Source organism: Panthera pardus, unplaced genomic scaffold, assembly GCF_024362965.1.
Source record: "Panthera pardus isolate Hobbes unplaced genomic scaffold, ASM2436296v1 HiC_scaffold_17, whole genome shotgun sequence".
Lineage (NCBI taxonomy): Eukaryota > Metazoa > Chordata > Mammalia > Carnivora > Felidae > Panthera > Panthera pardus.
Window position 1 is genome coordinate 83,220,394 of NW_026526732.1, and position 72,089 is coordinate 83,292,482.

General features: G+C 36.7%; 2 long non-coding RNA genes and 1 pseudogene across 2 annotated transcripts in view; 2 read left to right on the forward strand and 1 right to left on the reverse strand.

Moving 5' to 3' along the window:
- Positions 1–8,829, forward strand: part of LOC128777684 (uncharacterized) — a 9,641-nt gene extending 812 nt beyond the window's left edge. The window contains exons 1-3 of the long non-coding RNA XR_008422977.1: positions 1–3,213; positions 7,523–7,710; positions 8,609–8,829. The exon at positions 1–3,213 is cut by the window's left edge and continues 812 nt beyond it. This is a non-coding gene — a long non-coding RNA (uncharacterized LOC128777684). The remainder of the gene's footprint in view (positions 3,214–7,522; positions 7,711–8,608) is intronic.
- Positions 8,830–20,245: 11,416 nt separating this feature from the next.
- LOC128777825 (uncharacterized) lies at positions 20,246–53,037 on the forward strand. The gene is made up of 3 exons (XR_008423146.1): positions 20,246–20,323; positions 52,318–52,439; positions 52,903–53,037. It is a non-coding gene; the product is annotated as an uncharacterized LOC128777825 (long non-coding RNA).
- Positions 53,038–70,718: 17,681 nt separating this feature from the next.
- The window catches only part of LOC109263227 (high mobility group protein B1-like), a 10,434-nt pseudogene continuing 9,063 nt past the window's right edge, over positions 70,719–72,089 (reverse strand).

A 72,089-nucleotide genomic window follows, 5' to 3' on the forward strand; every position in this document is an offset into this window, starting at 1 on the left:
AAGTTTATTTGTTTATTTTGAGAGAGACAGACAGTGCAAGTGGGGGGAGGGACAGAGAGAGGGAGAGAGAGAGAATCCCAAGCAGGCTCAGCACTGCCAGTACGAAGCCTGACGTGCGGCTCGAACCCACGAAACGATGAGATCATGACCTGAGCCGAAACCAAGAGCTGGACACTTAACCAACTGAGCCACCCAGGCACCCCATGTCCTTGAACATATCTTAAATCTATTCACATTTTTTCCAATTCCAATGAGCCCATCCTAGTCTTAGCCAGGGTGGCTCAGCCATACTACTGTAATAACAGCTTCAAACAGGCCATTCCATGGTCTCTCTGCCCACCCTCTAATCCATTCCTCACACAAAAGCTATAATGATCTTAAAAAATAAAAAAAATCAGATCAAAGCACCTTCCCACTAAAACCATTCAAAGGTTTCCTGTTGCTCTTAGGATAAACTCCTAAATCCTTAATCGGTCTACTGGGCCCTCCCTACCTACTTCACCAGCCTCATCTTTAACAGCATTTTCACCTTCTCGGTTAAGCTCCAACCATTTTGTTCTTTCAGTTCCACAAATGCTTCATCTTCTTTTCTACTTTAAAGACTTTGGACACGTTTTATCCTCCATCTGCAATGCATTTTTTGTCTAAATAGGGACTTGCACCAGTAGGGTAATACATATCTGCTGAATAAAACAACATATTTAAAATAATCTTTGTCAAGGAAAATTCAGAATTGTAGAATTCTAGAACCTGGATTCCTTAGTTACCATCTAATTCAGTCTTCTCAGAAGTCCAGAAAATGTCTTTGCCCAAAGTAACATTGTGGTAAAAAGCTATGATAAAGGCCCTAAAACGGATCAGCAATCCAGATGTGAACCTGGGGCCTGGGTTTGAAGATTACAATGCTGAAGCAACTTGAGCTCTTTCCAGGAGGCCAGGAACTGACTGAAGGAGGACTTGTGTTGGTAATAGATACATAATAACAAAGCTTCCTCTCTGTATTTGGCTACAAAATCTTCTTTTGTATCACCATTGTATCCTCCATTTTAGCCAGATTTAAAATTCCTCGTATAAAACTATAGTTGACCCTTGACCAACATGGGTTTGAATTGCATGCTTCCACTTATGCATGGAATTTTTTCAATACATAGAACTGTAAATGTATTTTCTCTTCTTTATGATTTATAAATAACATTTCCTTGTCTCTGGCTTATTTTATTATAAGAATATTGTATGTAATGCATATAACATACAAAATATGTGTTAATTGACAATGTTGTCAGCAAGACTTTGGTCAACAGATAAGTTTTAGGGGAATTAAAAGTTATATGCAGATTTCCTATTGCATGAGGGATTGGTGCCTTGGGACCAAGGACCCCTGACTTGTTCAAGGGTCAACTGTATTTGAATAAACTGATTCATATTTTATGCTGGTAGAGCTTAATAATTATTAATAAAATAATGCAGTTTAAATACATATATTTCTTTGAAAACGCAATTATCAATCTTGTTCTTTTAAACACTATACTTCAAAGTACAGCATAGGGGTGCCTGAGTAGCTCAGTTGGTTAAGCCTCCAACTTTGGCTCAAGTCATGATCTTACGGTTCATGAGTTGGAGCCCAAGTCAGGCTCTTTGCTGTCAGTGCAGAGCTCCTTCGGATCCTCTGTCACCTTCTCTCTCCGCCCCTCATTTGCTCACCCACTCTCTCTCTTTCAAAAATAAATAAACATTAAAAAAAGCACAGCATATAGTTAGTCCTTGACTAAATATAAGTTTCAGAAGACAATAGCAGGTTCTGAAAATTATGTCCGGTTGATAGTTTTTGAAGGTCTAAGTGCATTTGTGTCAGATAAAATGAATATAATGAAATGAAAGTCATGTATAATTTTCTGTTATAAGGATGCAAGTTTCTGTTTTTAACATAATTTCTACAATATTCCACTTCACTTTCAACTTGTTGATTGTCTTATTTTTGCTCTTGTATAATCCTACCATGCTTCATGGCTTAAGTGAAGCTGAAACTAATATTTTTTTTAAATGTCAATAAATATATCCTTAGAATAACACAAATTTCTTGTAATGGTTCCTACCAGATATCTTTAGTGTCAACATTTATAAATGGACAGTGAAGTTTTCAAGTGACTTTCCTAGACCCTTGGCACTTTTGCTTTCGTGGGTCCCTTCCACAAGAATCACGTTAAAAAAAATTTAGGCTAGGTTTATAGTACTATATATGAAGCTATGTTTTTAAAATTTTTTAAGTTTATTTATTTATTTGAGGGGGGAGGGGCTGAGAGAAATAGGGGGAGAGAGAGAGTCCCAAGCAGGCTCTGTGCTAATGGCACAGAGCCCAATGTGTGTCTTGATCCCATGAATTATGAGATCATAACCTGAGCAGAAATCAAGAGTCAGAGTCTCCACCAACTGAGCCACTTAGGTACCCCAAAACTATATTTCCAATTAAAATGTTTAAGGTAGGTTTTTTTTGCCCCAAAACTGCTTTGGTCTAAAGAGATAATCTAGGCTGGATTGTTATATATTTGTTATCATGATGTTAATTCTTTCTTCTGATTTTAAAAGAACATTAAAACATTTTTCACAAGGCTTTGAAAGTATAGGCCACAGGCACTGTGCTTCCTGTGCCTAATGGATGTCAGCTGTGTAGATGACTGCTGGATCCTTTCATGTTCATTACTGGAAATTATCACATGAAAATCATATCTAGCTGAACTCTGAGGCAGTGGTGCTTACACTTTAACATGCATAAAAATCAACTGGACAGCTTGTAAAACAGTTTCCTGGGCCCCATCTCAAACCATCTAATTCAGTAGGTCACCGTGGGGGCCATGAATTTGCATTTCTAATAAGCTCAAAGGTAATGGGGGTGTGCTGATCTGACAACCACACTTCAGGAACCAGTGCTTGGAGTAATGTATGTATCTAAATGTTTCGTTTACACAAAGGCAGTGCTCTCAATATGATTTGCTAGGTATATTATCTACATCTCCTAACCAGCATTTCTTGACACATAGTAACAAAAACATCTATCGTTATTTTTGTTTTAGAAGTGGAAACAGACCCAAAAGTTTGAAAACTTTCCCAAGATGACTCAGCTAGGAAAGTCTAAAGCTGGAACTTGAGCCCACATCTATTTAGACTCCAACGTTCATGCTCCCCTATTTTCATTATCATATGGCAGTGATCTCAAAGGTAAAATATAATCATTGGCCTAGAGGCAAAATCTTAAACATGAAATAATGCATAAAAATGGTAGAGACTAGACTTTATCTAGACTTTCACTGTTGTATTTGCCCTTATTAAAGTTTGCTGATTGCCTTCTTTCCGGCTCTTTATTCCTCAGTTCTTTAAAAAAAATTTTGTTTATGTTTATTTAGTTTTTGAGAGAGACAGACAGAGCATGAGTGGCAGAGGGGCAGAGAGAGAGAGGGAGCCACAGAATCCGAAGTGGGCTCCAGGCTCTGAGCTGTCAGCACAGAGCCTGACATGGGGCTCAAACTCTTGGACCGTGAGGTCATGACCTGAGCTGAAGTCGGACGCTCAACTGACTGAGCCATCCAGGTGCCCCTATTCCTCAGTTCTTATCTCCAGTTAGTAACAGCAAAAGGAATATAGTAATGGCTTGCAACATAACTTTCTGAAAGTGCTGTGCAGTAATGCTAACTTCCAACTAAGGTTGTTTGGGATTTTTCATTTTTCATTAACTTCACTTTGCAATTTAAACTGCTGAACAAGTCAACAAACTTAAATCCTTAAAGCACCAAAAAAGTAAGGGTTAGCTTGCACTCAGAGTTTGAAATTTAAACACCTTCACCTTATGAAGTTAAAAATATCATTTTATAAGTAGCTTCCTCATTCATTTTCTTAATATTCTCTCATTATAAACACATGACCTAATCACTTTCTCTTTCTCAGTCTATACATCTGTGTGTGTGTGTGTGTGTGTGTGTGTGTGCGTGTGTGTGTGCGTGTGTGTGTGTGTTTCCTACTGCTTTTCTTTCTCTGATTCTTTTATTCATCAAGAACACAGTCTAAAACAGATATAGGCTATTTTCTAAGTTATATTTTTTAAGAAAATGCTTTGATGACCTCAAAGTTTACCAAACCTTTGCCCACCACCCTAGTGTAAAGGGGCACAGTGATTTTTACCAATCACACAGACATAATAAGTACCGAAAGATATATTACAAGGATAAAGAAATGATCATATACATCATGGAGCATTCATTTAATGAAATGCTTTGCAGCTATTTAAACCCATGAAATAGATCTGTTTGTACTGATCAGGAAAGTAGCTATGATTAATTAAAAAGAAAAAGCAAATTATAGTTCAATTTCCTTTTCATAAAAATAAATTTATGAATATATATAATAATCTGTGTAGCATAGGGTATTTCAGAGGAAAGCGGTTAGAGGATTGATGTGGAGGACTTTGTCTTCTTTGTTATGGAATTTTATAGGTTTTGGATTATGAGGTAACTTACTTTTTTAGCATTTTTCAGTATTTTCAAATAATTTTAAGCTAATAAATAAAGCCATGTTTTTTAGATATTTCTTGAACCTTCAAAGTTTAACAGTATTGGGGCACTTGGGTGACTCAGTTGGCTAAGAGTTCGACTTCAGCTCAGGTCATGATCTCACAGTTCTTGATTTCAAGTCCCCCATCTGACAGCAGAGAGCCCACTTCAAATCCTCTGTCTCCCTCTCTCTCTTCTCTTCCCCCACTTGCTCTCTCTCTCTCTCTCAAAAATAAATAGACATTAAAAAAAAGTTTAACAGTATTATCTAATCATTTTTTAAAATGTTGTTTCTTGAAACAAAAATATGGTCATGGTGGACTTTCCCAGTTTGTATATTTATCCTCATCTGTCAGGCCTTTTCCCATCCTTAAAGTGTTTAAAATTTTAGGTATGAAAACAATACAAATTCAATAATCTTGGAGGTGGGAAGACTATTTTATGTATCAATTTTGACAGTTCCAGATTATTACAGTTGATTCCTTTATTTTCTATTTCTAGTATTTGGTTTGTATACATTAGTCTTGAAACCACCATGGAATTAGGTGGAATCAAATGAAGTTGCTGGATTTTTCAAGTAAAAAATGGTCAGATGTTGGGGCACTTGGGTGGCTCAGTCAGTTAAGCATCTGGCTCAGGTCATGATCTCATGGTTTGTGAATTTGAACCCCACATCAGTCTGTGCACTGACTGTGCAGAACCTGCTTGGGATTCTCTCTCTGTCTCTGTCTCTCCTTCTCTCTCTGCTTCTCCTCCACTTGTGCATTCTGTTTCTCTCTCTCTCAAAATAAATTTAAAAACTTAAAAATAATTGGTTAGATGTTGGTACTTTCTTATGGCTCTACCTAAAAATCAATAGCTATCCTGAATTAAGTCATATGATATCTTTACCTAGAAAATAATTATGGAAAATTTAGATTTGTCTTAATATTATATTATATACACATGAAAACATAATATTACAAAGCTTGGTTTATTAAAGGTATAGTTTACATGGTGACTACATTAAACCTATAATACAGGCATGTACTACAACCTTGGTTTCAATGTATTAGAAGAGCAAACAGTATGATATTATTAAGAATACATGCCAGCAAATATCCATAATGTGATAAATTGGAGATTTAGGTTCTTTTTTTTTAATGTTTTTAAGGTTCATTTATATCTGAAGGAGAGAGATACAGAGCATGAGTGGGGAGAGGCAGAGAGAGAGACACACACAGAATTCAAAGCAGGCTCTGTCAGTACAGAACCCGACATGGAGCCTGAACTCACAAACCGTGAGATCATGACCTAAGCCAAAGTCGGATGCCCAACCAACTGAACCACCCAGGTGCCCCGCAGATTTAGGTTCTTATGAAATCATCTCATTTGGGGAGATGGAAGGAGATGTCAGGACTTTGAAGTTTATTTATTTTGAGAGGGGGGGAGCAGCACAGTGAGAGAGGGAGAGAGAATCCCAAGCAGGGCTTGATCTCATGAACCATGAGAGCATGACCTGAGCCAAAATCAAGAGTTGGGCTTAACCGACTGAGCCACCTAGGTGCCCCATAGATATCAGGCCTTTAATGAGGAATTACTTAAAAAATGTTTAGGGCATTGTTCATGGTTGATAGCAGAATGCTCTCTGCTATCATAAGTACATGAGATAAACACCTCACCTTTCTTCACAGAGAAGAGCACAGTGCTTTTTGTAGAGAATAAAACAGTCTGTACTGCTACATTAGGTTTCACCACTGAAGTGCTATTCAAAGACAAGGAATAACTCTCCATTTGTTGAATAAGCCTGTATAGAATAAAACATAACAACATAATATTCTATAGATTTGTCATAAAAATCAGTGGTATGAAAAAAAAATGTTTATGATTATTTCCTCTTGGGAAAAAGTCATACTTTAGTAATGTTTTAAATCAGAATATATAGTGAATTAGAAAACATTTTGTATTGTTCAGCATTTTATGCCCATGAAAGTATTTTATTTTCTACATATTACTTTGTAATCCTAAGCAAGATAAACCATTTAGGTATTTGGTTCTATGAATGGGTCTTCACCGTGCAAAGGCCCTTGCCTCTTATGTAATAAACTGGACACTGTAGGTCAAGTCCCATTTCTGATAGACAGGAATAGGCTAGGGAGCATTATGTAAAATCAGAACTAAAGCTGCAAACACTAGTGCTGAGACCCTACCTTACTCCTCCAGTCCCTTTTCCCAGAGGGGACTTTGTGCATGACTTCCAATAAGCCATGGTCCTAGGGAGCCATTAACACCATGTCAGTTACCAGTCATATCTAACCTGAAGGGGAGACAATTTGGACTGGGTGAGAGTCTATCCTGAGACCAGGCATGAAAGAAAAGAGGAATAGGAAGTTGATGCAATTTCCTTATTACCTACTGTGATGACTAAATTAGCCTACTTGAAAACAATGTTAAGTACCTGATCTATTTGCTTTAAGTCATGTATATAGGTTAGGCAGCATTTAGTATGGATTTAGAAACTATCTGGAATATTAGGGTCTTAAATCAACTAAGAATATGCGGGCTAACATTCCTAAGACTTTTTTTTTTTAATTGCTGTGATAATGTAAACTCTTCTGCAATACCATAATGGGAGAAAAAGAATCCTGGCGTACTTGATTAAATAAATTCTCTAATGTTGTTGAGATAGTTGACCCATTTAAATAAAACATTATAGGAATCTATCTTTCCTCAAAATGGGTATGTATGTATACCTCTGGCAGAGAAATCAAACCAAATGTAAAAGTTAGATACAAAAATAAATTTGTCATTTTCCAGCATCTGGCATGGTGTTGTAGAGATATTCAATAAATATTTGCTAAAGTATTTTATAATTTATGTACTTTTTATCTTTTTGAGTCTGGATATATTTATAGGTTTGGTGGTTTGTATAGCCAAACCTACTGGACTGAAATTTTAGTATGGAATAGTGCACTGTGATGCAAAATTTTTTTTTTCTCTTGTAGTAATAGGATCAGCCCTTGAACATGGACTTGGCTTCTCCCCAGTGGCAGACCTGGGACATAACTGTGAGCAAAGAGTACTGGAGAGTACATGCATTCTCACTACTAATATGCACTTTTATTCAACATAGTACTGGAAGCCTTCACCACAGCAATCAGACAACAAAAAGAAATGAAAGGCATCCAAATTGGTAAGGACGAAGTTAAACTATCACTATTTGTAGATGACATGATACTATATATGGAACACCCTAAGGACTCCACAAAAAAGCTTAAGAACTAATAAATGAATTGAGTTAAGTTCCAAGGTACAAAATTAATATATAGAAATGGTTGCATTTCTATGTACTAATAATAAAGTATCAGAAATAGAAATTGAGACAACATTTCCAAAAAGAATAAAGCACTGAAGAATAAATTTAATCACAGAGGTGTAAAACCTATACTCTGAAAACTGTAAGACATTGGTAAAAGAAATTGAAGATGACACAAATAAGTGGAAAGATATACCTTGCTCATGGATTGGAAGAATTAATGTTTTAAAATGTCCATACTACCAAAGCAATCTACAGATTTAATATAATCTATCGTAAAATGTCAACAACATTTTTCACAGAACTAGAGCAAATAATCCCAAAAGTTGTAGGGTACCACAAAAGACCCCAGATAGCCAAAGAGTCTTGAGAAAGAAAAACAAAGCTGGAGGTATCACAATCCCAGATTTTAAGATATACTATAAAGTGGTAGTAATCAAGATAATATGGTATTGGCGCAAAAATAGACACATAGATCAATGGAATGTAATAGTCCCAAAAAATGACACTTATATAGTCATTTAATCTACAACAAACGAAGCAAGAATATATAATGGGGTAAAGACAGTCTCTTCAATAAATGGTGCTGAGAAAACTGAACATCTACGTGCAAAATAATGAAACTGGACTACTTTTTTATACCATATACAAAAATAAACTTAAAATACATTAAAGATTTAAATATCAGACCAGAAACCATAAAAAATTGAAGAAAACAGGCAATAAGCACTTGGGTAGTGGCCTTAACATATATATTTTTGGATCTGCCTCCTAGGCAAGAGCAACAAATGCAAAAATAAGAAAATGGGACCACATCAAACTGAAAAGCTTTTGCACAGTGAAGAAAACCATCAACAAAACAAAAAGGCAGTTTGCTGAATGGAAGAAGATATTTGCAAAAGATATAACTGATAAGGGTTATCTATCCAAAATATATAAAGAACTCACACAGCTCAATAAAAACAACCCAAACAATCCAATTAAAGAACGTGCATAGAGGGCACCTGGGTGGCTCAGTCAGTTGAGCGACTGACTTCGGCTCAGGTCTGATCTCACGGTTTGTGAGTTTGAGCTCCGTGTCAGGCTCTGTGCTGACAGCTCAGAGCCTGCTTCTGATTCTGCATCTCCCTCTCTCTCTGCCCCTCCCCCACTCATGCTGTCTCTCTGTCTCAGAAATAAATAAACATTAAAAATTTTTTTAGGGGCGCCTGGGTGGCTCAGTCGGTTGGGCGTCCGACTTCAGTTCAGGTCACGATCTCGCGGTTCGCGAGTTTGAGCCCCATGTGGGGCTCTGGGCTGATGGCTCAGAGCCTGGAGCCTGCTTCCGATTCTGTGTCTCCCTCTCTCTCTGCCCCTCCCCCGTTCATGCTGTGTTTCTCTCTGTCTCAAAAATAAATAAACGTTAAAAAAAAAATTAATAAAAAAAAATTTTTTTTTTAAATGGGCAGAGGACCTGAATAAACATTTCTCAAAACACACACGCACGTGCACACACACACACACAAACAAAAAAACATACAGATGGCTAACAGACACATGAAAATACGCTCAACATCACTAATCAATAGGAAAATGCAAATCAATGGCATAATGAGATGTCACCTCAATCTTATTAGAAAGGCTATCACCAAAAAGACAACAAATAAAAAGTGTTGTCAAGGATGTGGAAGCAAAGGAACACTTGTGCATTGTTGGTGGGAATGTAAAATGTCATGACCACTGTGGAAAATAGTATGGAGGTTCCTCAAAAAATCAATAATAGAAATACATGATCCAGCAATTCCACTCTGGATATTTATCCAAAGAATATGAAAAAACACTAACTCGGAAAGATATCTTCACCCCTATGTTCATTGCAGTACTATTTATAATAGTCAAGACATGGAAGCAACATAAGTGTCCATTGATAGAAGAATGGATACAGAATGTGATATATATATATATATATATATATATATATATATATATGTAATATGTATTACATATATATATATATATATATTAGGTATATGTTATATATAATGAAATATTACTCAGCCATAAAAAAAATGAGATCTTGCCATTTGCAACATGAATAGACCTAGAGTGCATTATGCTAATAATGCCTAGAAATAGAGAAAGACAAAGACCATATGATTTCACTTATATGGATTTTTATAATTGAAGTGTAGTTGACATGCAGTATTATAGGAATTTCAGGTGTACAACACAACAATTCAACATTTATGTAAAGTATAGCTTGTGTAGTCTTCAGTTTCTTTCAGCAGTATTTTATACTTTTCAGAATACAGGTCTTTCATCTCCTTGGTTAAGTTTATTCCTCTCTTTTATTCTTTTTGGTGCCATTGTAAATAGAATTGTTTTCTTTTTTTTTTTTTTTAATTTTTTTTAACATTTATTTATTTTTGAGACAGAGAGAGACAGAGCATGAACAGGGGAGGGGCAGAGAGAGAGGGAGACACAGAATCTGAAACAGGCTCCAGGCTCTGAGCTGTTCAGCACAGAGCCTGACGCAGGGCTCGAACTCACGGACTGTGAGATCATGACCTGAGCCGAAGTCGGACGCTTAACCGACCAAGCCACCCAGGCGCCCCTAGAATTGTTTTCTTAATTTCTCTTTCTGCTACTTCATTATTAGTGTATCAAAACACAATCAATTTTGTGTATTAATTTTGTACTCTGCAACTTTACTGAATTTGTTTGTTCTTAGAGTTTTTTCATGGAATCTTTAGGGTTTTCTATATATAGTATCATGTGATCTGCAAATAGTGACAGTTTAACTTCTTCCTTACCAATTTGGATGCCTTTCATTTCTTTTTGTTGTCTGATTTCTGTGGCCAGGATTTCTGGTACTATGTTGAATATTAGTGGCAAGAATGGACATCTTTGTCTTATTTCTGATCTTAGAGGAAAAGCTCTCAGTTTTTCACCAGTGATTATGGTGTTAGCTATCAGTTTGTCATATATGCCCCTTATTATGTTGAGATTTTTTATCCTCTACATTCATTTTGTTGAGCGTTTTTTATCATAAATGGGTGTGGAATTTTGTTAAATGCTTATTCTACATCTATTGAGATAATCATATATTTTTGTCCTTCATTTTGTTGATGTGATGTATCACATTGATTGATTTGTGAATATTGAACTGTTCTTGCATAAAATCCCACTTAATCATGGTGAATAATCCTTGTAATGAATGTATTATTGAATGAGATTTGCTAATATTTTGTTGCAGATTTTTGCATCTATGTTCACCAGAGATATTGGCCTATAGTTTTCTTTTTTGTAGTGCTTTTGTCTGGTTTTGGTATCGGGGTAATGCTGGCCTTGTAGACTGTGTTTAGAAGCTTTCCCTCTTTGTTTTTGTCTTTGTTGTTTGTGGTTTTTGTGTGTGTGTGTTTTTTGGAATAGTTTGAGGAGAATAGGCATTAACTTTTCTTTAAATATTTGGTAGAATTCATCTGTGAATACATCTGGTCCTCGACTTTTGTTTGTTGGGAGTTTCTTGGTACCTGATTAAATTTTATTACTAGTAATTGGTTAGTTCAGATATTTTCTATTTTCCTGATTCAGTCTTGGAAGATTGTATATCTCTAGGAATTTATTCATTTCATGGTAGTCTAACCTTTGTATTTCTGTGGTCAGTTGTTACTTCTTTTTGTTCACTTCTGCTTTTTTTTTTATGTTCCCTCTTTTTTTCTTGATGAGTCTGGCTAAAAGTTTACCAATTTTGTTTATCTTTTCAAAGAACCAGCTCTTGATTTCATTGATATTTATTTTATTTCATTTTTTAAAGTAGGCTCCATGCCCAATGTGGGGCTTGAACTCATGGCTCTGAGATCAAGAAGCACATGCCCTACCAATTGAGCCAGCCAGGTGCCCCTCATTGATCTCTTCTATTGTTTTTTACTCTCTATTTCATTTATTTCTGGTTTGGTCTTTATTATTTCCCTTCTTCTACCAACTTTGGGCTTTGTTTGTTCTTCTTCTTCTAGTTCCTTTAGGTGTAAAGTTAGATTGTTTAAGATTTTTCTTATTTTTTAAAATAAGCCTATATTGCTATAAGTTTCCCTTAGTACTGCTTTTACTGTATTCCAAAGATTTGTGTCTATATTAAAATTTTTTAATGTACCTCTATTTTAATAAAAATCTCATATGTCAGTTTTACCATATGTAGAACAATATCTCCAAGAATAGTTATCTTTAATAGTTTTTGATTGTCACAATCTCAACTATTGACACAGTAGATGCTAAAGCAAAGACATTCTATTCTATTTTAAAATCCAGTTTTTAGGGGCACCTGGATGGCTTGTTTGGTTAAGCATCTGACTCGTGATCTTGGCTCAGGTCATGATCAGGTTGGTGAGTTCAAGCCCCGCATCAGGCTTTGCACTGGCAATATGGAGCCTGCTTGGAATTCTCTCTCTCTCTCTCTCTCTCTCTCTCTCTGTCTCTCTCTCTCTCTGCTCCTACCCCACTTGCTCTTTATCCCTCTCTCTCTCAAAACAAATAAATAAACTTAAAAAAAATAAAATCCAGCTTTTATTCTGAAAGTTTAATAAAAGCAAAGGAGATATACTCAACTGACACCAAATTGCTGCAATTTTAAATCAAATAGTACATTCCTCAAGGACATGAAATATTTTTAAAGATTTCTTTATGTATCCCATAGTGTAGTGTCTTGAACATAGAAGATATTTAATAAGTAGTTTTTTCATCTGAATTGATGAACCAAAGATTCTACCATTAAGATACCAGTAGACTCTAAATACCCACTTTACTTTTAAGCTTGCTGTTAATAAAGATGAGAGTTATATCTAATATGCAGCTACTTAGATCATGTTTCCTTTGTTACTCAGCCTGACCCAAACAACTCAATAGATAGTCATATTTTTCAGATATTTCTAAACTTTTTAATGCAATTTTAACCTTTAGTCACTAAAATTAAACTCCTAATCACAAAATTGTTTGTATTTATTTATTTATTTATTTATTTATTTATTTAAACTGAGAGAGAGAACACAAGTGGGGCAGAGGAGCAGAGATAGCGAGAGAAAAAGAGAGAGAGAGAATCTCAAGCAGGCTCCATGCTCAGCGTGGAGCCCTACCAGGGCTCAACCCCATGACCCTGGGTTCATGACCTGAGCTAAAATCAAGAGTCAGATGCTCAACCACATGAGCTATCAAGGTGCCTCCACAAAATTATTTTAAATATGTGGTATGTCCATGAAACAAATTCAGAGGAATCCTAAAACATGATGCATATTATTCTGACTTCAAATACTAACTACCTTGTTTGTCTGCCTTCTTGTATGTATATTTGTATTTATGTTTATGTTGTATTTATTATAATTCAATCTTTGTTGTTGTTTTTTTTTTTAAATCAGCCATACTTCTTACTTAATGTGTGCTACTCATGAGCTTTAAACACACAAAAATGCTAGAATCCCTTATGAAACTTTCCTCTATCCATATCAGACTATTAGAGATGACATATAGGCTTACCTTGGAGATACTGTGGTTTTAGTTCCAGACCACCATGGTAAAGTGAACATTACAATAAAGCAAGTCAAATGAAATTTTTGGTTTCCCAGTACATATAAAAGTCATGTTTATAATATAGTCCATTAAATGTGCAACAGCATTATGTCTAAAACAATATATACATACCTTAATTAAAAATACCTTACTGCTAAAAAATGCTAACCATCATCTGAGCTTTCAGTGAGCTACTTGCAATCTTTTGCTAGTAGAGGGTCTTGCCTTGATGTTGATGGCTGCTGAATGATCAGGGTGCTGATTGTTGAACAATGGGTTAGCTGTGGCGATTTCTTAAAATAAGGCATCAATAAAGTTTGCCATATGTATTAACTTTTCCTTTCATGGACACTTTCTTTGTAGCATGCAATGCTGTTTGATAGCATTTTACTCACAGTAGAATTTCTTTCAGAATTAGAGTCAATCTTCTCAAACCCTGCTGCTGCTTTATCAACTAAGTTTATGTAATATTCTAAATTCTTTGGACAAACCTTCATCCATCTCAAGAATCTACTTTCTTTGCTCATCCATATGAAGCAACTCCTCATCCATTTGAATTTGATCATGAGATTGCAGCAATTCAGTCATATCCTCAGGCTCCACATTAAATTCTAGTTCTCTTACTATTTCCACCACATCTACAGTTACTTCCTCCACTGAAGTCTTTAACCTCTCAAAGCCATCCATGAGGATTGGAATCAACTTCTTCCAAACCCCTGTTACTGTTGATACTTTGACCTCCTTCAATGTATTCACAATGGTTCTTAATGGGGTTTAGAATGGTGAATCTTATCCAGAAGTTTTTCAGTTTACTTTGCCCATATCCATCAGAGGAATTACTGTCAATGGTAGCTACAGTCTTAAGAAATGTATTTCTTAAATAATAAAACTTGAGAGTTGGAATGACTCCTTGATCCATGGGCTGCAGAGTGGATGTTTTGTTAGGCATGAAAACAAAATGAATCTCACTGTACTTTTCCATTAGAGCTGTTGGGTGGCCAGGTACATTGTCAATAAGCAGTCATATTGCTGTTTTGCTTTCTTATCATTCATTTGTTCACTGGAATAGCACTTTTAATTTCCTTCAAGAAGTTTTTCCTTTGCATTTACTACTTGGCTAATTGGTACAAGAGACCTAGCTTTTGACATGCCTTCCCCTCTAAGCTTAATCATTTCTAGCTTTTGACTTAAAGTGAGAGATGTGAGATTCTTCTTTCACTTGAACACTTAGAGGCCATTGTAGGGTTATTAATTGACCTAATTTCAATATGTGTCTCAGGGAATAGGGAGGCCCACGGATAGGGAGAGAGATGGGGGAACAGCCAATTGGTAGGGCAGTCAGAACATACAGTTATCAATTAAGCTCACTGTCTTATATGGTTGCAGTTTGTGGCTTGCCATCAATTAAAATAGTAACATCAAAGATAATGGATCGCAGATCACCATAACAAATATAATAATAATGACAAAGTTCAAAATGTTGTGAGAATTACTGAAATGTGACACAGAGACATGAAGTGAGCAAATGCTATCATAAGAACATTGCCAATAGATTTGCTTAATGGGGGGTTGCCATAAACCTTCAAATTGTAAAAAAACTGAAGTAGCTGTGAAGTGCAATAAGGTGAAGGGCAGTAAAATGAGGTACGCTTGTAGTAGTAAATCAAAGCCTTTTGGTATTTTGAAATACCAAAGTTAGATGGCTTGAAACTAAAGCCTTTATATGATTAAGTCCCTGATGAAATGTGTCACGTGCTAAGATGATTCACAATGCACATACACATGTATAAACAAACATCAAATATTCTTTAGACACAAGGCTGTTTGGATTATTAATAGTAACTGGTGTGATGTTTATTACTAATGTAGTTAATGTGATCAATGTTACTGTGATCATTTTCTTATGTATTTATGGTTGATTACAGTAATAGATGATCAACTTTCCATGTATGAAGAATATGCTTTGGTTGGGAGACATCAGGATGACCTCACCAAACATGAAATTTCTTTAAAGAAATAATCTTACCATTTGCTAACATGTGAATGGGATCTGTTATTATTATTGACTAATATTCCACATCTATGAATTTAAAATCAATATCCAGTAATTTCTTGATGATCATAACAGCATTAGACATTTGTTCCTTTGTGATACTTTGCTTCAATACCTCTGTAGCAATGTTTGGCCCATACTGACTAGCACTAAATTCTGATAAATTACTGTAGACTAGGATGTGGTGGCCTCTCTTCTCTAGAGTTCTTGAACTTCAGTAATCACAGCTCTCAAAATAACTGGTTTACTCTAGTCAAGCATATAATAGACCAGTCTCTCTCTGTGTGTGTGTGTGTGTGTGTGTGTGTGTGTGTGTGTGTATGCACGCACATATGTGCATACTAAAAGATCACTTTATTTTTAAAACATCAGTGTTTCTATCAGCTGGAGTACTTGTGTCTGTTATCTAGCATCCATTTGCTGGGCCCAAGTAACCAAGAAATCACACAATGTTGTTTGATAAGTATGAGAGCAGAGTAAAGGGAGTTTGGTGATTTGGAGAGATTTTTCATCCACACTGTGGTGAATACAGTTGAAGGAGCCTGTCTTCACTATCAAACATACCTTTTCCAGCCACTGCACTTTTATCTACCATGTACAGAGTTCCCTTTGCTAGGTAAAAATTTTGTGTTTTTTTTTCTTTTTTTTCTCCTTAAAGTTTATTTATTTATTTTTGAGAGAGAACATGAGTGAGGGAGGGGCAGAGAGAGAGGATCCCAGGCAGTCTCTCTGCACTGTCAGTGTGGAGCCAGACATGGGGCTTGAACTCACAAATTGTGAGATCATGACCTGAGCCAAAATCAAGAGCTGGACACTTAACCGATGGAGCCACCCAGGCACCCCTAGTGCTGCTTTTCAATTCTGCTTTCTATATTTGATAGGCATTCTAATAAAAAAAATCACTGACATTGCTTTACTAATTCAGAATTTAATGTATGTTTATAACAATAGTGAAGCAATAGGAAACCCATGTGGTTCAGTGTAGGAGTGGTTACATTTAAAGCACAGCTCCAAAGGAAATTCCAATCTTGATTCATGTCTCTCTCAGAAGTTTAAAGGGGTCCAATTTCTTAGCTCAGGGAAACTTATTAAATCTCTTGTTGTCCGCTCCTATTTTCAGTGCTTTGAAATTCCTAGGAATCTCTCACTTCCTACTCTAAAAGAATGTTTTCAGTCTCTGACTGTTACTTTCCTTCCTACTTTTAGATCACCATGCCACGTGTTCCCAGAAACACGCAGTACCCTGAGAACAGTGGTTCTTTTCAGGCCTTTTCCATTCTTAAAGAAGGAAGTACAAAGCTTAATTAAGTAGGCAGTACCTGAAAGATTTGTGGAAGCAGTTGGGGGAAAAAGAAAGAAATAAGCTATGTATTCCCTATGTTAATAATTTTAATCTTGTCATATACAGGACAATAAGAGAGCCCCCTTTATTTATGAGGATAATGGAAACCACCTTGATATTAGAATATGTAATGTGATTATTTATATTCATAGAAGTGCACCTGCCTGAACTAAATAGTCTATCATTTTCCTCAATTACCAGTTAGGGTCTCTCCTTAGATAATGGTCTTCTAACCAGTATCATTTAATTTTGATTGCTGAGGAACTTGGTATGCTTCAATAGCCTGAAGAAAGAGCATTGCACAAATTACATCCCTCCCATTCACATACCATAATAATGATTGTATCCTTTGGATACAAGGCTGGGAAAGATAATTATATCTTGTTTATATGTTTAATATTGTTTAAAAATTATTTCTTAATATTTTTTCAAAATATTTTCATTATTACAATTTTTTTTCATTAAAGAATTTTGAAAATAAGAGATGCAGAAAAAATTTATATTTCAACACTCAAAGGGAAACACTGAGCTGTTCTGCTCTCTCCCACTCGCTCTCCTTTCCTTCCTCTTTCTCTCTCACCCTTCCTTCCTTCCTTCCTTTCCTTTCTAAACAACCCATAGTTGGAATCATACTATAAATATAATTTTGTTATGTGTAACTTATAACCTAAGCATTTTCCACTTATTCCATATTTCTCTATTTCTTTGAAATGATATACCTCATTTGGGGGACCTGGGATTAAGCGTCCGACTTTGGCTCAGGCCATGATCCTGTGGTTCCTGAGTGCGAGCCCTGCATCAGGCTCTGAGCTATCAGCTCAGAGCCTGGAGCCCGCTTCAGATACTCTGACCTCCTTTCTCTGTGCCTCTCCCCCACTGGCACTCTGTCTCTCTCTCTCAAAAATAAGTAAATGTTAAAAAAAAATTAGAAAATAGAAATACCTCATTTTATTTAGTAATAAAGGGGAGCAGAATTTACCTCCCCAAAATATGAGGATTATTTTAGCTAACAGCAATCAAAACCCAGCAGATTCAGGGAAAAGCTTTTACTTCCCCCTCAACTGCCTAAATTTACATTGCAAAGGGGTCCTATACCACTAAGAGAGCTATTTCCACAGATACCTTTTTCTCTAAGAAACTTATCTGCATAACAGGACAACCTTTGCTCTCTAAACATCTCCTCTGCCTTGCTGTGAATGACCATCCTTCCCTTTGTATCCCCAATTGTCTACCCCTTTCCTTTTGCAGGATGTTATATAAACCTCAATTACCTAGTTGCCCTTTGAGTTTTCATATTTTTATGGGGTTCCCATATATACATAATTTTGTTTGTTTTTCTCCTGTTAATCTATCTTAACAACAATTTAATTATTAGACCAAAGAACCATAGGAGGGAAAAAAGGAAAAGTTTTCTACCTCTACAGTAACTTTCCTCTAATTATTTAGTATGAATATTATTTCATCTTTTGCATTCATGTTGAATGCCAGCTCCCCCAAAGCAGCACCAACATAATCTGGTGATAAGGCAAACTTGAATTTATTGCTTAACTCAGTGAAAGAGACCACTATCTTGACAGAATCTTAGCATCTCAGAAAGATGAGAGCAGTTTGGGAGATTTATAAGACTTTGGGGGGACCTGATTTTTTTTTAAAGTTTATTTATTTATTTTGAGAGAGAGAGGGCACAAGCAGGGGGGTGGGGAGAGAGAAGGAGAGACAGAGTCCCAAGAAGCTCCATGCCATCAGTGCAGAGCCCAATGTGGGGCTCGAACCCACAAACCGTGAGATCATGACCTGAGCCAAGATCAAGAGGTGCCCTTTGGGGATCTGATTTAAAGTGAATCCTTTAATAAAAGGGCTTGACTAAGATAAGGTAAGAATCATAGTTTAGGTAAGAATGATAGTTTAGGATTGATTAGAATATAGGCAAGGTGAAACTTTGAGGGTAAAGTTTTAGAGACTGGAAGAGAAAACAGTTATTTGGTCTCACCTATTTAAAAGTTGAACAGTCTGATGCTTCTGTAAATGTGCTTGCAGGACATCCCAGAAATGAACAATAAAGATATTTCCAATTCTTATCTTCCAAGAATTTCTTAGAATAGTAAAGTCATGTTGATGAAGACAGTGGAATAATAAAGTGATGTTAGTGAGGACAACTGAATAGTAAAGTCATGTGGGTATGGATGTTTTTGTTTCTCAATATATAATAATACAATGAACGTATTTATAATTTTTTTTTTGTAACCAAGTGTTTTTTCCTCTGAATAGATTTCTAGAAGTAAAGTTAGGGAGTTCAGGGTGCTCAATGAACATTTTTTAAATTGTTGAAATTTATTGCCAAATAATTTCCTGACAGTGTTATACTACCAAGTTATTCTCTAGTGCCCTTGATATATTAAAAAAAAACAAAACACACATTTAGAACACTAATGATACATATTTGACATCTTTTAAACTATTAGTATATTTACATTGTTTTAAGAATCAGACTCAAAATAGGAAATCATAGGCAAGCAAATTATATGGGAAAAAAGTACACTATTTACTGTATTATTATGTTCACTTTTTATTGAGATATAATTGGCATATAACATTATGTTAGTTGGTGTACTAACACCATGTTAGTTGGTCAGGTGTACAACATAATGAATCGATGTATGTATATATTGTGAAATGATCACCACATACGTCTAGTTAACATTTGTCACTATACATAATTACAATTTTTTTTTCCTTATGAGAATTTTTAAGATATACTCTTTTAGCAACTTTGAAATATGCAATACAGTATGAACTGTAGTCACCATGCTGTAAATTACATCCTTAGAACTTATTTATTTTATAACTGAAAGTTGGTACCTTTGTCCCCTTTCACTCATTTTCTCACCACTGCCACTGCCTTCTCCTCCCCACTCCCCCACCCCCCACCCAGACAACCATCAATATGTTCTCTGTAACTATGAGCTTGTTTGTTTTGTTTTATTTGTTTTTTAGGTACCATATATAAGTGGAATCATATGGTATTTATCTTTTTCTGTTTGATTTATTTCACTTAGCCTAATACCCTCAAGGTCCATCCAGGATTTTCTTTTCTTATGGCTAAGTAATATTATATATATTATAACTTCTTTATCTGTTCATCTGTTGGTGGACACTGGGTTTTTCTATGTTGTGGATATTGTAAATAATGCTACAGTGAACATGGGGGTGCAGATATCTTTTTGAGTTCCTGTGTTTTTGTTTCTTTCTGGTAAATACCCAGAAGTGGGATTGCTGGATCATATAAGAGTTCTTTTTTTGAATTTTTTTGAGGAAACTCCATGCTATTTTCCACAGTGGCTGAACAAATTTATATTCCCACCAAAAGTGCATAAAGGTCCTATTTTCATTTTTGCCAACACTTGTTATTTCTTGTCTTTTTGATGATAGCCTTTTTTTTTTTTTAAGTAGGCTTTATGCCCAGCGTGGAGCCCAGTGTAGGGCTTGAACTCAAGCCCCCAAGATCAAGACCTGAGCTGAGATCATGTGTCAGATGCTTAACCAACTGAGCCACCCAGGTACCTGGATGATAGCCTTTTTAACAGGGGTGAAGTGGTATTTCACTATAGTTTTAATTTGCATTTACATAATGATTAGTGGTGCTGAGCACCTTTTCATGTACCTGTTGTCTATCTGTATGTCTTTGAAAAAATTTCTATATAGATCATCTTCTCAGTTTTAATTGAGTTGTTTGTTTTTTTACTATCATATGAGTTTTTTAAATATATTTTGGATTTGCAAATATTTGCATTCATTCAGTAGGTTGCATTTTAATTTTGTTTTGCAAAAGTTTTTAGTTTGATGTATGGTTACCTTTTTGTTAATTTTATTTTGGTGATATGGGAAAAAATTATATCAATTATCTACTGCTTTGTAACAAATTACCATGAATCTTAGTGACTTAAAACAAGAATGATTCATTTCTCATAATTCCACGGGTTGACTGTGAGGTTCTGTTTTACATGGCATAGCTGAGATTCTTTATGTGATTTTATTTATCTGGGAGCTCAGCAGAATATGGGATGTCCAAGATGACCTTTCATCCTTTAGGATCCCAATACAGCCTCCAATCATTCAATGGTCCAACTCAATTTTGTTTCCAGAATGGCAAATGACCTCCAAGAAAGAGTATTCCAAGAAGAGTGGTCCCAGTATGCAAATCCTTATCAAACCTTTGCTTGTATCATTCTTGCTAATGTCTCATTCACCAAAGAAAGTCATATGGTTGAGGCCAGCGTCAATGAGGAGAGGACTCCACAAGGGCATGAATATAGCCAGTCATGTTCAGTGGGGGCTTCCAAGATAAGTGTATCACAAATACTTTCTTGGTTTTTTATATAGAAAGGTTGCTTTTAAATTATTTCTTTCACTAGTTATGAGGGCATTTTCTACCTTTTAATTAGGTATTTTTATTTTTTTCATTTGACAATTACTGGCTGATATCATTTGTGGTTTTCTTATTGATTTATAGGAACTTCCTGCAAAGTAAAGAAATAGCTCCCTTTTTTGGTCATCTTTACTATTAAATTTTTTTTTTCTAGTTTGTTACTTTCTTTTATATTTCAGTTTACTTTTCTAGGTGCATTTATTTTTGAGTAGGCTCCACACCCAGTGTGGGACTTAAACTCATGACCCTGAGTTGCATGGTCTACTGACTGAGCCAGCCAGGTTCCCCTAGGTACATTGTTTTTATATTTTCAATATTATGTTGTTTATATGTCAGATATTTGACAAATGCTTACTTCTTTTTTTTTCTCCTTTGGTATTGATTTTTTTAAGACTCTAATATTTAATCTTTTTGAATTTTATTTGGGAATACAGGGTGAGGTAAACACAAATTGACTTTTTTTTTTCAAAATTCACAAATTGCCATGATTTCTTTGATATTTTTCTCCTTTTTCATTGATTTGTAATTCTTCCTATATCTTATATTAACCGTTTGTTTGTTTGTTTGTTTTTTAAAGTAAGCTCCAGGCCTAACTTTGGGCTTGAATTCACAACCCTGAGATCGAGAGTAACATGCTCTATTGACTAAACCAGTCGGGCTCCACCTTATATTAGATCTTATAACAAGGTCTATTCCTGTGCTCTCCTGTTTATTCCATTAGTGGTCTTTTATTCCAATGTTATTCCTATACATTTAAGATTATTGTTTTCTATAATATATTTGAATTATTGGTAAGGCTATCCTTATACCACCCCCTATTGCTTTCTATTCTTACCTAATCATAATACCTGATTTTTAGTATCATATTTTTTCAAGTTCTGAAAGAAAAATACCTTTTGAATATTGACTGGAACTATTAAAACTATGGGAAAACAGAGAACATAAGGTTTTAAGTTCACAAAAAATGTTTTTAAGAAACTGGAGGTTTTTTTTTTTTTTTTTTTTTTTTTGAGCCCTCTTAAAAAAAAAATCACTAAGCTTTAAAAATATTTTTCCTTTTTATTCCCCAAATGGCACCAGCTGTGCAGTTTTACTGCCAGCCAAAATGTTGTTTTCAACTTCCCCTGGAGGTTTTTCCTTGCACTCAATTTGTATGTTCTTCCTATTGTATTTGCCAGCGTGAAATGACAATGAAGGATATTTTATTTTATATGGCATATATACTGAATTATTACATGCATTATAATATACACTAAGTAAATTATATATTCTCTGAACAATGTTAATGTAAATAAACACAATGTTTTATCATTTAAAAAAATGTCTACTTATTTATTTTGAGAATGAGAGGGAGGGAGCACATGAGTGGGAGAGGGACAGAGAGAGAGAGAGAGGGGGAGAGAGAATCCCAAGCAGTCCCCATGTTGTCAGCACAGAGCCCATTGAGGGGTTTGATCCCATGAATGGTGAGATCATGACCTGCATTGAAATCAAGAGTGGAATGCTTAACCAACTGACCTACCCAGGTGCCCTGTGTTTTTCTTTTTAATTAAGTTTTTTTCCCTTTAATTTTATTTATTTATTATGTTTTTTTAGTTTTAATTAAGTTTTTAATTAAGGTATTATTTTAGTCTTTGATTTTGGTCAGTGATCTTTAAGACAAAGCAAGAAAAAAAATATTTTTAACACCTTTACTACTATGATTAAGATCTCTACAGCCAGTGCTAACTGGCTCATTGCCCACTTAGGAAGGAATAGTCTGAACATAAGAAAATCTTAAAACTATGACTTTATGCTGATTGGATAAACCTCTAGTTCCAATTGAACACATCAAGGTTTTTTCCGGTCTTCTCTCTTGCCATGTAAGTACTTTCTCCAATAGTGAGAAATCTGGCTTTCATTATTTTTAATATAAGTATTGATTGTCTCAAATTATTTATTTATTTTCCTATTGTGTCATTCTCCCAATCTCATTGTCTCCTTCAGCTACCATCTCCATGCAGCCCCCACTCTCCCCATCCTGCATCTTTTGGTGCAAGTGTACACATGACTGATGAACCTCCTCATGGCTTTACCTTCCTGCTTTGCACTCTGTCTCCTTGGACACCGGCAGCTGATGTGCCTCTGCACAACATCCCCTTAACCTCATCATTCATTACCCTGTGTGGAGAAGGGAAGTGAAAAGAAAGGAAAGCAGTGGGAAGGGAAAAGAACAGGAAAGGAAGCAAACAGGAAGGGAAGAAAATAGGGTGAGAAAGAAGGGAAAGAGAAAGTCAAGAGAAAAGTTTAAGGTCTTCATTTGATTTTTTAAAAATTTTTTTAAATTTTTCTTATTTTTGAGAGACAGAGAGAGACAGAGCATGAATGAGGGAGGAACAGAGTGAGGGAGAGACACAGAATCCAAAGCAGGCTCCAGGCTCTGAGCTTTTGACCCAGAGCCTGATGCAGGGCTTGAACCCATGCAGGGCATGATGTGAGATCATGACCTGAGCCAAAGTTGGACGGTTAACCGACTGAGCCACCCAGGTGCCCCAAGGTCTTCATTTGATTTTTAAGAAAGCTATAATTAGATCTATGAATAAACAGAACTCCCGAACGCTCCAAAGGTTCTGGCAATAAATGGAATTCCAGTACTTGTAGTTTACCTTGTGTAACACTTTGTGTCTTTTACAGCCTTATTTTGTTGTTTGAGTGCTGCATTTGGGCAAGGAACACACTTTTAGTTCTTCTTGGTTAGTGGTTTCTGCTTGAGTTCTAATATACTGAGGCTTTATTGTTAAGGTTAGGCAAGGGAACAGTAGGCTGGGCTGAGATGGCAGTCTTTTCTCTCTAATCTGCTTTGCAAAGAACTGACTACACTCAAGAATTTGTACTCCCTGAAATGTTTTCCTTCTCTTCCTTTCTCTCTCCTTTCTTCCTTTTCTTCCTATGTTCCTTCCTTCCTTCCTTCCTTCCCTGTTTCCTTTCTTCTTTCTTTCTTTCCTTCCTTCCTTCCTTCCTTCCTTCCTCCCTTTCTTCATTTATTTGTTTTTTTGTTTTTTAGGCAGAAAGACCTTACTTGACACAAATTTTTAAAATATCAAAATAAATAAAAGATTTGATTATATTCAACAAGATGATCAAAAGGTGTGACTATTCCAAAGTATTAGAATCAATATAATTGACCTATTATAAAAAAGGGAAACATATTTCAGGGTTTTTTTTAGTGAATTATCATTTGAGAAGGAGTTTTTTTATGAAAAGCTTGAATTGCAATTTAACAGTAGAGTGAATAATTCTTCTTTTGGGTCAACTAAATTCATTTGTCTAAATTTCTATATAAACAACTACAACAATACCCATTTTGCTTTTTTTTTGTAATGGCATTTTGAAAAATCATTTTTTTTTTTTTTAAGTAGGCTCCAAACCTCACATGGGGCTCAAACTTAAAACCCTGAGATCAAGAGTCGTGTGCTCTACCAGATAAACCAGTCAGGCACCTTAAAAAATCACCAGCTATAAAGATAGCATGTGCTAGTGGCACCTGGGTGACTCAGTGGGTTAAGCATCTGACTTCAGCTCAGGTCATGATTTCATGGTTTGTGAGTTTGAGGCCTGCATTGGGCTCTGTGCTGACAACTCCAGAGCTTGGAGCCTGCTTTGGATTCTGTGTCTCCCTCTCTCTCTCTACTTATGCTCTGTCTTTCTCTCTCTCAAAATAAATAAATAAACATTTAAAAAAATTTTAATTTTTGTTTTATGTTTTTAAATTTTTAATGTTTATTTATTTTTGAGAGGGAGAGAGAGAGACAGTGTGAGTGGGGGAGGTGTAGAGACAGAGAGAGAGAATCCCAAGCAGGCTCCCACAGTCAGTGCAGAGACTGATGTGGGGCTCGAACCCAGCAACCGTGAGATCATGACCTGAGTTGAATTTGGGCGCTTAACTGACTGAGCCACCCAGGCACCCCTAAAATTTTTTTTAAAAATAAAGATAGTATGTGCTATGTAATAATACTGCATTTGATACTTCCACAAAAAATATAATTCAGTTTCCATAGATAATTTCCCATTTGTTACCATATTTTACAATGTGTATAATTTTATTTTCAGAATATATATATATATATATAGTTTAATAAACTTATTTTACTGTGGGTAAACAGAAAAAATGTTTTTCTAACTTAGTGCTGAATTTGAAGTTGAGTTTAAAATTATATTCAGTGAAGAAAAATAAGATTATTTTAAAAATCTAAGTTATAGATGTATATGGTAGTTTTATTTGTTTATTTACTTATTTATTTATTTAAGTTTATTTATTTTGAGAGAGAGAGAAAGTGAGCATGTGTGCTTGCAAGCTGGGGAGGGGAGGGAAAGGGAGAGAGAGAGGGAGAGAGAGAATCCCAAGCAGACTCCATGCTGTCAGCAGAGCCCAATGAGGAGCTTGATCCCACCAAGTGAAAGATCGTGACCCAAGCTGAAATCAAGGATTGAATGCTTAAATGACTGAGCCACCCAGGCACCCTGAGATGTATATGGTAGTTTTAAAAAATCAAATAGTTCTGTGAGGTGAAACAATACTCACCTGCTGTTTTATCAGTTCCAGTCAGAATTCCTCTGCCTGAAGGCAAGTACTTTCAAATTGTCTAGGTCTTTTCTCTGATATTTGCCTCCTTATATCTAAAAATCATATGTAAGCTTTTAAATTAATACTTAAGTTGATATTTTCTGTTGACTTGCAACTGTAAAAGATGATATTAACTCCTTTATCCAAATACTCCCTCACACGGACAGATATTTATTTCCCTTTAATATATTTTATTTCCCTCCCACCATTTTTAATTATACAGTAATTTTTGTTAGCTCAATTTTTAGTGTTTAAATTACTGTAACTTTATTCATGTGGAATGCCAGGATTATACTTTCTTTCTTTTATAATTTGTGTGTTTAACTTAACAATTGTTTTGGGTTGCTTAGTTTTAATATGTTTTTCACAAATATACCCATAATTTTGCTATAAGTGGAATTCTCAGCGTAATATATTCATATACCTCCCCCCCACCTCTGTCCTCAAATTGTTACTTCATGGTCTTAGCAACAGCCCTCCTGGAGACCTCCATCTTCTGTTCCAGTCTCCATTGATTGTTTCTGGTCTTGGACTCAACTGTCAACCTGGGTTTTTCACTTCACTTCTTTCTTAGGGATTCCCTTTCTTTTTCTTGCTTTTTTTCCTAGATCCCAAATCTTCCTCATTCTTGGTTTACTTTTTTGTTTGGTGGAATACATCCTCCAGTAACTTCTAGGGAAAGAGTGTAGTAGCTAGCCTCCAAAACGGCTCTCAGTGATCCCCAGTGACTTCTGAGATTGGTTATAAAAGATTATATCTTCCCTCTTGGGAAACTATCCTTTATGTCTCAGATTATTTCCTTGGTGGAAAATAAGCTGCTTTGTTTTGAACAGTCTTACAGAGAGGTCCATGTACAGCAGAGCTAGAATCTCCCATCGAAAGCCAGCAAGGAACTGAGATTTGCCAACAATGACATGAGTAATCTTGGAAGTACATTCTTCAGTCCAAGTGGAGCCTTTAAGGTAACTGCATCTCTGGCTGACAGGTTGACTTGCAATCATAGGAGAGACCCTCAACTAGAACTTCCAGCTAAGCCACTCCTAGATTGCTGACCCACAGAAATTGGGAGATATTAAATGTTTGTTACTTTAAACTGTTACGCTTTAGGAGAATTTACTATGTGGCAATAGATAACTAATACAAAGGGTGAATGGAAGATAAGTTTTTTGAGATATTAAAGGTGTAAAAATGTATTTGATTTATCCTTGTACCTATTTGGAAGTTTGGCTGGGAATGTAATTCTAGGGTGGAAATGAATTTACCACAGAATTTCAGAAGTGTTACAGTTGCAGCTGAACAGTTATCAGTCATCTGGATTCTTCATTCTTTTTATATGTCCTCTCTTCTCCCACTTCAGAATCTCTGTTCTGAAATTCTATGATGACATATCTTTTCATTTATTATGCTATGGGATATATTAGCCTCTTTCAATTTAGAAAGTTGTGTAAAGTTTCCTGGAGTTATTTCTTTGAAAAATTTCTTTTCTCTTTTTTTCTGTTCTGTTCTTTCTTTCTGAAACTCTTAATCATAGGCTGTTGAATCATCTGCACTGATCCTCTAATTTTCTTAATCTTTTTGATTTCTCATCTTGTTTTTTCCCTCCATGCTCTGGTAGATTTCTTCAACTTTATATTCCAACTTTTCTATGGAATTTTAAAAGTCTACTATCTTTCCCTTCCCTACAATCTTTCAATAAGAACCTTATTAGATAGATCAGAATAGGATTAATATTCTAGGGTGCATATTTTTATTGGCTGTAGTCAAGATGGTACAGTTATTTATCATTCTATGAACATTACTCAAATTTGGAAATGCCTACCATCTGGGATAGCACAGATCAAACTTCTGCTTCAGATATATATAGACTTTAGTGCTCTAATTAGATTATTTACATTGTTATTATTTTTTTTACAAGTCCAATCGTATAACTACTGTTAAACCAAAGGCTACCATGCTACGTGAGTTTGTTTGAACACTGGATGAAGTTGCTTTTCTAATTGTTAACACAAATAGGGAGAGGGTGATGAACTCAGTTAAGTCCTGTAAGATTTTAGGCAGCTGGGAAAGTATCAGCTATTCTACAATACATTTACTATTTTTGGTCCTTTTCATTTCTTCATACAGATCTGAGTTTCCATTTGATATCATTTTCTTTCAGCCTGAAGATTTTCCTTTAACATTTCTCACTCTCTATTTTAATGTTTATTTTATTTTTGAGAGAGAGACAGAGCACGAGCAGGGGAGAGGCAAAAAGAGAGGAAGACACAGAATCTGAAGCAGGTTCCAGGTCTGAGCTGCCAGCACAGAGCTGGATGTGGGGCTCCAACTCACAAAAATGTGAGATCATGACCTGAGCCAAAGTCAGATGCTTAACCAGCTGAGCCACCCAGGCGCCCCTCCTTTAACATTTCTTGTAGTATAGGTTTTCTGGTGGCAAACTCAGGTTTTATCTGTAAATATCTTCATTCTACCATCTTTTTTTATACCATTAAAAAAATTCAAGTATAATGAACATACAGTGTTATATTAATTTGAGGTGTACAATATAATGACTCAACAATTCTATACACTACTCAGTGCTACCATCATTTTTAAAGGATGTTTTCTATGTCTACTGAACATGGAATTGTAGACTCAATTCTAGTTTTATTTTTCTTGTAGCTATTTAAAGATGTCATTTCATTTTCTTCCTGCTTGCAATGTTCCTTATGAGAAGTCATGATAATTGTTGCCATTTTTCCCCTGTATGTAATGTATTTTTTTTCCTCTGACTGCTTTTAAGATTGTGTTTTATCCTTGGTTTTCAATAATTTGACTATGCTTTGCTGTGGTTCTCTTTTTTATTATTGAGATTTTTTTCCAGCTTTATTGAAATGTAGTTGACATATAACATTGTTGTAAATTTAAGATATATAATGTAATGATTTGATATACATATATATTGTGAAATGATTATCACAATAAGGTTAGTTAACACCTCCATCACCTCACAAAATTACTTTTTTTTGTGTTTGTGATGATGAGAATATTTAAGATCCATTCTCTTAAATAAGTCTTAAATAAGAAATGAGTTTCTCTCTCAAAGAAAGAGAGATATCATATGTTTTCACTCATATGTGGAACTTGAGAAACTTAACAGAAGACCATGGGGGAAGGGAAAGGGGAAAAATAGTTACAAATAGAGAGGGAGGGAGGCAAACCATAAGATACTCTTAAATACAGAGAACAAATCAATTGAAGGTTGATTGAGGGGGACGGGCAGGCCAAGGAGAGGGGAAAATGGCTGATGGGCATTGAGGAGGGCACTTGTTGGGATGAGCATTGGGTGTTGTATGTAAGCGATGAACCACAGGAATCTACCCCCAAAACCAAGAGCACACTACATACACTGTATGTTAGCCAACTTGACAATAAGTTGTATTAAAAATATATATATCCACTCTCTTAGCAACTTTCAAGTATATGTTATAGTATTGTTAACTATAGTCACCATGCTGAACATTAAATCCCCAGATCGTCTTATAACTGGAAGTCTGTATACTTTGACCAACATCTCTCCATTTCTCCTCCCTGTCAGTCCATGGCAGCCACCATCTACTCTCTGTTTTTTGAGTTTAGCTTTTTTAGATTCTACGTATAAGTGAGATCATACAGTATTTATCTTTTTCTAACTTATCTCACTTAGCATAATGTCTCCAAGGTCCATTCATGCTGTTGCAAATGGAAGAATTTCCTTCTTTTTAATAGCTGAGTAATATTCATATACATGTGAATATTAAAGAACGAATATAATATATGTAATAATATATAATATAATCATATCTTGTTTGTTTATTTATTTATTTATTTACCTATGCAATTTTTCAAATGTTTTTATTGGATTCAACATTCCTTAAAGGGATAGGGGCACCTGGGTGGCTCAGTCATTTGAGTGTCTGACTTTGGCTTAGGTCACGATCTCACGGTTTGTGGGCTCAAGCCCCACGTTGGGCTCTTGCTGACAGCTCGGAGCCTGGAGCCTGCTTTGAATTCTGTGTCTGCCTCTTTCTCTCTCTCTCTCTCTCTCAAAAATAAATAAACATTAAAAAAAATCCTTAAAGGAATAAACAGATATACAACTAATTTGATCAGCTGCTAATGTATTTTAGTATCCCTTTATTTTTGTACTCAAGAGCCAATTCACCTTTTCTCCATGTTTAATACTTAGCTTTGGTAAAATTTACCATGTTCTTCATCTCCTATTGGAGCATGAGTGTTTCCACCCTGCTTGGTATAAGTTGCTCTTTCAGTTTTTTTCCTGTAGGTATGTCCTACAGGCCTCTTCTGGTTTTTTTTTTTTCTTTTTTCTTTAACTTTACTGCTTACATCCCACAACATTATCTTCCCATCATTCCCTCCAGTAAGCAGGAAATAGGATTCTGGCAGACCTGGGGTACTCCCAAAGTGTGGCCATTAAATCCCATTTCTTGCTTATGCATATATATTATATCACAAATAGCATAATATAATTATATATAATATATTATAACTCATATAATATATTAATATATGAGAGTATTACTGAATGAATATATATTATATATATGTATGTTTATGTATACATAATATGTATACATATGTGTTTATGTATATATATATATATGTATATAATTACATTTTTCTTTATCCATTCATTTATCAATGGGCATTTAGGTTGTTTCCATGTCTAGGATATTAAGGATAATGCTGCAATGAACATAGAAGTACAGATACCTTTTTGAGATAGGGATTTCACTTCATTTGGATATATAGTTGTGGGTTTTTTGGGTTTTTTTAAAGCTTATATTGCTAAGAGTATGTTGAGCTTCTGGGATTTGTAGGTTGACAGTTTTTATTAAATTTGGAAGTATTTTTGGCATTATTTCTTTAAATATGTTTTCTGCTTCAATCTCTGTCCCCTCTGGGAATTCACTTACATTTTATTTTTTTTTACATTTTATTTAAATCCAAGATAGTTAACATATTCACTTATAATATGTTTACACCTTTTGATTTTAGACCTTTTGATTTGTCGTACAAGTCACAGAGGGGCTCATAATTATATTCAATATTTTTTCTTTCTGTGCTTCAATTTGGATATTCTACTGTTCTTTGCCCTGTTTTTAAGTTCACTGATTTTTTTCTTCTGCAATGTCTAATCTGCTGCTAAAACTAGCTAATAAAATTTTTGTTACAGATATTGTATTTTTTCCCGAATTTTATTCTTTTTGTAAAGTTTCAATTTCTCTATTGAGATTTTCCCTGTCTTTACACCCATAGCTCATCTTGTCCTTTAAATCCATACATTTATAAAAGCTGTTTTAAAATCTGTGTCTGCTGATACCCAAATTTTGCCATTCCTGAGTCTGTTATAGTCTCTGGTTTTTTGTTTGTTTGTTTTCTGCCTATGATCACATTTTCATGCTTCTTTGTATGCCTAGGAATTTAAAATTTCTTATTAGTCATTGTGGCTTGTACATCATTGTGAGCCAAGATATTTTCTTCCTTTCAAGAACATTGGGTTTTATACTCAATTTACTTGCCAAATAAACTTGATACTTTTGAATCTTATTTTTAAATGCAATTAGGGCAGATACAGAGTAGCCTTTGCTCTACACCTTAAGCAACCGGACTTGTAAGGTGTGGACTTGTTGTGATCACAATTAAATGCCTAGGCTGTTAGTGAAGTTTCTCCACTCTGACAGTTGGAATTCTATCATCTCTTGACCATGCAAGCCTCCAGAATTTCCATTCCGGTCTCAGCTCTCTGGTAGTTGATTTCTGCCAGGCCTTGCACTATCTCGTCTTTTATTAGTATTTGCCTCAAATCTTAATGAGTCTTTGATGCATATTTCTAGGGCTCATTCTCTACATAACTCCTTCTTCTTTAGCACCCTATTCCACAAATTACAGCCTCAGCAGACTTGAATGAACTCCAATCTGTTTTCTCAGAAGCAGTGCAACCTTGGCCTCCATCTGTCTCTGCCATAGTCTGGGATTTGCTTCCAAGGGAAAGTCAGTCAAATGTGTGTTTCATTCACCTTGTATGTTTTTCTTTTCTTAGGGATCACTATCCTGTGCTCTAGTTGTCAAACATCTGATTTATATCAACAACTAATTCGTACATTTTGTCCAGTTGCATAGTTTTTTGTTTGTTTGTTTGTTTGTTTAATGCTGTGAGGGCTAGTTTGGAACCAGTTACAATGCTATGAGCAGAAGAGGAAGTTGCTTTTGCATTTTTAATTTCTAAGAAATTAAAAAAATTATGGAATGCTATATTTTTCTTTCTGCATATCTTTCTGCATATCTTGTTATCCCAAGTTCTTTTTCCTTTTTTCATTACTGTCTTCATGTTAGAGACTTTTCTTTAAATATCTGTTTATCTTTGGCCATCTGCTCATGTTATGTGATAAGGCAGTGCAAGATTATTTGAAGTTCTGGATGTGTATGGAGAACTAGTCAACAGGTGAACTTTATTTCAGGATCATCTGGCAGGGCCTGATAATCAGGATCTTTAATTAATTTTTCTTGGGCTAGAAGAAATCCTCTATTCTCTTGGTAATAGGGGTCAAAGATCTCATTATTCATCAAGTTAACTTTCACTTGATCATTTTGTTTCAATGTCTTGTCCCTGAGTTCATCGTCTCTATGGTTCAATTTTCCAGAGAGCAAATCTTCAGTTTGTCTTCCAGGGTTGGGGAGAAGATAGTAGCTTGGATGCTGAGAGAGGTATTGGAGGTGGGGATGAGGAGGTTTCTATAGTGTTTTGATCTTTCAAGGTCCATTTGTACCAACTTTGACTTTCAAATGTTATTGATGTGTCCATTTTCTGAGCATTGCTGAGATCCTGTAGTCTCTTTCTATATTTCCCTTATGTTGGCTTAGGTTTTAGTATTCTCAGGTTTGTGAAGTTAATTATCATTCATCCATCTGCTTTCCAGCCTCCAAAATGTTGTTGCTATGATTTTTTTTTTTTTTTTGCACATCCTCTCTCTCTCCTTATGGTTAAAAAAAAAAAATCTGCTTACTGTCATTTTAGTGAGGTTTCAGGAGGGAAAGACAATAAATTGTATATGTTCAATCTGCTGTATTTAATTGGATGCTTATATTCAAGACTTTAAGTCTACAAATGTCACACAATTAGGATTAAATATTTCTGTGGCAGCCTCAACTCAATCCTTAATCTATCTGCATTATAGCAAGGTCTTTTTTTTTTTTTCAAAACTTTACCATATTGTGATGATTTTGTGACTTTTTATCAAATATAACATTGATTTCATGGGGCGCCTGCGTGGCTCAGTTAATTAAGTGTCCAACTCTTGATCTCACCTTGGGTCTTGATGTCAGGATCATGAATTCAAGCCCCACACTGGGCTCCATGCTAGGCGTGAAGCCTACTTTAAGAAAAAAAAAAAAAAAAAAAAATATATATATATATATAATATTGGTTTCTTAAATTTGAGTTGATATTTTAAAAATAAGGAAAATATGATTTTTTAAGGTTATTTATTTTGAGAGAGAGAGAGAGAGAATGAGAGTGGGGGAGAGACAGAAGAGAGAAGGAGAGAGAGAATCCTGAGCAGGCTCCCTGGTGTCACTGCCAAGCCCTATGTGGGATCCAATCCCATGAACTGTGAGATCATGACCTTAACCAAAATCGAGAGTCAACATTTAACTGACTGAGCCATCCAGGTGCCTCTGAAAATATTTTTGATACTAAAAAACACAAACAGGCCTCATGGCTCACCTTAAAATCTATCCACAGACCCAAAGTTCTAAGCATTAATTCTTTTTTATATACAAACACACTCTTTGATATCACAGAGCAATCACTTCAAGATATGAAACATTTTAATAGAGGAAATATGGATTTCTGAATTTCTTGCTTTATTTATTGTTAACATTAAGACTGCTTTCACAGAGTATAAGTCACTAGGAAGGTCAGTTTTGATAATGGTAAATAATAATAATTATTTTAGGATTAATACCTTACATATCTTTTTTTAAAAAAATAATTTTATGTAGTCAATACTATCCAGAGCAACCTACATATTCAGTGCAATCCCTACCAAAATAACACGAGCATTCTTCACAGAGCTAGAACAAACAATCCTAAAATTTGTATGGAACCAGAAAAGACCCCAAATAGCCAAAGCAATCCTGAAAAAGAGAACCAAAGCTGGAGGCATCACAATCCCGGACTTCAAGATGTATTACAAAGCTGTAATCATCAAGACAGTATGGTACTGGCATAAAAACAGACACTCAGATCAATGGAACAGAATAGAGAACCCAGAAATGGACCCACAAGTTTATGGCCAACTAATCTCTGACAAAAAGGGGAAAGAATATTCAATGGAATAAAGACAGTTTCTTCAGCAAATGGTGTTCAGAAAACTGGACAGCAACATGCAGGAGAATGAACTTGGACCACTTTCTTAGACCATACACAAAAATAAACTCAAAATGGATGAAAGACCTAAATGTAAGACAGGTAAGCATCAAAATCCTAGAGGAGAAAGCAGGCAAAAACCTCTTTGGCCTCAGCGGCAGCAACTTCTTACTCAACACGTCAACTTACTCAACAAGATATAAAATGTTTCATATCTTGAAGTGATTGCTCTGGGAAGGCAAGGTAAACAAAAGTAAAAATGAACTATTGGGACCTCATCAAGATAAAAGCCTTCTGCACGGCAAAGGAAACAGTAAGCAAAACTAAAGGGCAACCGATGGAATGGGAGAAAATATTTGCAAATAACATATCAGATAAAGGATTAGTATCCAAAATCTGTAAAGAACTTGTCAAACTCAACACCCAAAAAACAAATAATCCAATGAAGAAATGGGCAAAGGACATGTATAGACATGTTTCCAAAGAAGACATCCAGATGGCTAATAGACACATGAAAAATGCCCAACATCACTCATCATCAGGGAAATACAAATCAAAACCACAATGAGATACCACTTCATACCAGTCACAATGGCTAAAATTAATAACTCAGGCAACAACAGATGTTGGTGAGGATGTGGAGAAAGATAAACTCTTTTGCACTGCTGGGGGGAATGCAAACTAGTGCAGCCACTCTGGAAAACAGTATAGAAATCCTCAAAAAAGTAAAAATAGAACTGCCCTATGACCCAGCAATTGCACTACTAGGTATTTATCCAAAGGATACAGGTGTGCTGTTTCAAAGAGGCACATGCACCCTGATGTTTATAGCTGTGCTATCACCAATAGCCAAAGTATGGAAAGAGCCCAAATGTCCATCAACCGATGAATGGATAAAGAAGATGTGGTGTGTGTGTATGTATATGTGTGTGTGTGTGTGTGTGTGTGTGTGTGTGTGTGTGTGTATGTATGTATATATATATACATATATACATATATACACAATGGAGTATTACTAGGCAATCAAGAAGAATGAAATCTTGCCATTTGCAACAACATGGATGGAACTAGAGTGTATTATGCTAAGCAAAATTAGTCAGAGAAAGACAAATATTATATGACTTAACTTATGTGTGGAATTTAAGATACAAAACAGATAAACATAAGGGAAGGGAAGCAAAAATAATATAAAAACATGGAGGGAGACAAAACATGAAAGACTCAAATATAGAGAACAAACAGGGTTGCTGGAGGGGTTGTGGAAGGAGGGTTGGGCTAAATGGACAAGGGGCATTAAGGAAGACACTTGCTGGGATGATTCACTGGATTCTACTCCTGAAATCATTATTGCACTAATTGCTAACTAACTTGGATGTAAATTAAAAGATATATATGTGTATATATACATATGTGTACATACACACACATATATATAATTTTGTACAAATAATCTCATTGCTATGCAAGCACATAAAATTATATAATGTCTTTAAAGATGTTACTAATTTCTGTTTATGCTTTAAGTAACCTTTGGACATATGAAAACTGTTTAAACAAGAATGCATAAAATAATAAGAATTATTAGGAAATTGTAAGCAAAATGTTAAGAATAATGCCTATCTAGGGGCGTCTAGGTGGCTCAGTTGATTGCGCATCAGACTCTTGATTTTGGCTCAAGTCAAGATCTCGCAGATCGTGAGTTCAAGCCCCACATTGGGCTCTGCACTGACCGCACAGAGCCTGCTTGGGTTTCTCTCTCCCTCTCTCTTGGCCCCTCCACTGCCTATGCTGTCACTCTTTCTCAAAATAAATAAATGAACTTAAAAAAAAAAAGAATAATGCCTATCTTTCAAGTCAATAAAATCTTTCTTCCATCCTCCCACATTCACCTTCTTTGCTCTTGTAATTATTTACCACTAAAGAAGTATTTCCTTTAGGACTAAATTAGGTGCTATAGGAGATTAAAAACAAGAAGCTGAAAATATACTCCAGTGTTAATAAGATGAATAAAGTATATTTTTTGATATAATGTTTGTGTTTATGGTTTGTCTTTATTTAGCCAGTGTTGATATTTCAAATTAGCTGGAATTTTTTAAAAGGATAGGTTGCTCTGGGCACCTGGGTGGCTCAGTGGGTTAAGCATCTGACTTCAGCTCAGATCATGATGCCTCAGTTTCTGAGTTTGAGTCCCTCCTGGGGCTCTATGCTGACTGCTCAGAGCCTGGAGCCTACTTCTGATTCTGTGTCTCCCTCTCTCTCTGCTCCTCCCCCACTCATGCGCGCGCACGTGCTCTCTCTCTCTCTCAAAAATAAACATTAAAAAAAAATTAGGGACACCTGTGTGGCTCAGTCGGTTAAGCGTCTGACTTTGGCTCAGGTCATGATCTCATGGTTGGTGGGCTCAAGCCCCACGTTGGGCTCTGTGCTGAATAGCTCGGAGCCTGGAGCCTGCTTTGGATTCTGTGTCTCCCTCTCTTGGCTCCTCCCCTGTTCACACTCGGTCTCTCTCTCAAAATAAATAAAGATTAAAAAAAAAAAAAATTCAGGGGCGCCTGGGTGGCTCAGTTGTTGAGCGTCTGAGTTCGGCTCAGGTCATGATCTTGCGGTCTGTGAGTTGGAGCCCTGTGTGGGGCTCTGTGCTGACAACTCAGAGCCTGGAGCCTGCTTCATATTCTGTGTCTCCTCTCTCTTTGCCCCTCCCCCACTCATGCTCTGTCTGTCTCTCTCTGTCAAAAATAAATAAACATTAAAAAAACTTTTTTTTAAATTAAAAAATAATTTAAAAAAGGATAGGTTGCTTTACCATGCTAAGCCATTCACACCAAAATAGCCTGGGAAAACTATATTGGAATCTAGGTTTGAGAACTAATATGGGTCAATGTGTTAGAGAGACCGAGAGAAAGGGAGATCACAAAATGGAAGCCATAGTGTCTTTGTAAAAGAATCTTGGAAGTGACATTTATTATTATGTATTCTATTTGTTGGAGGTCAGGCACTAGGTCCAGCCCATGCTAAGAGGGAAGGGATAACACAGGGTATGACTATCTCTACTAGAAAGTAGGGATCTTTGTGGGCCATCTTAATTCATGGGACCCAGTGAAAAATAAAGATGCAGAGCTCTTTGTTAAAAAAAATACTTGATATTTTTGGGGCACTTGGGTGGCTTAGTCGGTTAAGTGTCTGACTCCATTTTGGCTCAGGTCACGATCTCATTATCATGAAATCAAGCCCTGCATTGGGCTCCACACTCAGTGTGGAGCCTGCTTAAGATTCTCTCTTCCTCTCCTTCTGTCCCCTCCCCTGCTTGTACGCTCTCTCTTTTTCTAAAATTAATTAATTAATTATTAAAAATGTGGTATTTTCAAGATGGTAAGCACTGCATTAAACCAAGTATGGAGCCCTTCTAACTATGGGTTCCTGTCTGACTACACAGGTCACATGCCTATAAAAACTGGCCCTGCTGCCTAGCACAGGGCTCCTAAATTTTCCATCCTGGTCACTCAGTCAGGCAAAGCTGTCAATCACTGTGGGCTAGAAAATCTGGACTGACTTATGATGAGATGAAAAGCCTCTTTCAAAAATGATTCTCCAAACTGAAAATGATTTGAATGCTGAAGTGAGATGTGAAGAAAACAAGGGCTCTGCACATATTTTTGTTCTGTGAAATATAAAGAAAGAAGAATATCAGTGTGAAGTTAAATGAGTCTTGAATTACATCTTGAGAGAAAAAGGAGAGGAGTTGAGACACAGAAAGTGTAAATATTATTTGGAGAACTACTGGTAAGGCTTGAAATGATTTACCAGTTGGGATTTGCTGTGAAATGACCTACTCATAATTTGAGGAGAGTTTTGAAGAGGAATTATTTATGAAGATGTGGTCGGGGTATGAGGAAGCAACAAAGAATAGAGCAGTAATCTTGTTCTGAGTGTCATGGGGCTGCTACCATTCCTGTGTAGTCATGTGTGTAGTGTGATGGGATTGTGAGCTGGGAATGAAGGGGCTGGCACTGGAACACAAATGAAGCTGTTGGAGCAGGGCCCATAACAGGAGGTTTGACCTATGGTAGACAAAGACAGCCGTACTTGGGGTAACTGGAAAGGATAGGAACAAGGAAAATAATACCCAAATATCACTGTGATTTTTCCCTCAAGTCTTCAGGTGAACCCAAGGAAAGATGGAGAATGGATTAGAAAGGGCAAGCAAAGGTATCTGGCACAGATAGCATCCAAGATGGGGCTGTAGTGGGAAAGTTTAATAGAACTGAAATATCGCATCTGTCTATTTCCTTTTGTATGGACTTAGACTTAGATCTGGGTGAAGGGGAGTTGCCTAGCAGTTTCTTTTGCAGCTAAATATATATTTATAGCCAAACCCACTTTTCAATGAATATGAACTCGATTTTTTGGATATTCAAAACTTATTTAAAATTTTTTGATTATGGTTTTTAGTGATATACAACTCTATGGTTATAAGTTCAAAATTAAAATGGTGTCTTGTTTGCTTTTATTTCCCAATTGTTTTTATTTTTATTTTTTTATTTTTAATTTTTTTAATGCTTATTTATTTTTGAGAGAGAGAGAGAGAGAGAGAGAGCAGGGGGGGAGCAAAGAGAGAGGAGACACAGGATCTGAAGCAGTCTCCAGGCTCTGAGCTGTCAGCACAGAGCTCGACGTGGGGCTTGAACTCAAGAACTGGGAGATCATGGCCTGAGCCGAAGTTGGACACTTTACTGGCTGAGCCACCCAGGTGTCCCTTTTTTCCCAGTTTTTGAGTGCCCTCCTTGGAGTCAATTACTCTTATATTTCCTATGTATCCTTCCAAGATGTACACCTAATAAATATGTTGACCATTTTTCACTTCTTAATATACTACACATACTTTTCTGTACCTAAGTGTTTTCACTTAATATGTCTTAAAATTTACTTTATATCAGTACATAGAGCTCTCTTGTTTCTTTCTCTCTTTCCTTCCTTCCTTGTTTTTCCTTCCTTCCATTCACTCAGTGATTCATTCATTTACCAGTTTTATGCAAGGTATTCTGCTTGGTTTTGTGGCGAATCCCACATTTTTCCAGCTGCATAGCATTACTTTGTATGATGCACCATAATCTATTAACTAGTACCTGTTAGTGGGCACTTAAGTTATTTTAAACTTCCTTTTATTATTATTATTATTTTAACATTTATTCATTTTAGAGGGACAAAACACTAGTAGGGGAGGGGCACAGAGAGAGGGAGACACAGAATCCAAAGCAGGCTTCAGGCTCTGAGCTGTCGGTGCAGAGCCCAATGAGGGGCTTGAACTCACAAGCAAGCCATGAGATCATGACCTGAGCCGAAGTTGGATGCTTAACCCACTGAGCCACCTAGGTGCCCTTAAATGTCTTAGTAGCATTAGGAATACTGCTGTGATTAACCTTAGCCATGATTCTGCAAATAAATGAATATATTTGGAGGATAAATTCCAACAGTGCAATTGCTGGTCCAGAGAGTAGATACATTTACAATTGTGATAGATATTGAGTAGCCTTCCATAGAGGTTGTGCCAATTTACACTGGGAAACAAAGTGTATCAATTGTTTTATCTTTGCCAATTTATAGGTGAAAAATTAACTGAGAGTTCTTTTATCTTATAATGAGGGAGGTAGAGTAGTAGAGGGACGATTTGTATTTTTGTTTTAGTGAATATTTCTTGATACAATTTGCCTATTTTTCTCTAAGGCTGTTAGGCTCCTTACTGACTTATAATAGAGATGCAAATTCAGATATGTTAGTCATTTTTCAGTGATATGGACTACAAATATTTTCCCCCCAATGTATCTTTGTTTATGGTGGCTTTAATGTGCAATACTTTAGATTTTTTAAAAAGTGGTTGAATTTATAAATCTTTTATTTTCTGGTTTCTGGGTTTGTGTCATGTTTAGAAAGACTTTCTGGAATACTGATTTATCTTTACATCCCTGGAGTAAATCACACCTGATAGCAGTGTATTTTTCCTTTAATGTGCTGCTGGGTTCTCTTTGCTAACTGTATGTTTAGCATTTTTGGATTGAATTTATAAATAATACAGGCTTTTAGTTTTCGTTTTGGTGTGATCTTTGTTAAGTTTTAATACCAATATTGTGTTTGATTCATAAAAAACAATGTTAAGTTTTCCATATCTCTGTGAAAGAGGACTTCAGCTCCATTCTGACCTCAGTCTGTAATTTATTATTGATTAAGTTCTTTCCAGTTCATCTTTTAACCTAGGCAAAAGACCCTGTGGGCAAATCATCCCTGATGGGAACTGAAACTACCCCCTCAAGCAATAAAGACCCCACCTGATTGATCCCAAGACAATGATGGACCTGACCTTTACCGCCTAGCTGTCCACCCACCCACCTTTGTCCCACGTTTCCTTTATATAAACCCAGAAGTATTTTCAGCACTCTGGAGTCAGTCTGCTGTCTTCCTGCTGTTGGCCTCACTGAAATAAGTTCCTTTCTTGTTTTGCCACCACTGTCTGCCTTTGGATTTTGTGAGCAGCAAGTGGCTGAATCTGGTCTACTTGGAATCCTCAGGTGCTCTTGTCCACTTCTGTCCTGGTTACATAAGCTCTGGAACAATTTAATAGTATTGGAATAATCTATTCTTTAAATATTTGGTAACATTTCCTTGTGAATTCATTAGGGCTTTTTTGTGTTTGTTTTTGTGTTTATTTTTGTCTTTTTGATGAGAGTTCTCTTTAATAGTTTTCATTTTTTCCCCCTATGATCATTGGTTTATTTAGATTTTCTGCTATTTCTGGAATCTGTTTTGGTAAATTTTACTGTCATAGAAAATTATCCATTTTATCTAGTTTTCAAAACATTTGATATGAACAAATTAGTCTCAAGATTACTTAAATTTCTTTTTTATCTGTGATTATTTTTTCCTATTATATTTTTTATATTTATGCTTTCTTCCATCTTTTTTCTTGACTAAATTGGCCAATAGTTTATTAGTCAATAATTTTTGGTTTATTATTATCTCATCTCTTTCTAGAGCTCTCTTTCCTTTATTTTGTATTCTTGCCTAATAGAAGCAATTATTTTGTAACAACTCAAAGGGTTCGTTGCTTGGGGGGAAAGGCATCAAATTGAACACAACCCAAGGAAATGTTGAAAGCAAAGAATTACTTGTTAAAAGTAAGGAGACAGGAATATGGCTCTCAAAGCATTGTTTCCTTGTGGGGTTAGTACAGGAAGCTTTTATTCAGTGTATTAGGGGGCAGGGAGCTTCACAGGGACTTAGTTCAATTGCACACGTATAGTATGTTAAGGTGCTAGCACATACATCATATGTCCAAAAAAATGGCAGGAAATTCCACTCATAGGAAGAGATCTCAGTATTATAATGAACTAAAGGTAACTTCAGGGCAACTGGGGGTGGGTTGGTTCTGCACAAGTCCTTAGCTCTTATCCAGGTTAAACAGGCCCTTGGAAGGGGGCTATCAGGTGAGACACATCTAACAGGGACTATTAGGTAAAACACCTAGTTGGGTGTGTCCTTGGTTAGAACTGTTGGTTCTGCAAAATAAGACCCTTCCCTGCTTTTGTCCTTTCCCCTCCTTCCTTCTGCTGACAGTTTTCAGCCCTCTTATTTGAGTAACTTCCTGTTGCATCCTAGCTAAAAATTTCAGTATGTTTTAAAATTTGGGGCAAAATGTTTTATCATAATTTTCATATACCTTATGGGATATTTTCTGAATATTCCTCATCTGCACTTTCTGAGTGCCTGGCTGGCTCTTGGTAGATCATGTGACTCCTGATCTCAAGGTCATGGGTTCAAGCTTCACATTGGGCACAGAGCTTACTTTAAAATAAAATAAAATAAAATAAAATAAAATAAAATAAAATAAAATAAAATAAAATATTTAGTAAAATGTTTTATCATAATTTTCATATCCCTCCTGGCAATGTTTTCTAAATACCCCTCATCTGCCCCTTTTATTTTATTTATTTTTTTCTAAAAAATATGTATATATTTAGAGAGAGAGTGAGCCTGTGCAGACACAAATGGGGGGGTGGCAGATAGAGAGGGAGAGAGAGAATCCCAAGCAGGCTCCCATGCTGTCAGCACGATCTCAGGAACCATCAGATCATGACCTGAGCTGAAATAAAGAGTCAGATACTTAACAGACTGAGCCACCCAGGCACCCAGGCACCCAGGCACTCCTTATCTGCCCCCTTTACTGTTCATTTTCTCACTATTTCTCTTTGTGATATACACATGAATGAATTATGTTCTTCTTTTTTGATTTTTCATCTGTGAAACAAATGAAATTTTCTAGGTCAAGGTTTTCTGGAGGCTACTGGGTAGCAAAAATTCCAATCCCCTTCAAGGTCCTTCTAGCTGGACTAAGAATCAAAGTGACATAAGACAGATTAACAGGAGAAAATAAATTTTAATACCTATTTATGAGGAATCCATATAGACACAGAAATTCCAAACACAGGCAAAATGAGGTATATATGTTATATGAACTAAGGAGAAGCCATTAGGGCTCTGGGTAAATTCAGGGAAAATGAAAAAGAGTAACTGTTTGGTAAACAAATGTTTTCCGTGACACTTAGAAACAGTGAGACAAAGAGAAGACTGATCAAACAGGCCTTGCTAGGTTCCTCTCTGTCTACCCTATCCAGTTCATATCATACTGTACTTATCTATGGTGATAGCTCTCTTCCTGGAGTAGTCCTCTATCTAAAATCTTTTAGGCAGTTGTAGGGGTGGTCAACAGTTTTTACTGAACCTGCTGGGTTTTGATTGTTTTTTAACTCAAAATAATCTTCATGCCAAAGTGGCCCATCTTGGGGCAGCATACACATGGCCCACAACAAGGCCTGTGTGGAAAGGCATCAAAGGCATTTTTCTTTCTTTCTTTCTTTCTTTCTTTCTTTCTTTCTTTCTTTCTTTCTTTCTTTCTTTCTTTCTTTCTTTCTTTCTTTCTTTCTGCCTTCCTGCCTTTCTTCCTGCCTTCCTTCCTGCCTTCCTGCTGATGAGGGACCATAAGGCAAGCTGAGGGCCAAGCACAAGCTAGCACAGCCGTGTCCCCCCCACCCCCGCCCCCACCCCCGCCGCGGGCTATGCGTGATATTTCTCATGCATTCCAGGCTGCCCAAGAACAAAGGAAAGGACAGAAAACAAACAGTTAAACTGAGAGAATCTCATCAGTTTACAAATATCTTAGTAATATTACAAGAAAAGGGCAATCTTATCAATAGCCTAATCTCCAGGAACTCCCTACTCTCTTAAAGATAATGCTTTGCTAGAGGGAAAAACAACCTTAGCTTGACAATAGCTAGGTCTCCAGTAATCTGTGAGTCTTCTTTAGCATATGGAAATCCCTTTAAGAAACTTCCTCTTGACTTTACCACCCCCAACCACAGTATATAAGCAGTCACTCTTCATAACCCTAGTGTAGCGCTTTCTGCCCAAAGGTCCTGTCCCTGTGCCTTAATAAATTCACCTTTTTGCACCAAAGACTTCTTCAAGAATTCTTTCTTGACTGTCAGCTCCAAACCCCCACCAATAACACCCCAAAACCCCATCACTGCCTTCCTCCCAGTCCCACTGGCACAGGGGCAGACTCCTTGCTACAAATTTGGTTTATCTGTAATACTCATCATTTAGCACTTCCTTTTCTGCTGTTTGGAACATGAGGAATGATCTTGTTACTAGTCCATGCATGCTATGTTTCTTGTTTTTGACAGGATTTCAGTTTTATACCTCAGTGTGTACCTATGATGGTTAATTTTATGTGTCAACTTGACTGGGCCATGAGGTGCCCAGATATTTGGTCAAACATTATTCTGGGTGTTTCTGTGAGGATATTTCTTGGATGAAATTAACATTTAAATGGTAGACTCTGCCTAAAGTAGATTGCCTTCCTATTGTAAGTGGGTCTCATCCAATCAGTGGGAGATCTGAATTGAACAAAAAGGCTGACCCCATCCAAGTAGGAGAATTTTTCCTGTCTGACTGTCTTTTGGACTCAAACTAAAGCATTTTCTTGGGTCTGGAGGCTGCAGGCCTTTGGACAGGAAGTATATGATAGGAAAAGATAGGATTCAGTAGGCAGAGAGGGAAAGATTAGGGCCTGAGGTGTCTAGGTGGGGAAAAACACCTATTTTGGAACAATGCTGGAATGTCTGACCACAGCAAGCCCCCTCAGGTGTAACGTTCCTCTTAAGAATGTAACAGACCCCGCCTATTCCCCCTCAGGTTTCCCCTCTGGAATTTGACAAAAGACCTAAGTATGGCCATAGATCACCCCTCATACAATGGAAATGAGCCAATCAGGAATGGACAACCCAGCACCTAGAACTATCCAGCCAATAAGGGTAGAACACGAGAAGGAACAAGGGGGAAGAGAAGAGGGAGGACTGACCAGAACCTTATAAAACAAAGACCCTTGCCTATAGTCCTGGGGGATTCACCTTTGAATGCCCCCTCTCTGTAAAGAGAGCTTTCTTACTATTCTTATTTTCTAATATTATACTCTAATAAAAACTTTTGCCTGCTGCTCATTCTGTGTCCACCTCTTCATTCTTCAAAGTGGCAAGACAACGAACCCTGGGTATTGTGGTAAAAAATCCTGCAATAATTACACCACCTCTCCTGTTTCTTGGGTCTTTAGACTTAGACTGAGACTAAACCACCAGCTCTTTGGGCCTCCAACTCGATTCACCCAGCAGGTCTTAAGACTTGCCAGTCTTCACAAAAAAAAAAAAAAAAAAAAGGAAAAATATTCCTTGCTCCTGGATAGGAAGAACAAATATTGTTAAAATGTCGATACTACCCAAAACACTCTACATACTCAATGCAATCCCTATCAAAATAAGCCAGCATTCTCCACAGAGCTAGAACAAACAATCCTAAAATTTGTATGGAACCAGAAAAGACCCCAAATAGCCAAAGCAATCCTGAAAAAGAGAACAAAGCTGGAGGCATCACAATCCCGGACCTCAAGATGTATTACAAAGCTGTAATCATCAAGACAGTATGGTACTGGCATAAAACAGACACTCAGATCAATGGAACAGAATAGAGAACCCAGAAATGGACCCACAAATGTATGGCCAACTAATCTTTGACAAAGCGGGAAAGAATATCCAATGGAATAAAGACAGTCTCTTCAGCAAATGGTGCTGGGTAAACTGGACAGTGACATGCATAAAAATGAACCTGGACCACTTTCTTATACCATACACAAAAATAAACTCAAAATGGATGAAAGACCTAAACATAAGACAGGTAGGCATCAAAATCCTAGAGGAGAAAGCAGGCAAAAACCTCTTTGACCTTGGCCACAGCAACTTCTTGCTGAACACATCCTCGGAAGCAAGGGAAACAAAAGCAAAAATGAACTATTGGCACCTCATCAAAACAAAAAGCTTCTGTACAATTGGCAAGGAAACAATTGGCAAAATTAAAAGGCAACTGATGAAATGGGAGAAGATATTTGCAAACGATATATCACATAGAGTGTTAGTATCCAAAATCTATAAAGAACTTATCAAAGTCAACACCCAAAAAACAAATAATCCAGTGAAGAAATGGGCAAAAGACATGATAGACATATTTCCAAAGAAGACATCAGATGGCCCACAAACACATGGAAGGCAGCTGTGTTCACCACTATACCATCCATGCAGCCCACTGACACATGAAAAAATGCTCAACATCACTCATCATCAGGGAGATACAAATCAAAACCACAATGAGATCCTACTTTACACCTGTCAGAATGGCTAACACTAACAATTCAGGCAACAACAGATGTTGGTGAGGATGCAGAGAAAGAGGATCTCTTTTGCACTGTTGGTGAGAATGCAAACTGGTGCAGCCAATCTGGAAAACAATATGGAGTTTCCTCAAAAAATTAAAAATAGAACTACCCTATGACCCAGCAATTGCACTACTAGGTATTTATCCAAGGGATACAGGTGTGTTGTTTCGAAAGGGCACATGCACCCCAATGTTTATAGCAGCACTATGGCCAATAGCCAAAGTATGGAAAGAGCCCAGATGTCCACCAATGGATGAATGGATAAAGAAGATGTGGTATATATATACAATGGAGTATTCCTCGGCAATCAAAAAGAATGAAATCTTGCCATTTACAACTATGTGGATGGAACTAGAGGGTGTCATGCTAAGTAAAATTAGAGAAAGACAAATATCATATGACTTCACTCATATAAGGACTTTAATATACAAAACAGATGAACATAAGGGAAGGGAAGCAAAAATAATGTAAAAACGGGGAGGGGGGCAAAACATAAAAGACTCTTAAATATAGAGAACAGAGGGTTGCTAGAGGGGTTGTGGGCGGGGGATAAGGGGCTAAATGGGCAAGGGGCATTAAGGAATCTACTCCTGAAATCATTGTTGCACTATATACTAACTTGTATTTAAATTAAAAAATTAATTAATCTGAAAAAAAAGACTTGCCAGTCTTCATAATTGTAGGAGTTAATTCCTTATAATAAATCTCTTAGTATATATGTGTCATAATTAATATATTTATTATATATGTACTATATACTATCCAAATGATTTTGTTTCTGTGGAGAACTCTAAAACAGTGTCCTCTACCTATGAGAAATGTACATTGCTGGTTATTTCTGAGATTTGTAGCAATGGATAACTTCTTTCTGTTTCTTTTTGACTTTATTTTATCTTCTCTTTTTAGCCTCTCCAACTATATTGTGGTATGAATATCAGTGTCTCATCAAAGATGAGTTATGCATTTCTTTTCCTGTTATCTTCATGGTTTAAAAAAAAAAATTTTTTTTAACATTTATTTATTTTTGAGACAGAGAGAGACAGCATGAATGGGGGAGGGTCAGAGAGAGAGAGGGAGACACAGAATCTGAAGCAGGCTCCAGGCTCTGAGCTGTCAGCAGAGCCCGTTACGGGGCCAAACTCACGGACCGTGAGATCATGACCTGAGCCGAAGTCGGACGCTTAACCGACTGAGCCACCCAGGCGCCCCTCTTCATGGTTTTTAAAGTGATTTCTGGGAAGAGAAGAGGGAATTACCTACTTTATTATTTGCTCTTTAAATCAGAAGTTTAGATCCAGTTACAATAAAGGTGTTACTATTCTGCTTATCCCTTTGTGGATTTGTTGACTCATGGTCCATAATAGAGGGAGACAACTTGGAGCTCTTGTTGATGTGAAATGTTGAGGTTTGGGAGAAAATGGTCAAGAAATTCTTGAGATGTGTTTGGTGCAGAAAGGGTGGTTTTATTAAAGCATGGGTACAGGACCTGTGGGCAAGAAGAGCTGCCCTGGGGTTTTGAGGAGTGACTGATTATATACTTTCAAGTTCAGAAGGGATTAGGGATAGCATAAGTCTCTAAGGAATTTGGAAGCAAGGTTTCCAGGACCTTGAGGGGCTAGCTGTTGTTAGGAAAAGGTCATTTACTATTGTCTAGTAAAACCTTAGTCATGAGACCCTTCAGATGTATATCATTGGGCCACATGTTTAGAGGATGATTGCTAACATATATCTTAAGGGGATAGAGATAAAGGAACTTTCCAAAGGGATTTTTACAGGATCCTGGAGGGTGGGCTAAAGTCAAGCTAGGGTTGCATTTTGCCTTTGGCAAAGTATTAACCTTGAGGGCAGCTAAGCTCCATGAGGGAGGTCACTATGCCTGTCAAGTACTTAAGTGTCAATGGGCTGTACGTTATAAGGATATTTAATTTTTTTCTATATTTCTGTTGCCTTTCTTCTTCACATCACTGGGACATTAGATATGAAAGGGGATGGCTTGAGGCTGGGCATGAGAAGAATAAAACAACTGGTGAAAAGTTTCCAGTATAACCTTAAAAGGACTTTTATGAATACTAATGCTGACCATGCTATTTAAATTTGTATTAGCACAGTAGTTTCCTCTTATCTGCAGTTTTGCTTTCTGTGGTCAGCTCTGGTCTGGAAGTAGGTGATCCTGCTTCTGACGAACAGCCAGGTCAGTAGTAGTCTGAGACTACATCACATTGCATCACAATACACTCACCTCACTTTGTCTCATCATGTAGGCATTTTATCATCTCACATCATTGCAAGAAGCTCAATGAATTCAGTACAATAAGATATTTTGAGGGGTGCTTGGCTGACTCAGTTGGAGGAGCATGTGACTATTGACTGTGGCGTCATGTGTTTGAGCCCCAGGTTAGGTGTAGAGATTACTTAAATAAATAAAACTTTAAAAAATATTTTGAGAGAGAGAGAGAGGCCACATTCACATGATTTTTATTATAGTATATTATTATAATTGTTCTATTTTATTATTAGTTGTTAATCTCTTACTGTGCATAATTTATAAGTTAAAATTCACTATAGGTATGTATGAATAGGAAAAAACATAGTTTATATAGAATTCAGTACTATCTGTAGTTTCAGGCATCCACTGGGAGTCTTGGAATGTATCCTCTGTGGATAAGGGGGGACTACTGTACTATGAAAATCCTTATTGAGACATGTATCTCTCAATCCTCAGTAACTCTAATGGAATCAGGAAAAGTTTGCTAAGCAAGTTTTCTCTCTCTTTTTCTCTGTTTGGGTGTAGGAAGTGGTGGTTTGAGTTCTGAATTGGATAAAAGGCTGAGTTTCATGCCCAAGTCTTCTTGGTGCAAGACAGGAACAGTGCAGAAACAAACATCAAAGTAGAGGTGAAAATGAACAAAACTCCCCCTAAGAGATATATAGAAGAATTGAGGAAGGTTAGGGGCTTACAAAGAATGTGGAACAGTGGTTTGGGCTGATCATACCTAGATGTGAAGGGTTTGAGGGACCTGGGTAGATATCTTGAAGATACCTTTTATTCTGAATTGAGACTACGCATTTATTTTACCATTCACACATACTTTAGGATAGATGTTTTTTGGGGGATGCAAACATAATTAAAAACATGGCCCTATATTTGAGGAACTCAAAAGTAAACTAAGCTTAGAACAGAACAAAGGTTTGATATGTTTCCCTTCATTCTTCTCCTGTTTAGCCAGCAAACTGTTAACAGAACTGTGACTTTAAATGTTTTCCCTATTTATGCATGGCATATGAGAACGTGTGTGTGTGTGTATGCGTGCGTGCGTGCGTGTGTGTGTATGCGTGCGTGCGTGTGTGTGTGTGTGTTCGCGCGCGCGTAAAGACATCATGTTTGGCCTAGATTCTTGTGACTCTAAAAGGTTTTAGACAGCATAAGACCATCTTAAAAATGGGGTGCTTGGGGCAGTTGAACAAGGCTCAGATTATATAGTCAACTTCTCTCTGTTTCCTACCACTTTCCATCTTTCAGTCCTCAAAAATGATATTTTTGGAGCTTGCTTACTAACGAGGAAAATGTTCACAAATTGTTAGGAAAAGAGCAAAGGTAAAAACTTGTACATTTATTATGATCTGTGTAAAAATTATATTTGAGCAGAATGTTGGTGGTGGTATTAGATGATTTCTTAAAACTTTCTGTGTATTCTAAATATTAAAGATTACTTACAAAATTTGGCTTATATTTCTTCTTAAATTTAATGACCATAGTATGCATATGCATAAAGTGTAGAGAGCTGGTTACCAGGAATGTTATTACATTCCTTACTTGGCCTATACTCTACACCAGATGAATTCTTTTCCTGTCAATTTCACCCTACTATGTTTGTGCTTATGAGACAGAAACATATATTTTGCCTATATGTTAATTTAATCAACCAATGTTCAAGTTAAATATTTGCAAAATTTTATTTATGTTTGATCATTTTTAGTTTTTTTATCATGAAAATTTTTTTCCAGCTTATTAAGATAAAATTGACATATAATGTTGTGTTAGTTTAAGGTGTACAATGTGATGATTTGATACATGTATATATTGGGAAATAATTACAATGTTTGTAAAATTTTAAATTCAAACAAACTTTTTTCTCTGTACGTTTACATAAATATTTTCCTCACAATCGAAGAACCGAGATTGATAGACTTTAAATCCTACAAAAATACAGCCACTCCATTAGTGAAAAACAAAATCTGACCTATAGTGTATAATTATATTATATAACGGCAGCACCCAAATATTTGAACAAATAAAATTTGAATTATTCAATAACATATTGGATGGGAATTTAATGTTTGATTTTACCCAGTGTCTAACCTAAGATTATTTTAGTGGAAAGTATCAAACTTGCTGGGGAAAGATTTAGCAAGGAGGGCAAATTTATTATAAAGATAGCACTTAAAAGTCAAGGGCAGGGTACAATTCTGACCATTTTCATATCTTGAACCAAGAGTTGGAAAACCATTAGGACTCCGGGGAGCCTGTTCCTCAAGAGAAAATTCTGTTTCTCTGGAGACACATGGATTCTTTCATCTCTGCCTCTTTCTGCTTGTTTTTTTGTTTTTGTTTTTCCTCTGTAGGCAGGCTTTTCCTGTTTCTCTGTATGCATGGCCACCTTGCCACACAACAGTTTACATCCTTGGCTCAAGTAGACATCTCAGATTAAGGAATATATCAAAATTTCCAATGCAAATTTCTAGAAGAAAAGAGTTGATGGGCCCTGCCTGAGACAGGTGTCCAACTCTGGGTCATGTATTATTGACCCGGAGTGTCACCCAGAGTGACTGGAGTCATAGACTACTAATACAGTTGTCAAAGGTCTATATCTGGGGAAGGAGCATTTCTTACAGAAAACATTTAATAGGAATTGATGTCTCTGTTTTGTGTGCCTTCCCCGTATCTACTAACCATATTTATTGTAGACCTGTTAACATTTTGAGTTTTTTTGTTTGTTTCGTTTTCCTTTTTCACTTCTGTACCTTGTGCACAAGGACAGCTTGCTTAATGGCCTTGTCATCTAGCAGACATAAAATTAGGCAATAACAAGAGTTAACATTTATTTAGCATTTCTATGCTTTTAATTTTAAAAAAAATTGTTAAAATATTTGTTTTTGAGAGAGAGAGAGAGAGAGCGTGAGTCAGGGAGGGGCAGAGGGAGAGAGAGGGAGACACAGAATCTGCAGCTCTGAGACACAGCTCTGAGGCTCCAGGCTTTGAGCTATTAGCACAGAACTTGACCTGGGGCTTGAACTCGGGAGTGGTGAGATCACGACCTGGGCTGAAGTTGGATGCCTAACTGACTGAGTCACTCAGGTGCCCCCTTTTTATTATTTTAAAAAATTTTTTAACATTTATTTTTTATTTTTTTGAGAGACAGAGACAGGGTGCAAGCAGAGGAGGTGCAGAGAGAGGGGAACACAGAATCCAAAGCAGGCTCCAGGCTCTGAGCTGTCAGCAAAGAACTTGATGTGGGCCTTATGAACTGTGAGATCATGACCTAAGTCAAAGTCAGATGCCCAACAGACTGAGCCACCCAAGTGCTCCTGCTTTTTCTTTTATTAACTTATTTACTTCTCATAGCAACTCTAGGGAGCAATGCTAATGTTCTTTTTTTTAATAAAAATGATTAGATGGAAGATGGTATTGACAATGAATCTTAGGCAGTAACGTAACAATGATTATATAAATTATTTGGTCTACCAAATACCCTAAGTACTAGCTCAGCATTTTTTTAGTCAAAGAGCTTATGCCTTTTATTTATTTATTTATTTATTTATTTATTTATTTATTTATTTATTTATTTTACCACTTGGTGTCAGAGTTGTACTATTTGAATATATTGTTAAAAAAATTTTTTTTTAATGTTTTGTTTATTTTTGAGAGACCGAGAGAGACTGAGCATGGGTGGGGTGGGGGGTACACATAGAGAGAGGGAGGCACAAAAATCAAAGCAGGCTCCAGGCTCTGAGCTGTCAGCACGGAGCTGGACATGGGGCTTGGACTCATGAGCTGTGAGATCATGACCTGAGCTGAAGTTGAATGCTCAACCGACTGAGCCACCCAGGCACCCCTTGAACATATTGTTTTATTTGGAAATCTTTTGGGGGTTTAGTTGTGTGTTTTAAGTTTTTTGCTGTTTTTTTTTAAGAATTTGTTAAAAAACAAATGTGTGTGTGTGTGTTTTGTTTTTTTGTTTTTTGTTTTTGGAATTCACTGAGGGAGAGAAAATGTTTCTCTTTGTCTTTCTTTGATATTTTTAGGTTAAACTGTATCTGCTACCAAATCAGAAGAAAAGGTTCCTGCCATGAGAAGTGCACACAGACTTTCTAAGAGAAGTCCTGGAGGCTCAAGGAACTTTTTCTAATCTTTCCAGGAGATGGGAGTAAGTTAGTCTCTCAGATTAATCTGCTATACAGGAACAAGCTGAATACTTCTCCTTCCTAGTGGAATCCAAGAGCATTTACCTCTCAAGGCTTATGACAAACAGATCTCTAATTGATGGGAGAAGTAGGATATAATTTTTTTTAAGTTTATTTATTTATTTTGAGGGGGGGGGCAGAGAGAGAGAGAGAGAGAGAGAGAGAGAGAGAGAGAGAATCCCAAGCAGGCTGCATGCCTCACATGGGGCTTGATTTCACAAACCGTGAGATCATGACTTGAGCCAAAATCAAGAGTAGACGCTTAATGGACCGAGCCACTCAGCTGCCCTGAGAGGTGGGATAAATACTGCATGAAAGAATCAAGCATTTAAAATATGAAGACAGTGCTAAATGATGACCAGAAGTAATTGATTAATTCATTCAACAGAGATTTATTGATGTGTTATAATGTACTTCTCTTCCCAGCCCACCCTTGGCTTCTTTCTATGCCAGTGTTCCTCACACATCCTGGATTTGACAAACACAGGGAAAAAATTGCCTGTTATAGAGAATCTCAGTCCAGACTTATTACAGGGAAAAGAATCATCTTGGTGCTCAGAATACTCCAGGTATTTTTTTTCTTTTTCTAAAATTGTGGTAACATAGACATAACATAAAATTTATTATTTTTGATATCAAGATATTCTTAAAATTTGGCTATTAGTTTTAAGGTTTTGCTGTGAAATTTTAACGAAAATGGAGGGTTTTTTTTACATGAGCAAACTTTTTTTTTAATGTTTATATTTATTTATTTTGAGAGAGGGAGAGAGAGAGCAAATACTAGCAGGGGAGAGGTAGAGAGAGAGGGAGAGAGAGAATCCCAAGCAGGCTCTGTGCTGATGTGGGGTTTGAACTGGCAAACTGTGAGATCATGACCTGAACCAAAGTTGGATGCTTAACTGACCAAGCCACCCAGGTGCCCCAAGAGGCCCATTTTTATATGTACTAACAAATTATTTAAACATTTTTGATGGTCTACATATATGTCTGTTCTTTAGATTCTTCTTTGAACCATTTGTAACATCTTTATGGCTCCCTCATAAATCATTGAGTTAAATCTTTGATATATGTGTTAATTTTTATTTGTATAATAGTCATAAGTTTACCTTTGAAAAAATAATCCTTAACAGTTTTGGTGATCTGCGATGACCAATTACAAAGCCAGGTAAACTGCATTGCTAAATAAGCATACCTCATGGCTTACATAATTTCTCAATGCCCTTGCTGTCCATAAAATGTTTTAACCTTCAAGATTCAGCAGAAGAAGAACATAGGTTGAATGAACTGATGAGAAATTTATATTTTATTATTATTTTTTTTAAATGTTTATTTATTTATTTATTTATTTATTTTTCAATATATGAAATTTATTGTCAAATTGGTTTCCATACAACACCCAGTGCTCATCCCAAAAGGTTCCCTCCTCAATACCCATCACCCACTTTCCCTGCCCCCCCACCCCCCATCAACCCTCAGTTTGTTCTCAGTTTTTAAGAGTCTCTTATGCTTTGGCTCTCTCCCACTCTAACCTCTTTTTTTTTTTTTCCTTCCCCTCCCCCATGGGTTTCTGTTAAGTTTCTCAGGATCCACATAAGAGTGAAACCATATGGTATCTGTCTTTCTCTGTATGGCTTATTTCACTTAGCATCACACTCTCCAGTTCCATCCACGTTGCTACAAAGGGCCATATTTCATTCTTTCCCATTGCCACGTAGTACTCCATTGTGTATATAAACCACAATTTCTTTATCCATTCATCAGTTGATGGATATTTAGGCTCTTTCCATAATCTGGCTATTATTGAAAGTGCTGCTATAAACATTGGGGTACAAGTGCCCCTATGCATCAGTACTCCTGTATCCCTTGGGTAAATTCCTAGCAGTGCTATTGCTGGGTCATAGGGTAGGTCTATTTTTAATTTTTTGAGGCACCTCCACACTGTTTTCCAGAGTGGCTACACCAGTTTGCATTCCCACCAACAGTGCAAGAAGGTTCCCATTTCTCCACATCCTCTCCAGCATCTATAGTCTCCTGATTTGTTCATTTTAGCCACTGTGACTGGTGTGAGGTGGTATTTCAGTGTGGTTTTGATTTGTATTTCCCTGATTACAAGCGACGTTGAGCATCTTTTCGTGTGCCTGTTGGCCATCTGGATGTCTTCTTTAGAGAAGTGTCTATTCATGTTCTGGCCATTTCTTCACTGGATTATTTGTTTTTCAGGTGTGGAGTTTGGTGAGTTCTTTAGATTTTGGATACTAGCCCATTGTCTGATATGTCATTTGCAAATATCTTCTCCCATTCTGTCGGTTGTCTTTTAGTTTTGTTGGTTGTTTCCTTTGCTGTGCAGAAGCTTTTTATCTTCATAAGGTCCCAGTAGTTCATTTTTGCTTTTAATTCCCTTGCCTTTGGGGATGTGTCAAGTAAGAAATTGCTATGACTGAGGTCAGAGAGGTCTTTTCCTGCTTTCTCCTCTAGGGTTTAATGGTTTCCTGTCTCACATTCAGGTCCTTTATCCATTTTGAGTTTATTTTTGTGAATGGTGTGAGAAAGTGGTCTAGTTTCGACCTTCTGCATGTTGCTGTCCAGTTCTCCCAGCACCATTTGTTAAAGAGACTGTCTTTTTTCCATTGGATGTTCTTTCCTGCTTTGTCAAAGATGAGTTGGCCATACGTTTGTGGGTCTAGTTCTGGGGTTTCTATTCTATTCCATTGATCTATGTGTCTGTTTTTGTGCCAATACCATGCTGTCTTGATGATTACAGCTTTGTAGTAAAGGCTAAAGTCGGGGATTGTGATGCCTCCTGCTTTGGTCTTCTTCTTCAAAATTACTTTGGCTATTCGGGGCCTTTTGTGGTTCCATATGAATTTTAGGATTGCTTGTTCTAGTTTCGAGAAGAATGCTGGTGCAATTTTGATTGGGATTGCATTGAATGTGTAGATAGCTTTGGGTAGTATTGACATTTTGACAATATTTATTCTTCCAATCCATGAGCAGGGAATGTCTTTCCATTTCTTTATATCTTCTTCAATTTCCTTCATAAGCTTTCTATAGTTTTCAGCATACAGATCTTTTACATCTTTGGTTAGATTTATTCCTAGGTATTTTATGCTTCTTGGTGCAATTGTGAATGGGATCAGTTTCTTTATTTGTCTTTCTGTTGCTTCATTATTAGTGTATAAGAATGCAACTGATTTCTGTACATTGATTTTGTATCCTGCAACTTTGCTAAATTCATGTATCAGTTCTAGCAGACTTTTGGTGGAGTCTATCAGATTTTCCACGTATAATATCATGCCATCTGCGAAAAGTGAAAGCTTAACGTCATCTTTGCCAATTTTGATGCCTTTGATTTCCTTTTGTTGTCTGGTTGCTGATGCTAGAACTTCCAGCACTATGTTAAACAACAGCGGTGAGAGTGGACATCCCTGTCGTGTTCCTGATCTCAGGGAAAAAGCTCTCAGTTTTTCCTCACTGAGGATGATGTTAGCTGTGGGCTTTTCATAAATGGCTTTTATGATGTTTAAGTATGTTCCTTCTATCCCGACTTTCTCAAGGGTTTTTATTAAGAAAGGTTGCTGAATTTTGTCAAATGCCTTTTCTGCATCGATTGACAGGATCATATGGTTCTTATCTTTTCTTTTATTAATGTGATGTATCACGTTGATTGATTTGTAAATGTTGAACCAGCCCTGCATCCCAGGAATGAATCCCACTTGATCATGGTGAATAATTCTTTTTATATGCTGTTGACTTCAATTTGCTAGTATCTTATTGAGAATTTTTGCATCCATATTCATCAGGGATATTCACCTGTAGTTCTCTTTTTTTACTGGGTCTCTGTCTGGTTTAGGAATCAAAGTAATACTGGCTTCATAGAATGAGTCTGGAAGTTTTCCTTCCCTTTCTATTTTTTGGAATAGCTTGAGAAGGATAGGTATTATCTCTGCTTTAAATGTCTGGTAGAACTCCCCTGGGAAGCCATTTGGTCCTGGAGTCTTATTCGTTGGGAGATTTTTGATAACTGATTCAATTTCTTCACTGGTTATGGGTCTGTTCAAGCTTTCTATTTCCTCCTGATTGAGTTTTGGAAGAGTGTGGGTGTTTAGGAATTTGTCCATTTCTTCCAGATTGTCCAGTTTGTTGGCATATAATTTTTCATAGTATTCCCTGATAATTGCTTGTATCTCTGAGGGATTGGTTGTAAGAATTCCATTTTCATTCATGATTTTATCTATTTGGGTCATCTCCCTTTTCTTTTTGAGAAGCCTGGCTAGAGGTTTATCAATTTTGTTTATTTTTTCAAAAAGCCAACTCTTGGTTTCATTGATCTGCTCTACAGTTTTTTTAGATTCTATATTGTTTATTTCTGCTCTGATCTTTATTATTTCTCTTCTTCTGCTGGGTTTAGGGTGTCTTTGCTGTTCTGCTTCTATTTCCTTTAGGTGTGCTGTTAGATTTTCTATTTGGGATTTTTCTTGTTTCTTGAGATAGGCCTGGATTGCAATGTATTTTCCTCTCAGGACTACCTTCGCTGCATCCCAAAGCGTTTGGATTGTTGTATTTTCATTTTCATTTGTTTCCATATATTTTTTAATCTTCTCTAATTGCCTGGTTGATCCATTCATTCTTTAGTAGGGTGTTCTTTAACTTCCATGCTTTTGGAGGTTTTCCAGACTTTTTCCTGTGGTTGATTTCAAGCTTCATAGCATTGTGGTCTGAAAGTATGCATGGTATGATCTCAATTCTTGTATACTTATGAAGGGCTGTTTTGTGACCCAGTATGTGATCTATCTTGGAGAATGTTCCATGTACACTCGAGAAGAAAGTATATTCTGTTGCTTTGGGATGCAGAGTTCTAAATATATCTGTCAAGTCCGTCTGATCCAATGTATCATTCAGGGCCCTTGTTTCTTTATTGACCGTGTGTTTAGATGATCTATCCATTTCTGTAAGTGGGGTGTTAAAGTCCCCTGCAATTACCACATTCTTATCAATAAGGTTGCTTATGTTTGTAATTTTTTTATATATATATATAAATATATATATATATATAAATATATATATTATAAATATATATATATATTTATATATATATATATATATATATATATATATATATATATAATATATATAATTGCTCCTGTATTTGGTGCATAGACATTTATAATTGTTAGTTCTTCTTGATGGATAGATCCTGTAGTTATTATATAATGCCCTTCTTCATCTCTTGTTACAGCCTTTAATTTAAAGTCTAGTTTTTCTGATATAAGTATGGCTACTCCAGCTTTCTTTTGACTTCCAGTAGCATGATAAATAGTTCTCCATTCCCTCACTTTCAATCTGAAGGTGTCCTCAGGTCTAAAATGAGTCTTTTGTAGACAGCAAATAGATGGGTCTTGTTTTTTTATCCATTCTGTTACCTTATGTCTTTTGGTTGGCACATTTAGTCCATTTACATTCAGTGTTATTATAGAAAGATATGGGTTTAGAGTCATTGTGATGTCTGTAGGTTTCATGCTTGTAGCGATGTCTCTGGTACTTTGTCTCACAGGATCCCCCTTAGGATCTCCTATAGGGATGGTTTAGTGGTGACGAATTCCTTCAGTTTTTGTTTGTTTGGGAAGACCTTTATCTCTCCTTCTATTCTAAATGACAGACTTGCTGGATAAAGGATTCTCGGCTGCATATTTTTTCTGTTCACCACATTGAAGATTTCCTGCCATTCCTTTCTGGCCTGCCAAGTTTCAGTAGAGAGATTGGTCACGAGTCTTATAGGTCTCCCTTTATACGTTAGAACACGTTTATCCCTAGCTGCTTTCAGAATTTTCTCTTTATCCTTGTATTTTGCCAGTTTCACTATGATATGTCATGCAAACGATCAATTCAAGTTATGTCTGAAGGGAGTTCTCTGTGCCTCTTGGATTTCAATGCCTTTTTCCTTCCCCAGATCAGGGAAGTTCTCAGCTATTATTTCTTCAACTACACCTTCAGCACCTTTCCCTCTCTCTTCCTCCTCTGGAATACCAATTATGCGTAGATTATTTCTCTTTAGTGCATCACTTAGTTCTCTAATTTTCCCCTCATAATCCTGGATTTTTTTCTCTCTCTTTTTCTCAGCTTCCTCTTTTTCCATAATTTTATCTTCTAGTTCACCTATTTTCTCCTCTGCCTCTCAATCCGAGCTGTGGTCATCTCCATTTTATTTTGCAGTTCATTTATAGCATTTTTTAGCTCCTCCTGACTGTTCCTTAGTCCCTTGATCTCTGTAGCAATAGATGCTCTGCTGTCCTCTATACTGTTTTCAAGCCTAGCAATTAATTTTATGACTATTATTCTAAATTCACTTTCTTTTATATTGTTTAAATCCTTTTTGATCAGTTCGTTAGCTGTTGTTATTTCCTGGAAATTCTTTTGAGGGGAATTCTCCTGTTTTGTCATTTTGGATAGAACTGCAGGGCACTTCCCCTCTGCCCTCTTGAATAACTTGCGTTGGTGGGCAGGGCCGCAGTCAGACCTGATGTCTGCCCCCAGCCCACCACTGGGGCCACAGTCAGACTGGTGTGTGCCTTCTCTTCCCCTCTCCTAGGGGCGGGATTCACTGTGGGGTGGCATGGCCCGTCTGGGCTACTTGCACACTGCTAGGCTTGTCGTGCTGAGGATCTGGCATATTAGCTGGGGTGGATGGGCAAGGTGCACAGGGGCGGGAGGGGCAGGCTCAGTTCGCTTTTCCTTTGGTGATCTGCTTCAGGAGGGGCCCTGCGGCACCGGGAGTAAGTCAGACCTGCCAGAGGGATGGATCCGCAGAAGCACGGCGTTGGGTGTTAGCGAGGTGCAAGCAAGTTCCCTGGCAGGAACTGGTTCCCTTTGGGATTTTGGCTGGGGGATGGGCAAGGGAGATGGCGCTGGCGAGAGCCTTTGTTCCCCGCCAAGCTGAGCTCTGTCATCCGGGGCTCAACAACTCTCCCTCCTGTTGTCCTCCAGACCTCCCGCTCTCCGAGCAGAGCTGTTAACTTATAACCTTCCAGATGTTAAGTCCCGCTTGCTGTCTGAACACTCTCCGTCCGACCCCTCCACTTTTGCCAGCCAGACTTGGGGTCTCTGCTTGGCCAGCGGGCTGCCCCTCCGCCCTGGCTCCCTCCCGCCAGTCCGTGTAGTGCGCACCACCTCTCTGCCCTTCCTACCCTCTTCCGTGGGCCTCTCATCTGCACTTGGCTCCAGAGAATCCATTCTGCTAGTCTTCTGGTGGTTTTCTGGGTTATTTAGGCAGGTGTGGGTGGAATCTAAGTGGTCAGCAGGACGCGGTGAGCCCAGAGTCCTCCTGTGCCACCATCTTCCTCCCCTCAAACAAGAAATTTTATTTTTAAATGAAATAATAGAATATCATTGTTTTCATGTTCTACTTACTGGACATAGGAGGAAACTCTTTATCTCTCTTCTTAAAGATAGGGTTAGCCCTATCTCTAATTCATAATTTATTAGATTGTGCTGTTGTAAGTTAAATGAAATGAAATATTTAAAAATGATATCTGATCCTCATGGACACCCTATTTGAATTAAACACTTACTGAGAACTAAAACTATAAGACTAGTAGAAGAAAACATAGGTATAAATCTTTATGACTTTGGATTAGGCAATGGTTTCTTAGATATGACATCAAAAACACAAGCAATAAAAGAAAAAATACCTAAGTTGGAGTTTATCAAAATTAAAACTGATTGTGATTTCAAGGACCCAAAAAAGTGAAAAGACAATCCAAAGAAAGGGAGAAAATATTTGTAAATCATACATCTGATAAAGGTCTAATTATCCAGAGTATAAAAATTTTCTTACAACTCAACAATAAAAAGTCAACCCAATTACAAATAGACAAAAGATCTGAATAGACAGATATTTCTCCAAATGTGATATATAAATGGCTATTAAAGATGTTCAATATGATCAACATCAATATTGGGGAAATGCAAATCAGATTTACTATACGGTACCACTTCACACTCACTGGATATAATAAAAAAGACAGATAATGACAAGTGTTGGTGATAATATAGAGGAATTGGAACCATCATGCTCTGCTGGTGGGAATGTGAAATGGTGCATCATTGGAAAACAGTTTGGAAATTCCTTGAAAAGCTAAACATAGAGTTATCAAATGACCTAGAATTCTACCCCTAGGTATATACCCAAGAGAAATGAAGACAACTGTACATACAAACACTTGGGTACAGGTATTCATAACAGTGTTATTCATAATAGTGAAAAAGTAGAAACAGCCTAAATGTCCATTAATTGATGAATGGATAAGCAAAATGTAGTATATCTATGCAATGGTATATTCAGCTACATGAAAAGGAAATATGGATTCATGCTACAACAAGATGAACTTTGAAAATATTATGGTAAATATTATGGTAAAGTCAGACAGAGCAAGCTACATATTATATGATTCAATTTATATAAAATGTACAAAATAGGCAATATTTAGAAACAGAAGCAGATTAGTTGTTGCCGGGTGCTGGAGGTGAGGGAAAAGGAGAGCAAGTACTAATAGATAAGGTGTTTCTTTTTGGAGTGATGAAAGTATTATGGAATTAGATGGTGGTGATGGTTGCACAACTTTGTGAATATCCAGAGCTGCTGAATCGCATATTTTGAAATAGCATATATATGACTTATATCCTCCCCCCCCAAAAAATAAAATAAGGTTAAAAAATGCAATAAAAACTTTACTGAATCTCCTTACTTTTCATGGAAAAATATTGTTTGCATGTATTTGATAAGAATCTATTCTCTTGGAGTGCATGGCTGGCTCAGTTGGTAGAATATGTGACTTTTGATCTTGGGGTTATGAGTTCGAGCCCCATATTGGGCACAGAGATTACTTAAAAATAAATAAATAAATAAACGACCATACTTAGAAAAAAAAAAGAAGAAGACTATCCTCTTCTTTTTCTTTTTTTTAGGTGGGCTGCATGCCCAACTTGGGGCTTGACCCTATGACCCTGAGCTCAATAGCCACATGTTCTACCAAATAAGCCAGCCAGTCACCCCCATCCTCTTCTTTACCAGAATGTAATTAGACAAATTATGCAACAAAGGCCCTAGCTAGAATGTCATTTTTGAGAATGATGCTTACTTAATCAAGTATGATAAGCCACTTTAAGGAAAATAAGTTAACTTTATTTATGGAAGAAATGCCTACAAAACCCTCCAAGGAAACTTAGCTTTGTGCCTAGTTTATAGTATCCTAAGTCATAGTTGATAAGGAAGGTTACTTAGGCCGGGAACCTAAGATAATATTTGGGACCTCAAGAAAGAGATTCACCGAACTCATAGATACTGCAGGTGTAATGTGGTAAAAAAAAATTTCCTGGGCTTTGTTTCATAGTTTCAGGATAGCAAAAGAGAGGCTTTTAGAAGTTCAGTTCAAGATTCCTTATGAAAACTTCCAGGCAGAAGTTAATGTGGTGGTCTTAGTACTGTTCAATACCATATGACTACAGATTTGTGAAGCAATCTCAAGGAGGCCTGTAAGGTTAATTAATACTTGTTGCATCTTTATAAATAATTAAGCCAAAACTACTGAGACTAGTTCTTTTTTATGTGTACAAAAATAAATTTTGAGATTATTATGATTATAAAGGGGGCAAGGGAGATCGTTAGAGAAAATCTTTGAATTGGGCAAAAAAAAAAAGAGATTACTGGGTTTATTTTCAATAAATACTAGGTGTTGTCTAGTGTACCTTCCCAAGTTATCTTTTTCTACAGGGTTTTTCACCTTTTCTTTTTTTAATAGTGTTTATTTATCTATTTTGAGAGAGAGGGAGAGAGTGAGCACAGGGGAGGGGCAGAGAGAGAGAGAGAGAGAGAGAGAGGGAGAGAGAATCCCAAGCAGGCTCCATGCTGTCAGTGCAGAGCCCCATGCATAGCTTGAACCCACAAACCATGAAATCATGATCTGAGCTGAAATCAAGAGTTGGATACTTAACCAACTGAGCCACCCAGGCACCCCCACCTTTTATTTTCTTTAAATGAGCGATTTCACAACTCTGCAATTGTAGAAAACAGCAATTCAAATATATTTTTTAAATCACAAATAAGAGGGGAGAAGTAACAACAAACATCACAGAAATCTAAACAATTATAAGAGAATGTTACAAAAAAACCTGTATGCCAACAAATTGGACAACTAGAAGAAATGGATAAAATCCTAGAAATGTATAACTTACCAAAACTGAGACAGCAAGAAATAGAAAATTTGAACAAACTGATTACCAGCAAAGAAATTGAATCAGTAATCAAAAAACTCCCAACAAACAAAAGCCCAGGACCAGATGGCTTCACAGATGAATTCTACAAAACATTTAAAGAAGAGTTAATATCTATTCTCCTCATACTATCCCAAATAGTAGAAAGGGAAGGAAAACTTCCAAATTCATCCAATGAGGCCAGTATCACCCCGATACCAAAACCAGATAAAGACACCACAAAAAAAGGGAACTACAGTCCATTATCTGTGATGAATGTAAACAACAAAAATCCTCCACAAAATATTAGCAAACTGAATCCAATAATAAAAAACTATTTAAAAATTTAATACAATTAATAAAAAAATTATTCACCACAATTAAGTAGGATTTATTCCTGGGTTGCAAAGGTGGTTCAATAGTTTCAAGTCAATCAAACAAGATGTCACATCAATAAGAGAAAGGATAAGAACCATATGATCATTTCAATAGACTCAGAAAAGCATTTGACAAAGTACAACATCCATTCTTGATAAAAACCCTCCATGTAACAAAGGCCATATAGGAAAAACCTATAGCTAACATCATCCTCAATAGGGAAAAACCATGACCCTTTCCCCTAAGGTCAGGAACAAGACAAGGATGTTCATTCTCAGCACTTTTATTCAACATAGTACTGGAAGTCCTAGCCACAGCAATCAGACAATAAAAAGAAACAAAACACAACCAAATTGGTAAGGAATAAGTAAAACTTTCACTTTTTGCAGATGTCATTGGTACTATATCTAGCAAACCCAAAACACTCTACCCAAAAACTGCTAGAATTGATAAATGAATTCAGTAAAGTCACATGATACAAAATCAATGTTAAAAAATCTGTTGCATTTCTATACACCAATAATGAAGCATCAGAAAGAGAAATTAAGAAAATAATCCCATTTACAATTGCACCAAAAGTAATAAGATACTTAGGAATAAACCTAAAGAGTTGAAAGACCTGTATTCTGAAAACTATACAGCACTGGTGAAAGAAACTGAAGATGATACAAAGACATAGCAAGATGTCCCATGCTCATGGATTTGAAGAAAAATATTGTTAAAAAGTCTATACTACACAAAGCAATCTACAGATTTAATGCAATCCCTTCCAACATACCACTAGCATTTTTCACACAACCAGAACAAACAATCTTAAAATTTGTATGGAACCACAAAAGATCCTGAATAGCCAAAGCAATTTTGAAAAAGAAAAAGCTGGAAGCATCACAATTCTGGACTTCAAGTTATATTACAAAGCTGTAGTAATCAAAACAGTATGGTATTGGCATGAAAATAGACATATAGATCAACAGAACAGAGTATAGAACCCAGAAATAACTCACAATCATATGGCCAATTAATCTTTGATAAAGCAGGAAAGAATATCCAATGGGAAAAAGACAGTCTCTTCAACTAATGGTGTTGGGAAAACTGCAACATGCAAAAGAATGAACCTGGACCACTTTATTACACCATACACAAAAATAAATTCAAAATGGATTAAAGACCTAATTGTGAGACCTGAAACCATGAAAATCCTAGAAAAGAGCACAGGCAGTAATTTCTCTGACATTAGCCATAGCAACTTTTACCTAGATAAGTCACCTGACACAAGGGAAGCAAAAGCAAAAATAAACTATTGGGACTACATCAAAATAAAAAGCTTCTGCACAGTGAAGGAAATGATCAACAAAACCAAAAAGCAACCTGTGGAATGGGAGAAGATATTTTTAAATGACATATCCGATAAAGGGTTTAGTATCCAAAATATATAAAGAACTTATAAAACCCAATACCCAAAATCCAAAAAATCCAATTAAAAAATGGGAAGAAGACATGAACAGATGTTTCTCCAAAGAAGACATACAGATGTGGGAATGCAAGCTGGTGCAGCCACTCTGGAAAACAGTATGGAGGTTCCTCAAAAAACTAAAAATAGAACTACCCTACAACTCAGCAATTGCACTACTAGGCATTTACCCACGTGATACAGGTGTGCTGTTTTGAAGGGACACATGCACCCCTATGTTTATAGCAGCACTATCAACAATAGCCCAAATATGGAAAGAGCCCAAATGTCCATCGATGGATGAATGGATAAGGAAGATGTGGTGGTATATATATATACAATGGAGTATTACTTGGCAATCAAAAAGAATGAAATCTTGCCATTTGCAACTATGTGGATGGAACTGGAAGGTATTATGCTAAGTGAAATTAGTCAGAGAAAGACACAAATCATATGACTTCACTCATATGAGGACTTTAAGAGACAAAACAGATGAACATAAGGGAAGGGAAACAAAAATAATGTAAAAACAGGGAGGGGGACAAAACAGAAGAGACTCATAAATATGGAGAACAAACTGAGGGTTGCTGGAGGGGTTGCGGGAGGGGGGATGGGCTAAATGGGTAAGGGACATCAAGGAATCTACTCCTGAAATCATTGTTGCACTATATGCTAACTAATTTGGATGTAAATTTAAAAAAATAAAAAATAAAATTAAAAAAAATGACAGATGGCTGACACATGAAAAGATGCTCAACATCACTTATCATCAGGGAAATGCAAATCAAAACAACAATGAGCTATCACCTCACCCCCGTCAGAATGGTTAAAATAAAAAACACAAGAAACAACAGATGTTGGTGAGGATGTGGAAGAAAAACAAAACAAAACAAAACAAAAAACCCTCTTGCTCTGTTGGTGGGAATGCCCACTGGTGCAAGCACTCTGGAAAACTGTATGGAGTTTTCTCAAAAAGTTAAAAATAGAACTACCCTATGATCCAGCAATCACACTAGTGGGTATTTACCCAAAGAAGATGGGTAACACTAATTTAAAGGTATACATGCATCCCTATGATGCAGCATTATAGCAGCATTATTTACAATAGCCAAGACATGGAAGCAGGCCTTGTGTCCGTTAACTGATGGATGCATAAAGAAGATGTGGTTTATACACACAGTGGGATATTACTCAGCCATAAAGAATGAAATCTTGCCATTTTCAACAACATGGATGGAGCTAGAGAGTATAACGCTAACACAAGTCAGTTAAAGACAAGTATCATATGATTTCACTGGTGTGGAATTTCAGAAAGAAAACAAATGAGCAAAGGGGAAAAAGAGACAGAGAGAGAGAAAAACCAAGAAACAGACTCTTAACTAAAGAGAACAAACTAATGATTATCAGAGGGAAGGTGGGTGAGGGGATAAGTCAAATAGGTGATAGGAATTAAGGAATGCACTTGTGGTGAGTACTGGGTGATTAAAATAAACTTAAAAAAATTTTTTTTTTCTAGTAGAGGTCAATTTTGCATCTATTAGTGAATTCATTTTAGCATTTTTTAAAAAAAGACTTTATTTTTTTTTTTTAAATTTTTTTTTTTAATTTTTTTTTTTTTTCAACGTTTTTTATTTATTTTTGGGACAGAGAGAGACAGAGCATGAACGGGGGAGGGGCAGAGAGAGAGGGAGACACAGAATCGGAAACAGGCTCCAGGCTCCGAGCCATCAGCCCAGAGCCTGACGCGGGGCTCGAACTCACGGACCGCGAGATCGTGACCTGGCTGAAGTCGGACGCTTAACCGACTGCGCCACCCAGGCGCCCCAAAAAAGACTTTATTTTTAAGTAATCTCTACATTCAATGTAGGGCTCAAAGCCACAGCCCTGAGATCAAGAGTCGCATGCTCCACCAACTGAGCCAGCCAGGTGCCCCCATTTCAGCATTCTTGATTGCTTATATGGATGCCTGCTCTTTGGCTTCTCCTTTGAACTGGTTGTAACATCTTAATAATTCTCTCATTAATTAGTATGTTAAGTGAAATATTTGATACATATTTATTGTACATATTTGCACAAGAGTCATGATTTTACCTTTGTCACAATGTGCTGGGACAATGAATTAGAAAATCTTTTTTTTTCTTTCTTTTTATTGAGCATAGTTGATGCATGTTACAGTAGTTTCAGGTGTACAGCATAGTGATTTGACAAGTTTATACATCATGCTATGCTTTCTGCAAGTGTAGCTACCATCTGTTATCATATAATGCTATTACAGTATTATTGACTGTATTTCTTATGCTATACCTTTTATTCCCATGACTTATTCATTCCATAACTGGAAGCCTATATCTCCCAATCCTCTTTACCCAGAAAGTGTTTCTTTTGTCTTAAGTAATTGTTCGGGAATTGTGCTCTATGCTGGTAGAAGTTTATTCTAAGGAATGACTTTAGTAGGAATTATCTAGCAGTGTTGGAGGAGGAAAGTGCCATCTGTTCCTGTGATAGTACACACAAAAACCTGGGCACAAGTCAACTTTTGAGACATGAGATATAACCATGCTGGTATTAGCATGGTATTGGAGTGAAGTGCAGTTTGGTGCAGCTTGCGTGTTTAAGTTAGCAGAAGGAATATACTCAGTGGGAACTTCTTTGGGACCTTGAGTTGATCTAGTCCCAAAGCTGGCAGCACAGATATGTCATTCTTAACAAGCTTACATACCCATACATTTGATGGATTAGGCTATGATCCAGAAAATGTAAGATGCAAGAAAATGTTTGGTAAGAGATTGTTTACATTTTTCTGGTTAAAGAGGGAGATTAACACGTTTGAAGCAGGAATGTTTCCTACAGAGGGATTTTATTTTATTTTATTTTGTTTTATTTTATTTTATTTTATTTTTATTTTTTCACGAAAAAAGATAATTTTTCATTTTATTTAGAAAATTTTTTTAATATGAAATTTATTGTCAAATTGGTTTCCATACAACACCCAGTGCTCATCCCAACAGGTGCCCTCCTCAATGCCCATCACCCACTTTCCCCTCTCTCCCATCCCCCCATCAACCCTCAGTTTATTCTCAGTTTTTAAGAGTCTCTTATGCTTTGGCTCCCTCCCTCTATTTTATTTTCCTTCTCCTCCCCCATGGTCTTCTGTTAAGTTTCTCAGGATCCACATAAGAGTGAAAACGTATGGTATCTGTCTTTCTCTGTATGACTTATTTCACTTAGAATCACACTCTCCAGTTCCATCCACATTGCTACAAAAGGCCATATTTCATTCTTTCTCATTGCCAAGTAGTATTCCATTGTATATATAAACCACATCTTCTTTATCCTTTCATCAGTTGATGGACATTTAGGCTCTTGTTGAAATTTGGCTATTGTTGAAAGTGCTGCTATAAACATTGGGGTACAAGTGCCCCTATGCATCAGCACTCCTGTATCCCTTGGGTAAATTCCTAGCAGTGCTATTGCTGGGTCATAGGGTAGATCTATTTTTAATTTTTTGAGGAACCTTCACACTGTTTTCCAGAGTGGCTGCACCAGTTTGCATTCCCACCAACAGTGCAAGAGGGTTCCCGTTTCTCCACATCCTCTCCAGCATCTATAGTCTCCTGATTTGTTCATTTTAGCCACTCTGACCAGTGTAAGGTGGTATCTCAGTGTGGTTTTGATTTGTATTTCCCTGATGAGGAGTGACGTTGAGCATCTTTTCATGTGCCTGTTGGCCATCTGGATGTCTTCTTTAGAGAAGTGTCTATTTATGTCTTCTGCCCATTTCTTCACTGGATTATTTGTTTTTCGGGTGTGGAGTTTGGTGAGTTCTTTATAGATTTTGGGTACTAGCCCTTTGTCTGATATGTCATTTGCAAATATCTTTGCCCATTCTGTCGGTTGCCTTTTAGTTTTGTTGTTTCCTTTGCAGTGCAGAAGTTTTTTATCTTCATGAGGTCCCAATAGTTCATTTTTCTTACAGAGGGATTTTAACTAAACAAAAGAAGTATAGAATGTTTTGGGGTAGGTGAAAGAGATTCTTGAATAGATTAAAGTTGGCTACTGGTTAAGAAAACAATACAAATTCCTGTACTGTTTGTGCTCATGGTCATTCTCTGGATCCTATACAACATAAAGTCTAAAGTTGGAGAGGGGAATGGAAGATAATGTTATACTGTACTGCTTTGGAGCTTTTGGTTGGGGATATTAATCAAAAGGTAATAAAATCAAGGTAACCTGAATAGAGCCTTTGTACTCAAAACTAATTCTGACAAAGAGGAGGACAGAAACTTTGGGAGGCGGTACATGATGTACAAGTAGCTAAAGGGTGGCAGGGTATTGTTTGTGGAAGTAATTCTCAGAAGAATAAAGAGTTGATGAATTTGAACTTGTATTACTTTTTAAAAATTTTTTATTACAAAAATTTTTAATGCTTATTTATTTTTGAGCGACAGAGAGTGAGACAGAGTGCAAGCAGGGGAGAGGCAGAGAGAGAGGGAGACACAGAATCTGAAGCAGGCTCTGGGCTCAGAGCTGTCAGCACAGAGCCCAGTGCAGGGCTTGAACTCACTAACTGCTAGATCACGACCTGGGCCAAAGTCGGATGCCCAATTGACTGAGCCACCCAGATGCCCTAAAACTTGTATTACTTTTGAAAAAAAAAAGGAAGAGAGGGGAAAAAAAGGAGCTGAATCAGTATCCAAGTTTTGTCACCTTTTGGCACTCTGGCCAGAAAGTGTAAAAGACTCTTAGGAATTTCTTTAGAGTAGATGGTAAGGCTTGACCTGTCCCAAGTGGATAGAAGGTTGGGGAACTGGAGGTTTGTAATATCTGTAATTATTTTCTATCCTCATCTCTGATTGATTGAATGTTGCCACCAGGGACATTAATTCCTCTGCCCTTTTGGCCTGTGCCTGTGTGTGGATTGAGCAAACTTTTCAAACTTTAGAAAGCAGTGGGCAGAAAAGTAGAGAAACATGGGGCTGGTGGTTGAGGAGGGGTGGATTCAGCATGCACAGAAGTTTCTATCACAGCTGAAAATGAAATAAGAAGAGGGACAAGGGGGTACCAAAGTATCTCCTACAATAGCTTAAGTGGGTGATTCCATCCTGTGTTCTAGGAGTGGGAATATGATTTAACTGGAAAATCAAAATATTGCATTCTCCCTTCCCCCAAAATATTACATCTCTGAGGTGATTGGTTAGGAATGGGCATGTCACCCATTTACACTAAACAGAGTCAGAAGTTTTGTTTGTCTACAGTGAAAAAGAAGCTTTCTTATTTGTTGGACAAGAAGCAGTAGAACAGTAAGCTTAGAGATGCTGATTGCCATCTTGCTATGAGGTGGAATAAATCTCCATGTAGAAAGCAACATACAGGAAAGAAAAGTTGAGAGATGGATCAAGAACAGGTCATATTGACATCATTTGAGTGTGGAATCCAGAAAGAAGGCCTTAAGTCTCATTTACATAGTCAGGAATTCCCTCTTCCTCCTCGCTCACTTTTCCCCATTCGCAACTCAGTTTTCATTGCTTATAGTAGAAAGAAACATGACAGACACAGAATCTTTTCCCAGTTGGGTAGGGCTTTAAAGAATGAATGAGAGGTCAAGAATGTCTGTTAGTAGAAAGGAGACCATCTTGTAACTATGGGACCTGGACTTTTTCTGTCAATCAATTAAGTCAAGACCCTGCTGAGTTGTAAAATCTATTCTTGTCCACCTGCAAATTTCCTTCCCTTCCCTCTAGCTGTAGCATCAGGTCATTTGATTGCCACTTGGATTTTTTGTTTCTGGTCCTTTTTTGTGGAACTTGACTGTGCATTAAAAAATGTTTATTACATTTGTCTACTATTTCTAAATGTTTGTAGCAGAAAAATTTTCTGTTTATCTTATTTTGCTGAGACCATTATTTTTCTCTTAATAAAAATTTGTATTTATTTAGAAACATTCAAAATGTCAACAAAATAGCTGCAACATTTTTTTGTAATTACAAAGTGGTATTCAGTTAATAGAACAACAATTATTTCACATAAGCTGCATCAGAGACAACTGAAGATCAAAAAACTACCATCTCCCTACATAAGTAGTTTCTACCATGTACCAGTAAGAACCTGCTTTAAATTTCCATACTGATTTTAACCCCTGTACTGTACCAAAGTTAGTGGTTGCTGAAAATACATCCAGAACAGGGCTACCTAAAGACACACTTGGTAGTGTGTTAACTATACAAAAAAGGACACTGTACAGTTTAAAAACAAATCTTACACAGCCTTACATTTCAATTTTTTTTCTTTAAAAGGTATTAGTTGTGTACAAGGGGGTTAAATGTTTTGTAGACAAGAAAAAAAAAACTGCACTAGAACCAACTTATTCATCATCATCATCTTCTTCATCTGCATTTTCTTCATCTTCTTTCTCCTCATCTCCTTCATCTTCCTTGTCTTTCTCCTTTTCTTTCTTCTTCTTACTTTTTTTGGCCTTGATGACTTCCATTTTTGCTGCTGCATCAGGTTTTCCTTTAGCTCAGTATGCAGCAGTATCTTTTCCATAGTTTTCTTCAGCTTAGCAGCCTTCTTTTTGTAAGGCTGCTCGTCATCTGTTGCAGTGTTATTATTCCACATCTCTCCCAGTCTCTTTGCAATGTCACCAATGGATAGGCCAGGATGTTCTCCTTTGATTTTGGGGTGATTCTTAGAACAAAACAAGAAAAAGGCCAGAGGAGACCTCTTGGGTGCCTTGGGATCCTTGAAATTCTTTTTTGTTTCCCCTGTAAGGGGGGCAGGTAATAAGTTTTCATTTCTCTTTTGTAATGGGCCTTGTCTGCCTTTTTCATGTCTTCTTTAACTTTTCTTTCTGTTTAGCAGACATAGTCTTCCACCTCTCTGAGCACTTCTTAGAAACTCTGAGAAGCTGACTGAAGCATCTGGGTTCTTCCTCTTGTGCTCCCCCCAGAGTTTGCATAAATAATGCACATGATGGGCATTGAGGAGGGCACCTGTTGGGATGAGCACTGGCTGTTGTATGGAAACCAATTTGACAATAAATTTCATATAAAAAAATGCACATGATGACATTCGCTTCTTGGCTTCTAAGGATCTCCTCTGTCCATGTTTATTTTCCTCAGTGAGGCACAGTCACCAGGTGCCTGTCTGGCTCTCACTTGCCACAACACTGTCTCTATACAACTCATTGTATACTGCAATGGCTATGAGACCACTATTTATTAATTGATTTATTCATTCACTTTGTAGTAGATGCCACTGATAGCCTCTTCACATCCCCTTGGCTCAACTAAATTCACCTACAGCAGCACACAGTTTTTGACACTATGTCTATCACTGTTTTTCTTTCTGAGCACTTTCCTCTGTACCAAAAGTGCTTGTTCCAGTGAAAGCAGAGGTGACTCTACCTTCCTTGTTCTCTGGTGGGATGCTTTTTGAAGTCTATTTTGTCCAATATTAATACAGCCACTCTAGTCTTCTCATGATTATTATTTGTATGGCATATCTTTTCCTTCCATTTCCTTTCAACCTGTGCCTTTATATT